Source organism: Ochotona princeps, chromosome 4 (genome assembly GCF_030435755.1).
Source record: "Ochotona princeps isolate mOchPri1 chromosome 4, mOchPri1.hap1, whole genome shotgun sequence".
Taxonomy (NCBI): Eukaryota; Metazoa; Chordata; class Mammalia; order Lagomorpha; family Ochotonidae; genus Ochotona; species Ochotona princeps.
This window is the reverse complement of record NC_080835.1, coordinates 59,127,939-59,200,027: the sequence shown is the minus strand read 5'-3', so window position 1 is coordinate 59,200,027 and position 72,089 is coordinate 59,127,939.

Sequence of the window (72,089 nt, the reverse complement as noted above, 5' to 3'; positions counted from 1 at the left end):
TGCTCTTTCTGATGATCATCTTAACAGTGAAAGCTGCAAGCCACCAGTAGTCTTCTTTCTTTCACAGAGCTGCCAGAAAACTTAATCTAGTGTAAATGTCTCACTACAGTAATTAACTTATCGTAAACACTTAGTTCATGCATTTGTCTTTCTGTAATGATTTCTGATTTCTCACTGTTAGAATTTCTTTAGTGCAGTTCTGTTTCATATATGTTCTGCTGTTACAGATGATCTAAAAGCTTTTGTTAGGAGTAGTAATTTAGATGTTTCAAAAAAAGATAAATTAGGAACATTGCATTTTACTTTGAGATCTAAATTATTATCTAAAAGGCAAAATTTGTGGGATCCTTTTGGCCCTCGGTTTCCTAATCCTTTAGTTCAGCCTGTTGCTAAAGCGAATGAATTCTGAGTTTGGGATAAACCAGGTGTACAAAGTTTGTCCTGGGAAAATGCTTATGTGCCAGCTGCAGTTTTACCTTTGGAGAATATGCCAAGTTTGTAATCACAAGAGAGCCTTCTCTAAATGAATCATCCTTTGAAAAATATGTTGAGCTATAAAAGGCTATACATAAATACATGATTATCTTTATATATGGAGAAGGAGGTGGGAGGCAAGGAGCAGATAATGGATCATGCTGAGTTATTTAGGGGAAGTACTTGGCTCTGTTTCAGCACATCTCCTCAGCAGCTGAGACAATGTAATGAAGGAAATTATATGTAGTTGAGAATCCAATTTTTCCATTGTTTTAAATGTTTTTCTGAGGATGAAGCTTAATAATTTCAGTAATGTATCTGACCAGGAAGCCTCAAGTGGAATTAGCAAAGTGGACCTTATTGATTTGTACTATGCAAACAGCTTTTATACATCATTCAAAAGCATTCTACAATCCACATACAAATGAAAGAGCAGACAGTGCAGAATTGGAGTGCCTAATAAGCTTCTTTTTTCTTTCTTTCTTTTAATTGTCTAATTTTATTTTTGATGTTATATAGTTGACAAAGATGCACACCTCTGAGGATCACTAATTAGGGTGGGGAAGGCCAAGGCATGGGGCAAGTTGGATGGGACAAATGCTTCCAATTTTCCTTTTCTTCCCTTCTCTCCTGTATCTGAGGTAGTGGGGGAGAGACAGAGGGGCTGGTCACAGCTGCCAAACTGCATCATTACTCAGGAATGTGGGATGTCCACTTGATGTCAGCTTAGAAACCACAATGTAGAGAAGAATGTTTTGAGGGTATTGCTTAAGTAGTTTTGATAGTTCTGAGACACTGTAGGTTTCGTTGCTCTGAGGTTGAGAAAATCCTTCCAGGGACCCATTGGCTGACAGAGTCCACCCCCAGTGCATGCACTCACCCAATACTTGCTGCCAAAGCTCAGGCAGGAGAGTTGTCCAACTCATTCTGTTCTCCATCTTATGCCATAGCCCTCAAGGCCCTCTGCAGACCTAAATGAGCTGGCCATCTTGTACCCCATGTCTGTCTTGGCATTCCACCTACTGCACAGTCATCAGCGATCTAGAAGAGTCAGTTCCGATACATGCATATGGTCCAAGGTTGGACCACAAATCCTATGGTCTTCCATGAGGCCATGTTTCCTTTCATTGATTTATTTATCCACCAGTGCCTCAATCAACTTATCAGATATTTATGCAATTACTAGGTTCCAGAAAGTAAGAATGCAGGGATATGTATATTCTCTCTAGTCTTCACTACATAAAAACAGAATGACCATGAGTAGATGGTGGAACATTGAATAACATGATTTAGTAGCATTTCTGTAGCTTGATGGCAATAAATCTAGAGTTTGAAATTAAAAAAAAAAAACGAAGGATATAAATAATAACTTTACCTAGTAAAGTAGATTAACTAAACTTTTATCCACCAGTCATTTAACCTTTCCTTTTAAAAGATTTATTTATTTTCTTTGGAAAGGCAGATTTACAGAGAGGAAAGACATACAGAAAGATCTTTCATCCATTTGTTCACTTCTCAAATGACTGCAACTGTGCAGCAGCTGATCAGAAATCAGGATCCAGGAGCCTCTTCGGAGTATCCTACATGGGTTCAGTGTCCCAAGGACTTGGACCACTTTCTGTTGCTTTCCCAGGCTGTGCAAATAAAGTTGTATCAGAAGAGGAGCAGTTCCTGGGGCGGTGGCCTAGTGGCTAAAGTCCTAGCTTTGAACATGCCAGGATCCTGTATGGGCACCAGTTCTAATCCCGGCATCTCCACCTCCCATGCAGCTCCCTTCTTATGGCCTGGGAAAGCAGTCAAGGACAACCCAAAGTTGTGACCCTCTACCCTCATGGGAGACCTGAAGCTCCTGGCTCCTGGCTCCTGGCTCTGGAACTGCTCAGCTCCGGCCGTTGCAGTCACTTGGGAAGTGAATAATTGGATGGAAGATTTTCCTCTCTGTCTCTCCTCCTCTCCTTATATCTGACTTTGTAATAAAAAAATAAATTAATTTTTAAAAAATGAAAAAAGAAGAGAAGCAGCTGGGACACGAACTGGCATCCCCTAGTTGGATCTTAGCACTTGGGGGTGGAGGATTAGCCATCACATTGGCTACCATTCATTTAATCTTTTTTTTTTTTTTTAAGATTTATTTATTTTTATTACAAAGTCAGATATGCAGAGAGGAGGAGAGACAGAGAGGAAGATCTTCCATCTGATGATTCACTCCCCAAGCGACCGCAACAGCCGGTCCTGCGCCGATCTGAAGCTGGGAACCAGGAACGTCTTCCAGGTCTCCCACGCGGGTGCAGGGTCCCAATGCATTGGGCTGTCCTCGGCTGCTTTCCCAGGCCACAAGCAGGGAGCTGGATGGGAAGTGGAGCTGCCGGGATTAGAACCGGCGCCCATATGGGATCCTGGTGCGTTCAAAGCGAGGAGTTTAGCTGCTAGGCCACGCAGCCGGGCCTCATTCATTTAATCTTAAAATAAGGATTATAACAGTTCGTATTTCATTATCACTGTGCAAATGAAGAGATAATGCATAGGGAACCTGATAATTGTGTGAAAGAATATCATCATGGCATCAGGTGATGGGCAATATGAAGAAGAAGCTAGTTTGACCTTGTTATGGAGGTGTTGGAGATGTTCCTGCATGAACCTTTGGAACTCAGTCTTAAGTGTGAGTGGAATTTTTCAAGTAGCAAACCAGAATGTAGGAAGAGGTGATTTTTAAATGATGAGAGTCTTTGCAATGCTTTGAAGAGAGTGAAGAGTTGGATTTAAAATCTCTATCGCTATATCATCCCTTCATTTTTCAAAGTCCTTTGTTGAAAGAGCAAGTAAGGAATTGGAATAATGTTAAAACCAAAGCGAAGAGTGTTGGGGCTTGAGTGATGAGGGTAAGGTTACAACAAAGAACAAGCTTTTTCTAGCTGAGTGAAACCGTCGTGTAGAAGAGCTTTACAGAAGTAACACTAGCTCAAATCAATGGCTTTTATCATTAAACGGTAAATAATCTTTTCTTTTGAGCAATTTAAGGAGTGAAATATTAGATCCAATTAGAGAGTTTTCATTATTTTATGTACAAGCCTGTCGACATACGTTTTTCAAATACTGAGTAAGGTTTCTGACAGTTCATTAACTATAACAGGAAAAATATTGGCAAAGTAAGTTTTTCTATGTGAATATATTCCATAAAATTATTGTATAGAAGCAGGTAGAATATATCACTTGATGTTAGGACAAGGCTCTTTTAATGCATCATAAAAACACATTTAAAGTGTGATTAAGGGAGAACAATGAAATTAAGCACATGTATGTTCCTTGATAGCAAATGTCTAATCCTGAATATTTACCACCAAATGTCTACCATAAGGCAATGGAGTCTATAAATACTCATTGAGTGCTTAGCTCTTTTGTGAAATTAAGATTTTAGGGGTTGGGAATATATTTTGATTTTTATGGCATTAGGAATATTTAATAGAAGTTTATGAAGTTATATTTTATAATGATAAGCTCTCTTCCTTCTGAGGATGTTAAGAGGGATTCATGGTCTCACCACCCATCTGAAAGGTTAGCTCCTTTTGACTATTATATAATAATCAGCATTGCTGTTGATTTTCGTTCCTTGTATATTTGTATTTATTTAGCAACTATTTTAGTTACTGTCATATGTCAGCTGTCACATTAGTTGATAAGAAAGGATATGGGCCTAAGTTACTGAAGGAAGATGAACATAGCAAACATTAACAAAACAACTTTACATGGTAGAAAATGGTAAATGCTCAGAGGCCCGCATAAATATTATAAATATACGTAAAATAATATTTTATATAAATATAAAATAATAAAGCATAATAAAATAATAGAACATTTATTCTTTGACCAGAAATGTTGTCCACGTTTTCAATAGCCATAGACTTTCACTTTTAATCAGTGTAGTAAATGAGAACTGCAGGAATGAATTTATGGTGGCTGGTTTTGTTTTTCAGTAACATGTGTCATAGAGAGTCAAATTGGGTAACTGAACTGATTCTAAGCACCTCTTATGTCCCACAAATCTTTTTAATCACTTCCCCTTAAATACAGTTAAGCACTGCTTGTTCAAAGTGTGGTAGATAGTTTTGTATTTCTTATATGGATAGGAAATAGAAGCACAGGGAAATTGGATAACTTGTACAAGGTTACTCAGAAAATACAAGTTAGAGTTTTGATTTGAACCTAATTAGCCTGGATCTGGAGTAAGGAACCCTACTGATTTTATCTCAGTGATTCTCACTAAAACACATCCATTTATCTCAATAGAAAACAAATTCTGTCACATATGAATAGCCAAGATAAATAAAGGATCTTCTGGTTCCTGGCTTCAGATTGGCTCAGCTTTGGCTATTGCAGTCACTTGGGCAGTGAACCAGCAGATGGAATCTATCTGCTGGTCCACTCCTCAAATGGATGTGAAGGCCAGAGCTTAGCCAATGCAAAGCCAGGAGCTAGGAGCCTCTTCTGGGTCTTCCACATGGGTGCAGGGGCCCAAAGCTTTTGGCTATCTTCCACTGTTTTTTCAGGCCATTAGCAGAAAGTCGTATCAGAAGTGTAACAGCCAGGATTTGAACCGGTCCCATATGTGATGTCCATGCCACAGGCAGAAGATTAGCTTACTAAGCCACCATGGTGGCCATTCTGAAACAATTTATACAAGTGATAGGAGCTCTTTTTGTTGGCTCTATAAAACGTGATATATAAACACTGTCCCACTATTGCATTAATGTTTATTATATCCTGTGGCACAACAAAACATAATGATTAGTAGTGAAGCTGAAGACTGACATCTACTGCAACGGCTGGGATTGGCCGGCACGTTGTCTGTTAACCAGAGGAGTCACTAGAATGGAGGAATATACATTTTTGCAAATTGGTAACTATTGTGACCTCTGGTTCTTTCACCTGCTCTCAAATTCTACCCTAAGAACTTGTGATGAAGCACGTGGGTTAATGTGGAAAAAAATCACATGAATGCACAAACCATCACATCAAGGAGATTCTCTCATGATCTATGTCAACACAGGTTTGCTGGCTGAACTTCTTATTTATATTTTGTCATCTTTCCATTATAATCCTCAATTATATTACTTCTCTCATTTTTCAGTTTTCATATAGGCAAAATGAGGTTAACACTGTTTTCAATTTTGTTTCCATATACTCCAGTTATCTGAAAGTGAATGATCAGGAAGCAGTATGAAATCATATATTCTTCCAAAATCTAAGTCCTCTGCCTGGAGTGCTGCTCTACAGGAGACCAGTCAGTGGGCTCTGCCTTAGAGGTCCCTGTGTCTACTGCCCTTCATCTGAATTCCATTCTTGAGAAATACAGCTTTCTAATGATATGGACAAACTGAAGAGCTGAGCTATGATCACTACCTTCTCCTGTTTCTTTAGAATCCGCTCCCTCATTTTGTAATTGCCATGAAATTGATTCTGTATAATTCTCTTGATGTCCAGCAGTATTCATGGAAGATCAGACTAAATAATATCCTTGAAAATGCTTTCTAAAGTGGGAAGTTATCCACCATAGGAAAGTGACAATGAAGCTATTTAATGTTATTGTTAAAATTATCATTTGATTCAGAATTTTTCTGGGTTTGTCTTCAAATTAAGGAAACGCATTCAACATTAGAAATCATTCTCATACTTATCTGGAGGTAGGACATGGACTTAAATAGTACATTGATATGAATGCCATGTCAGCTTCAAATTTTATCCCAGGTTAAAATTATCCGTTACACTTTGTGATGCTGCTTTTAAGGCTCAGCAGTAGAGTGTGTCTTTTCATATTATTTTTTCATATTATTATAAGGAAAGACAGAAGAAGATTGGATAAGATCTTCAGTAAGTCAATATTTGGACTGTTGAATATTTCTTCCTCTTATAAACAGGGTGATTTCCTGGAAGGGGGGGATTTTTATGATCATTTGCCTAGTTTGCTTTAACATGATTCAAAGACTTATTCCAAATAAATCCCTCTAGAAAAAAATTATAGCTTGAGATCTCATCACCAAGGACTAGATTCGCTGTTAGTTTCCTGAAAAATATCCACTTACAAACAACAAATGTAATATCAAACATTTTGAAGAATAACTGGAGGATTCCTGTTGTTATCCCTCAATTCTTATGATCTTCAAGTCTCTGGTTTGCTGTCTATCATTTTCCTAGTGGCTGTGTCATTCTATAGCTTATAAATGCCACACACTTTTGGCAAAGCCCTAGGGTGTCTGTATTGCTTTTAAACCACTATCAGCTTAGTTCTATTAAGGCTTGTGTTGCTTGAGTTCCCATGTGATAGATCATGACTGAAACATCAGAGATGATGCAGCTTCTCTCCCATGCAAAAATCGTTGATTAGTACTAACCACTTTCTGGAGTATTCTATCAAACAAATCTCTGTTTTCTTCTCTTAAATCTAAGGAACAGTCCATCTTTCACCTTACAGTTGTCTGGTCTCATATGCCATCCTTTATCCATTTTCAATCACAGAAATCCATTTTTTATTTCAGCATAGATGAAGAAAAACTGTTAGAGGGCACAGTACTCTTGGTGTCATTTAAGAGCAAACAGAATCTTACAGAGAATTTGGAAACATGCATCATTACATTTATTAACTTTTAGTACACACACATATATTCATCTATATACATATACACACATATACATATGTATATATGTGTACTATATATACATGTATAGGCATATATATGTATTATTTTTCTATTTATCTCATTATGTCTGTGTGTATATAAATGCATTCTCTATTTGGGTGTATGAGTATGTATGAATATTCAATGAGCCATGACTCTTATCATTAATAAGCTCATAGCTTAATGGGTTACTGGAGGAGAAAGTGTACCATACTCTATAACCTCTGTGTGTTTATGTTAGGAAAAGCTATTACAAATAATTCCTCACACTTCAGTGGTTTAATACAATAAAAATTAACATACAAATCAAAGTCCAACATGCATACTAGATGGTGAAGAGAGGTGTTACTAAAGTTTGTAAGTCTGGAATGGAGACATCTTCCATCTCGAGACACCTAGATGTTCAGAATTGTCTCCATTTACCCAGTGAAGGGAAAAAAAATCAGACAATAGGAGCATCAACATTTGTATGTGTCAATAGTGGAATGGAAGTACTTATCACTTCTGTTCACATTACATTGATGAAAATGTTAGGAAACTTTAAAAATTTTATTGAAATTGGAAATTAAAAGTTAAATTTAAGGCAGTTATCCATCACAGTGGTTAGGATGCCATTTAGGATGCCCGACTGCCTGAGTTCAAGTTCCAGCTCTGCTTCCAATCCACCTTCCTGCAGATGTGCATCTTGTAAGTCAAGGTGATTGCCAAATTGTTGGGTTATTCCCACCCATGTGGTAAACCCAGATTGAGTTTTAGTCTCTTGGTTCTGACTACCTTAGTTTAGGCTATCATGAGTGTTTGGGAAATGAACCAGCAGATGTCACTCACTCTTTCCTCACTCTCCCCTTCCCCTCTGCACAGAGAAGACAAGGGTATTAATGAGCACTAAAGATCTCTAGTCACCTTCATCTGTAGTCTATTAAAATGATAATTAAAAGATGATACTAGCTGGCTAGTAATAGAAAGGCAAGATAATCAGATGGATGTTCATTTATCACAGTATACAGTTTTTAACAATATATTCCAGGAAATTGTGGTAGATACCAAGTCTGAAAATACGAAAATAAAAACCAGTGCTTTCTTTCTACCTTTAAAAATCATTCATCATAAGTCTTCTGACACTACATGGGTGGGATTTTCTACTCTTGGAATAAGCAATTATTCTAAAGGTATCAACTACATGCCCTTCAATTCAACTTAATTCAGTTCAGTTCCAACACTGTTTACTGGGGGATTCCATAGGTTGAGGAGTCAGTCCCTCAAACCTAATTTCCAATTCAGATGCCAATCATAGCAGTCAATTATCAACTGTACTCTTGACTTACTAGGTACAAATTGAGAATTCCCCTCATGTCCTCCTTGAGTTTGATTAATTTGTTATAGTTGCTGATTGAATTTGGCAAAGCATACAGCTTATTAATCTACTTATTATGAGGAATAGAGATAAACACTCAGATGTAAGATATGATGCATAAGGCAAACCCTAGAAAAAGGGACACAAAGCTTCCAAACACTAATAGGAACCTCCATGCTTTCAGAAATCCAGGAGATTCCTGAACCTGACTCTTGGATTTTTGTATGGGTGTTTCATTATACAGAGAAACTGAGTAAATCATGGAACACTAGAGATTTATCTGACCTTCAGCCTCTCTTCCCTTCTCCTGGTAGTTGGGGTTAGAGATGCATAGAGGGGGTTCATTGGTGGAATTAATATTCCCAATCCTCTAATCATGCTGTGGATTTTCTGGAGATAAACCTGTATGGAGAAGTTATCTAGGCAATAACAGCCAGCAGTCATCTTAGTACACAAAAAGCACTGCAAAGCTGTCAAGGTCCATAGGAGCTGTGTGCCAGGAATGTGGAGGAGGACTTAATCTGTGTCATAACATAATATGAACACTGTTACAATGGGTTTTATATTTGTCTAAATGAGACATTACACATACAAGATTGTCAAAAAATACAAGAAACACATGCTTTGAAGGCAATCATATAGAGTGATGGGGTCAACCATGTAAAGTATCATTTATACAGATAGGTCAGAGGGTAAAATTTATAAAGAAAGAACCGAAGCATTTGTAAGTACTTGGCAGCAAGAACAGATAAATAATCAATGACTGGGATATGATCTGTGATATGTAGGGGAGACAGGAAAAGTATCCACATAGGTAAATTAGAAACAAATCTTGAGTACTCTAAGTAGTAGATTGATTTTTAAATTTTGTTTTATTCTTTATTTTTGATATTAACACTTTTGCATATTTTGGGGGCTACAGTGTTATTTTCTATACAACTGTACAGGACATATTGATCAAAACAGGATATTTAAAAAATATCTCCAAGACAACAAAAATCATAGGACATTGAGGAACTGCTTGGGTGTGTGTCACAGGAACTTTTAATATGCTATTCTTACATTCTGCTTTTACCATTTCCTTTCTCTTTAGAATAAATGATGAAAACTCCTGAGAATATCACATCTGGAAAGCTATGCCCAGTATTTATTGAAGTAATGTTTCTAGAGACTTTGGATACTATTATTTTACCATGTCCTAGAGAGGATAAAAGGACATGAACGACAATAATGCAACTTTTGCTTTATACTTGGTACACTTTGCACATGTCATCTCATTTTGTCCTTGTTGTACACATTTGAAGTCATTGTTGTAGAAATTAGTAATTTGAGACAGAGAAAACCTTACCCACAGTTCAACAATAAGAGACACAGCCGACATATAAGAACATGGTTCATGTGGAAGGAAGGAAAGAATGTGTGCAGTTCCATAGAAAGACATGGAGCCATGTGCCCAAGACTGAAGAAAAGTGTCACATCAAGAATCCAGACACTGGTGTGTAGACTCTCAGTGGCTTTTGTGTTTCTATTACAAGACATTTCAAATACACATTGGAAACAAACCAACACTTGAATGATGTCTGTGCTCACAGGGAATTGGTTTTTATTGCTCATTATAATCACTAAAACACAAATGCTGCAGAGGCTATTTGTATTACTCATTTAAAAGCCACTAAAAGAGAAGCAATATTTAGGCTTTATAAGTGTTTCAAGTTCCTGATTCTATCTTCTAACTGTTTTCATACTAGGAACACTTTTTTAGGCTAGAAAAGAAATGCCATAGCCTTGTAGGAGACAAAAGTTTGACGAGCAATAATTATTTTCGGTAGCAAATTAATTTTGCAAATGGAAATGTGATGTGTCTTAAAAATAAGGATGAATAATAAGGAAAACAGTTGTGCGGGCACCATAAAAAGTATTGGAAAGAGAGCCAGCCATGTAGGACCAGCGTTGCTGCTGTTTCTGTGCTATTCACATGTTTACTTATTACTTCACTCCTTCAATACATATGCATGTGTACAGCAATAAAAGGATGGAAGACTTGAATCAACTACACTGCTTTCACAATTTAATGTGGATTGTAATGACATCAACACGCCAAGATAATTAATTCATGGATCTAACCATTAATTTGTTGTTAATTGAAGTGCACAGTGAGAATCAGTTATGGTCTGGGTGCCCTTGTGGGTGACATCCAGGAAGGACAGTACCTGTCCCTCACTGAGAACACAGTTTCAGTGGAGGGATAGGAAATAGGTAGCAACTACAGTTAGAGAGGAACTAACTGGCATGAGGAGCAGTAGCAGGCTAGTAGTTTGAGGAAGGTGGAGAAAATCCTGTGTGAAATGCAGGAGTCTGCCCCATGCTTGTCCAGGGAAAGACTGTTCCAGGCAGAGCTGTTCTTAGTGAGGCCCTGAGGGCAGAGAAGCAGTGGAGAGCATTTAGGCCAGGGAAGGGTGACTAGAACCATGATCCGTGGCCAACTATTTTCAAATCTTGTTTCCAAGGGTGAAACTCTTTAATTTTTTTTAATTTTATTTTGGTCAGGCACTAGATTTTTGCAGGTCACTCCCAAATGGCTCAACAAAAGATTAATAATAATGGGTATAGGCACATACATGTGTGAACACAATCAGCCTTCTTTATCCTCAGAATCTGTTTGAATTCAGTAAGCCAAGAATAAACACTATTAAGCGAAAAACGTGTATCTGCACTGAATATGCACAGATTTTATTTTTTCTTTTCATTATTCCCTATACAGTAATCTACAACAATCACTTACATAGCATTTACCCCATGTTAGTTATTTAAAGTAATCTAGAGGTAATTTATGATATATGGTGGAGGAAATTATATGTATATATTATGCATATATAAAGTATTCAGGAGAAGAAGCTGGAACATTTGTGGAGTTTGATGTCCTCCACTGCTACTGGAAGGACCATCTTATTTCTCTGTATGTGTGAGTGGCAAACAGAAGAGGAAAAGGACAGTATGGAGAGGTATGAAGCATAAACTTGAGAGGGAATAGAAAATCAACAAGTGCAATTCAGTGTTAACATTTAGGGAAACTGGGGTTGAAACTATTGTAATTCTCTGTTCTGTACTTGCAAGTCCCATATATATAGGAAATTTTTCAAAACAAAGTATTGAAACAGTTTTTTACAATTATGATTTATTTAAACACTACTGCAATTTCAGGTGTCTGAATTATGACATAGGAATGATCTTGGGATTTAATTTGCTCTGAAACACATTCAGTAACTATTGTTTTACAATTGCTTCACTTAAGATAGAAGATTCAAAGGCAAAGCAAAGAATTTTAATACAAAAATACTTGCCAGTTTAGTGGACAGAAGAACAAGGAAATCAGTTTAATTGCTCTACATTGTGAAATAAGATATGACAAAGTTTAATGCAGGATGCTTGAAAACAATATTACAGTACACGAGACTAATTTGTTGGCAACAATGACAATTTAAGTGCATAATATTGTTTTACCAAAAATAGATAAATTCACAAGCAATTTTACAATCTAAATTTCTGTCTGCTTATTTACTCTGACACTAAAATGTATTTCCTTCTTTTGTATCGAATTTTAAGAAGTTTTTTTCTTTGACTAAAAAAAAACTTGTAGATACTAGAAATCCTACCATTATATCTTCAGTGTCATTGTGTTTAAGGTGCCTAAAATATCTGTGTTCTTAGTTCCTTGTATGATTTATGTTTTTTTCTGAGGATAATTTAAAATATTTTGTTCAAGTTGGTTTGCTTCACCTTTGCTGAACTGTGTCTGGCTGTTTAGTCTAATATTTGCTCACCTGTTGAATTATGCAAGGACATTTTAATATAGTTTGAACTTGATTACAACAAATGTGTTGTTGTTTTTCATGTCTTACAAGACACATTCAGAAAGTATTACTTTTTAAAAGGAGATATGACATGACTCATATGGGCTTTATATGACTCCTCATATGAGTCAATAGGGAAATCACTGTGATTAACAAGGTACCAAAGTTGTAGGTGTTTGGGACTCTATGCCAGAAACTACCATTGACATGCCCTTGACCTCCACCATCCAATCATGCCTTGTGGAGTTTTTTAAGCTAGCCAATCTTACGATTAAAAAAAATGAAAACGGTTGTAACTGATGGCCATTTTCACCTTCTTAAGATTTATTTATTTTTGTATTGAAAAGTCAAAGTTACAGAGAGAAGGAGACACTGGGAGAAAGATACTCCATCCACTGGTTCACTCTCCAAGTGGCCACAACAGTAAGAACTAAGCCAATCTGAAGCCAGGAGCCAAGAGCTCCTGGGTATCCCTCACATGAATGTAGGGACTCAAGGCTTTGGGCCATCCTTGACTGTTTCCGTAGGCCTCAAGCAGAGAGCTGGATGGAAATTAGAGCAGCTGGGTTGGGAACCAGTGCCCGTATGGGTTCCTGGGGCATGCAAAGTGAGGACTTTAGCCCCTAGGCCGTTGTGCCGGGCTCTCCACCACATTTTAAAGTCTTTACTGTCAAATATATTTAGCATGATATAGTGCTTTCTGTACAAGGTTCCAGAAGGAAGACTGTCCAGATGCATTTGGACCCACTTTTTGTTTCAGAATCTATGCTTTTGTTGACCTTTCATCCCAGCCCTCTGTTCACTAAAACTGCATGCACTGTGCCTAATGCCTCTCATAGCACGTTCATTCCTACATCAAGGAATGAGTCAACCATGTTATCCCACAGTCCTTATAATTCTTGTCAATCTGTGCCTTTGCTACTTTATGGCAAAAAATCAGTTTCTTTATTTATGATGAGATAGATGGTTTCCCACTACCCATGCTCTAAGCTTTCTCTGAATATGTTTCAGGTTATTAGTGATTTTTTAAAATACTCGTATTTCCCTCTTTAAATATGAATCTCAAAACTGCATACAATTAAATTTTTCTAATTAGTATCACCTAAAATATGAGTAACAGTTTCCTTCATTTAAATACTGCTTTATAAAAAAATTCCAAATGATAAGATTTTCTGTGAAAGTCTTTTTTTAACTTGATTTAAAAATACTTATTTTATTTTTATTGGAAATTCAGATTTTTAAAGAGAGAAAGAGAGATACAGAGAAAGATCTTCTCTCAACTGGTTCACTCCCCAAATGGCCACAATGGCCGGAGCTGAGCTGGAGCTGAGCCACTCTGAAGCCAGGATGCAGGAGCTTCTGCAAGTCTCCTACACAGATGTAGGGTCCCAAGGCTTTGGGACATCATCTGCTGCTTTCCCAGGCCACAAATAGGGAACTGGATAGGAAGTGGAGCAGCCAGGATATAAACTGGTGCCCATATCAGATCCCTGTGCATGAAAGGCAAGGATTTAGCTACTACGGTATCATGCTGGGCCTGAAAGTCTTTTTAGGAGCTATTCAAATATATAAATTTTGAAAATTGACATTTTAAACTTGTTTAATTAAAATAAAAACTTTCTTGTTTTTGTTTGAATTATGAATTTTGTGTACTTCCTGTTTCCTTGTCAGCCATACCTTTCCAAATCAATGCAAGAACATAGCTAAATGAATTGTTGATATACGTTTGCTGTACAGTGCCGATAATCCTACACATGCACTACTGATTCATGGTCAATAGCCAAGTTTAAGAACAGCAGAAGCGTTTTACAGACTGTGGGTCATGTAAGCATAAGGAAGAAGGGTCTGAAATAGGATGTGTTTTACAACCTAGCTTGCAAGGTGAGATCAATCAGTAAAGGATGTTTTCTTCTAACAGGCTGCTGATGATTAAACAGCAAATGCCAGGAGAAGAAGCACCAGTCTTTGATCTGTTATTCAAGCCTGAGGATTAGGGAGTTCCTGCACACATGCTTTTCCACTCCAACTGCTTCAGGACCTTTGCTGGGAGTTCCCAGAGCGCTTGCCCAGGTTTACAGCTGCTTATGATTCCACACTGGTGAGCTTCCCCCATTGTCCTCTCCTAATCAGTTGTCTGCCTACAAGGGAGTTGCTACGCACATGTTTTCCCATGTCAGCTGCCTCACAGTCTTCACCCTGAATTTCTGGTGTTTCTCACAAGATTACAGTTGGTTATGGTTTAACATTGGCAAGGTTTTCCATCCTCCAAATTCCTGTCTTCCCGCAATATACCAGTTTTTAACTTTCAGTTTTTATAATACATAAGAGTGTTGTGCTTCCATAAATGCAAGCAAAGTATCATTAATACTATTCCAGGCTTTTAAGTCAGTATAAAAATGGATTCTTTACAGTTCTTTTTTTTTTTTTTTTTTTTTTTTTTTTTTTTTTTAAAGATTTTATTATTATTGCAAAGCCGGATATACAGAGAGGAGGAGAGACAGAGAGGAAGATCTTCCATCCGATGATCCACTCCCCAAGTGAGCTGCAACGGGCCGGTACGCGCCAATCCGATGCCGGGACCAGGAACTTCTTCCAGGTCTCCCACGCGGGTGCAGGGTCCCAAAGCTTTGGGCCGTCCTCAACTGCTTTCCCAGGCCACAAGCAGGGAGCTGGATGGGAAGTGGAGCTGCCGGGATTAGAACCGGCGCCCATATGGGATCCCGGGGCTTTCAAGGCGAGGACTTTAGCCGCTAGGCCACGCCGCCGGGCCCTACAGTTCTTTTTGAAATGAGAATTATATCCCTTGTATGTGCTTAAAGAGTGTTCAAGTTTACGACTACTTATTTTCCAAAGTGCCTCTTCTCTACAGTGGGGCATTTCACCTGAATCCCATATTATGAGAAAAACAATTGGTTGGGGAGAGTGATATGAATTCCGCCCTTTGTTCATCAAAATGATCAATGTCAGTGTATACAGATTATCATAATATGTGAACATAGTCACTCTCCTAGTCCTGAAATTTCATTGAGAAATTGACAGACCAAAGTATTTTCAGGTCAAAGAATTTGCCTTGTGAAAATTCACCAGCTGAGGCATTCTCCTCTCTGAACTATACCTTTATCTTTATCTTATTATCTGTATAATTCTATGACATTTGAAATATTAATTCTTCACAGATAGTTTCCATTGCATGAGAGGAATAGTAATAACAATTTTCACACAAGTGATAAAGTCTTAAGTGTCTGTCAGTCACATTGTTAGTTGTTTTGACTCCATACTTACTAAACCTCACTAGAGCCCTACAAAGCAGGTATTATGATTCTCACTAGACATATCAAGATAGAACTCAAATGTATACAGTAACTTTCCTAAAGGTGATTTAGATAGCGAGTTTTTGAGCTAATGTCCACACATGCCACATGCATCCATGTTTCATGGCATTTAAGGTCCTTTATAGTCCTTTGAATATCATTCTAGGCACTAGAAATAGAACAGTGAACAAAACTGTTGGGGCACACATTTAAGAAGCTTTGGCCTTAGAAGTTGGGAATGAAATGATATAGAAAGTTAAGTAAATAAATAGACAAGATAATTTCACATCATAATGAATGAATGAAAAGCTTAAATCAGAATGTGATAGTATGTAACATTTGATGAGGCTGATGTCCAATATTTGAAGGAGATGCTTTTGATACAGTAAATAAATCACACTTGCTAAACAAGTGTGGCAAACCATGTGGGCATCAGGTACCTAAGTGTTTCTAGTGGAGAAGGGGAGCAGTAGATTAAAAAGTGCAAAGGCAATAAAAAATAAAAATGGGGTTGGAAATGTTTGATGAAAAGATAAATGAAAATAGAAGACCAATACGGTGGAGCACAGCAAGAAATTGGCACTAGTTTGTGCTGTAAGAATGTTTTAAGTAATGGTGATCCTTGGAGTAGAATGGAGGAAGCAGGGATGCAGAACAGTAAATCAGGAATAACTTTAGGAGGTTCTCAACTTCAAGGTGTCACATGCTAGGTTTTCACTTTTCAGGGACTCTAATTCTACTTAAACCAGGTAATTGGGCCTATCCCAACAGTGTTCTTAGGCTTTTTACAACTCGTTTGTCTCTATGATGCCTTGCTTCAAAAGCTCCTTTTGGATACTTCTACAATTCAGTTAAGCCACAAGCTATATAATATTGTAAAGGCAAAGTGTTTTCTAAGCCTCTTCCTTTTCTACTTTGAAAGAAACACAGAGATTTTTCACTTCTGTCTGTCTTTATCACAATCGGAGTGATTTTGTTATACTTTAATCTCTTCACTATTGGACTGTGAATTTTTTGGGAAAAAAATCATCTCATCCATCTTTGCAACCTGACACTTTGCATACAACCAGGCACAGAATTACGTGATAAGTTAAATCAGGTACTCAGAAGAAGGATGCCATTGTGAATGATCTCCAAATGACTCTTTGCTCCATTCCATCACAACTCATTGTATTCTCAACCCTTTATTTCTTGGCTAAAGAAAGCAGGGATTTTTCAAATCTATTTTTTTTAAAGTACTAGTGATTTCATATGTTAGTGCTATAACTTTTCTATTGTTGCTACAACAAATTGTCACAAATTTAGCGGCTTAAAACACATTTATTCTCTTAATGTTCTGAGGAATAGAAATCCAAAATAAGTCTTCAGGGTTAAAATAAAGTTGAAAGCAGGAATAGTTCCTTCTGGAGATCCTAGGAGCTGTCTCCATGACTTGGTTCCACCTGTTCCCACTCCTCCCTTTCTTTTGTTTTCCTTGATACGTCACCAGTTCTGCCATGCCCTGGTATTCCTCCCTATCCATTAATGCCTTGGTTCCACCTAGCGATTCAAGATGCTGTTTTTCTATCTCAAGTTACTTAGTTACCTCATATCTGAACAAAAGTTTTCAGATCCTTTCTGTCTCAAAAATTTTCACATCCTTTCCCATCTCATGTTACTTAGTTAACTCATATCTGAAATTCAGACAGAGAAATAGAATGTGAAAATTTTTCAAGTGATATTATTTAGTCTGTCATGCTTTTTATCTCATTCAAATGTTTAATCATTTCTTAGTTTGTTGGGATATAGGTAAGTTCTACTTAGTACGTTATTCATACTCAATTGCAAGTATCTCCTTTCTCTAGTATAGTATCAGTTTTTATTAAGTATTTTCTATTAATTACTTATGCAGAGGGAATTATTTTTTTTAAATTTATTTTATTGTATTGTTGACAATCTTTACATAGTTAATTACGGTTAAAAAAAGGTTCAGGGGGTATAGGGAAGTTGGTAATACTATTATGTCCACATTGTTTCCACCATGTATCTGAGGTAAAGGGGGATATTGAGGGAGAAGCCCCACCCGGTTTCCCGCCCACCCCAAGTCCTGGATGTGGGGCATGCTCTGAGATATTTGCTCAAGTGGTTTTAATGGTTCTCCAGTTATGAATCGCTGCCAGTTTCGCTCAATGAGGTCATCCGCAAAGGGAATTATAAAAATATTTGACAATTGATAATGATGGTAGCAAATAATTGAGCATTTAGTGAAAGTTAAGTTTGATATGGTGCCACTTAAGGGCATGTATTATGTTGCAGCAGGTAGGTTTGTACTTAAACCTCTGATATCCCACATAAGAGTACTAGTTCAGGTAAAATTCTTAAAAAAAAATTATTCATGTGATGAATAAGTGAAATGGAAACCAGGAAAGAGGATTGCCTGTGCCCTTTCGTGAAACCTCCCCAGTGCTTTCATGTGTAATACAGGGGATGCTGATAACTTGAACTGAGACTATTTGGGGCCATGCTAAAATTTTGTAACAATTGTCTATTGATTTTGTCATTCTTAAAATTTAAATTTTAAAGAGAAACTAAAATTTGAGGAAAAAAGGTTATACTTTAACCAGGCAATAATCTAATGAGTTAGGATCATCTTTCATTAACTGCACTTACTTAACAAAGAAATCAAGACAATAATTGTGTAACTTGCCAAAAGTAATAGTTAATGAATAACAATTGTATATTCTAATCCAGGCATCTGATATTAGTGCCCAGACTCCAAAATGTCATGTCTTACTTCCTCCTGGTAGAATTGATGAGTTTTCCAACCGTCATGGCTTTATATCATTGATTCATTCTTTTATTAATTTACTTTCCTAAGGCATAAGTTCAAAAGTTTTAGTTCCCAAATAAAACAGTACTAAGATTTATTCAATGCACTTCCTCCTCTTTTCAGCTGCATTACATCTAGCAAGTTGGATCAACAGTTGGTTTTTACCTTTTACAATTACCCTTTGGTCCTTTTGCCACCCTTAATTCTACTTCTCATACAATTACTTCTTGATACATACTAGGACTTCTATATTTGTTATTGTTCTAGTTTAGGAATTTTGTGAGATTGGAAACTGTTATGTGTGACTTTTGCTTATAATTTGCAGAGTGGTAGTGATGGTTGTGGCGATGTTGGTGACAGTAACAGTGCTAAGAACTCATTTTGAACATCATGCTATCTAGAGACTCAGTATAAGTGAGCAAGAAAAATATCTTCATAAATGCATCCACTTAATATGACATGACATAAATATAAAGACAGATTGAGTTCATTATCCATGCTTAGAAAAAATGTATCAGTGTTCTGAGAAATACTTAGCTGTGATTTCAAAACTTCAGTTCTTCAATTGCTCCCCACTCTGTGATAACTTCTCTATTCCCAGAGGTCAAGTGATGCTCTCAGCTATGGAGAATGATGCAAAAGCTATTGCCAGCCAACAGTACCAGAAATTACATATGGAAACCACCAATAAAAGAATGGATTGACATTTTTATGGGGTTTATTGTGTGCCAATACTCTTTTAACTGCTGTTCACCTACTTACTCATATTCCTCAAATCAAGTCTGTGTGATACATATTATTATCATCCCTGTATTATAGATAAAAGAAGTAGAGGCACAGAAATGTGAGGTAATTTTCCAAGCATTTGAACACGGGCAGTTTGGGTCCAGAGTCCACCCTCTTAGTCACCATGCTATGCTCCCTGCTAAGTTCACAAGAAAGGAAAGCCACAAATAGCAGATCAAGGTCTGAAGAACTGAAGTAGTGTGGGGTCACAAATGTGAGCTGAAAATGTATCACGACTCAACCTGTGATAGAGGAGAAAATTGGTGACCTCCTGGTTTGTGGTGCCTTTTATCAAGTGTAGAGGAGAGTGTAGTTGTAAAGGAACCCATGGAGTACATAGCATTTAGTCCTCAGTTCCATTCTACAAACTCCATTAAATTTGTAAATCTGCACCTGATCTTCTGAGTAGACTATATTTCTTGTGTTGACCCCTTACTTGCATTTTCTTACTGCCCTGATGGTCAAAGTAGGACCCTCTTTTGAGGATGGAACAAAAAGGACACATTTACATAGCAGAATGATGGGTTTATGATGATTCGTGAAGGCCTATACTATTGTCATAATATAGGGGAAATAAAAGGGGGAAGGGGACTAGAAAAAAGGGAAGGGGAAATCCCAGAGCCTATGAAATTGTGTCATAAAATTAAAAAAAAATAGAGAAAAAAGTATTAATTTATAATTTTAAAAAGAAACTGATTGCATCTTGTTAACCTGGTGGATAAATAAGGCAAGGTGATTCAAGGGCAATTTAGACAGGAACTAAAATTCAGGGGTTTTGGAAAAACGTACACTGATTAGATTTGATTTAGTTCTTAGAAAAAGATAGTGTATCTACACCTGATGAGATTTAAATTACATTGCTTGTTGTTCTGGTTCTGGAGGTTCTCTATGTCACTAAAGAAGCCATTAGGCAAACCACTGAGTGGCTTATAAACATTTTCGAGATCCCAGTTACACAAATCTGAGTAGTTGGAGCACTGAGGAATTAATAAATTAATAAACACTCAAGGGGAAATATCTGTACATGACTGGGGTATACATAAGAAATTTCAGCTTAATTTAGGGTTAAGGCCAAAGTGTCATGTTATATGTTGGGCACTGTATCATTTATACTTAAAATAATATTAACTAACATTTACTAACATTAGGTTCCAGTGTCTAGATATTATTAAGCTTGCAAAGCATGCAATTCAATAATGGGTAAACGATTTACATAGGCATTTCACCACAGAATGTGTATGAGTGGCTCATTACAAGAAGACTTGAACTTCATTGGTGATGAGGGAAATTCAAATCAAAACTACAGTGAAATGCCATTTAACACACTAGAATGCTACATCAAAAACTCATATAATAATGAGTATTGGCAAGGATGTCAAGAAATTGGTACCATCATGAACTGCTGATAATACTGTCAGTGGTACAGCTGCTTTAGAAAACTTGCTGGTAGTGTGTTTAAAACCTAGATAGAATTTACTACCATATAACACTACTGGTAATCTACCCCCCAAAAATGAGAACACATGTTCATATAAGACTTCTAAGTAGATGTTCATAGAAACGTTATTCATAGCAGTCTAAAGGTAAAAAGAGCCCCCAAACCCTTTAGGAAGTCAGTGGATAAAGGAAATGTGTTCTCCTACATAATATAATGCTATTCATAAAAAAGTAGAGATTTATGTGTAAACATGGATCAACCTAAAATTATTTATGATAAGTGAAGGAAGTCAGATAGAGGAGAGAGACTATAAACTACATAATTCTATCAACAAGAAAGTTTTAAAAATAATGGATCTGTGGAGATTGGAAGAAGATATGTAGTTAACTGATGCTGAGGATTGAGGCAGGAGCAGGTATTTTGAGGTATTTTGAGGGGAGCAGTGAGCATGTGCTAAGCTTCGCTTACTCTTGTGGTTGTGAAACTGCAAATTTGTACTAAAAAACCCATTGTACTAAATAGCTAAAATGAATGAGTAAATTTATGCTATATAACTTATTTCTCAATAAACTATATACATACAAGTACTCTAAAGTTTATTGATAAATGGATAAACAAAGACTCATATTCAGTGTGTTTAATTCAAATTCCAGTTTATTTAGATATGAGTGGAATATCATTGTTGAAGCCTTTAGTTCAGCTTAGGCAAATGCATTTCAATACCGCAGCAAAATTCAACAAATGTGCATACACCAGGAGAAAGATATGACAGAGCCTCTTTGTTTATTCCGTGATTGTTCTAGTCCTAGGCTCCTGTTTCCTTAGAGGGAATAGAAGAAGTATAATCAATTAAAATGTACAGAAAAGCAAAATTATTTTTTAAAGATTTATTTTCCTTTTATGGGAAAGTCAGATAGACAGAGAGGAAGATCCTTCGTCTGATGATTCATTCCCCAAATGGTCACAACAGCTGGAACTGTGCCAATCTGAAGCCAGGAGCCTGGACCCTCTTCCGGGTCTGCCACATGGGTGCAGAACCCCAAGGCTTTGGGTCGTCCTCGGCTACTTTCCCAGGCCACAAGCCGGGAGATGGATGGGAAGCAGGGATGCCAGCATTAGAACCCGTGCCCATATGGGATCCCGGCGCGCTCAAGGCAAAGGCTTTAGCAACTAGGCTACTGTGCCAGGCCTGTAAAATTAATTTTTAAGAATAAGTTTGATTCTTGTTGATATCATGACTTCATTTTATCCATGAACTTGGAACTTCCATATAGATAGGATTTTATTGTACTAAAGATTTTTTAAATCTTAGGGCAAACTTATGAATACTTTGACTCATCATCTTTCTTTTTAAGATATAAAATTTACTTTATTGCTTCAAAAGAGCTAACAAGATGAGACCTGTGATGCCGCATCCCTTATCAGCTCTAGTTCGAGTCTCTGAAGCTCCACTACCATTCAGTTCATTGTTACTGTACCTGGGAAAGCAAATGAACATTGCCCATGTACAAAAGTCCCAGACACGCACAAGGGAGAGCTGTATAACATTCCAAGATTATGGTCTGGTCCCTGCTAGTGCAAGCATTCGGGGCATGACCCACTAAGTGGAAGTTCTCTCTTTGTCTCTCTCTGCAACTCTACCGTTCAAATACATAAATGAATGTTACTATTTTTTCCCTAAGAGAAAGGTACTGTGTTTGCCATGAAGAAATGTTTTTAGTCAACAGAAAATTAAGTGTGCTTGTATATGCTGCCTGTTATCTATGGTAGATAAATGATAGTCCCTGATGTATTCTTGTTGTAAGTCCCAGGTCCTATGATGATGTTGCCTTACGTGCCAAAGAAAGAGTTCTTGTGGATTAGGTTTGAGAAGATTTTTTTTTTTTAAAGACAAGATTCTCAACAACAAAAGAGAGAGGCAAGAAAGTCTTGGGGGAAAAAAAAGAGATGTGAGTACAGAAGCAGGTATCAGAAAAACAGAGCTGATAGTAGAGGCTACCCATTTGACTTTGGAAATAGAGAAAGTGCCAGGATCCAAAGGATGGTGCAAGAAGCAAGGAAATGGTTCCTGCAGCAAAGCTTGCAGAAGGAGTGCATTCAGTGCCTTCTTCTCAACTCCCTATAACATATTTCAACTTCTCGCCTTCAGACCATGAACTAATACAATTCTGTGTCATGCCACTAAATTTGGAGTAAGTAGACACTAATATGTCTCTGCCAAACATTTACTTTGGAAAAAATTGAAATAAAATATTACAAAAAGATTGTAAGCCATTTCTAATCTAGATAGAAGTTCATCTGATGTGGTAAATTCAATAATAACTTCAGGTGATTCTGAAGAACTCTTTCTCAAGCAATCGATTCCCTTCCTCAGTTCTTCCCCCTAATGTAGTTAGATATCTAGGTTAGGAAAGCTTCCACTGTGTTTAGTTATGATGGCACTGATCAAATACAGAGACAGATGTTAGGAATTTGAGCTCACGATTTTTGCTATATCACTAAAGAGTGTTGCTGTTTTTTTAAAAATTTCTTTTTGCCCATATGCACCTGTTTCTTGTATCAGTAAAACCAACATTCCTCCCCGTCCCACCCGCTCCCCCACAAAAACCTTGTTATGGTTAATCACCAGAACCAGTTTCATTTTTATTTGGAAACAAGAGAAAGGGGGAAGGAGAAGAGGAAGGAGGAATGTAACATGAGGAAACGAATGGGTATAATCACTGCAGAGGGTGCCTTCCCATGCCCAGGTACTCTGGCAAGCTGAGCATGGTCTGCCTGCCACACTCCTTGCTGAAGTTTACCACTAAAACCAGGATATCTCATCTGTTCAGTTTCCTCTTTGGCTCCAAAAAACTGTGGTCCACATCTACAGTTCTTATTATCAAACAGGAATTGCAGTATCAATGTTAGCAATAGGAAAATATTGGGGAGGAAAATATCCAAAGTTACAATCTTGTAGATAACTTTATGAAAACAAATTCCCCAGGGATACAGAGCCTTTGTCTTGAAGTGTCTAAAGATAAGTGTATTTATAGACTCAGTAACATTGCTAAAATGTTCCTCTTTTTAACAATGGAACTGAAAATGGGTCAGCATGAAACAGACCAGTTGTATCAATGGCTTTTTTTTTAATCTTCTAGATTGTTATAGTAGAAGAAGCCAAAAAAAAAAAAAAGTAAAAAATACCTCCCTTTGTCAAAGCTTGCCCCTAAAACATCCCTTTGTTAAGTTTTAGAATAAAGGTTACGTGGAAGTTCAAAGGTGTTCCTTCCTGTTCATGCACCTATCCTCAGAGGCAGTAAGAGAACTATTAGAAGTTGAAAAGTTCATGCTTATAAAGAACATTACTGACAATTACTGAAAAATGATTTTTTCCAGAAACTAAAATGAAATGGTTTGTCTTCCCCCACTCTCTCCCAGCTTACAATCATGGGTGACATTTACCCGTGTAAAAAAAATATTTTCTTGCAGGAAAGAAAACTGATAAAGAGGGTCTGTGAGTTTGCCTTTGTTCTCTATTTACAGTTATGTGAGAAAAATGATTTATGATGACTATAATTATAGCTCTCCTTGGGAGAGCTCTGCTAATTACATAATTTTTTAGCCATTTTTCTATTTTTTACAGGCACTTAGTTAATCTAAATTGAAATGTAGTTAGTAATTTTGTACCCAGTTACTCCGTAAACCACTGTGCAGGTCACAGGTTGAATGGTCTAGGATCGCATCCCACATCTGCTGTGTTCACAGAGAGTATGAAGCTTCTGGGCCTACATGTTTGCAACGATGATATAAAGGACTTCTCTTAGCAGATAAGACCATCAAGATGTTTTGAGGGAGTCTGCAGGAAATGAGGTTTGGGCAGTTTTTGTAAATCTGTCATTGCTGCATGATGCCAGTGAGCATGAGGAGGCTGCCAGGGATGTATTAGCTGAGCTGATATCAGCATCCCATGCCTTTACTTTACAATATTATACCACGCTTACAGCTTTTCTGTTGTCTGTCACTTTTTCTTTTAAATTCATCCTTCTTTTCTCTAGGGCTGCATTCAACTATTGTCTCTTTGCTGCAAAAACAATTTGTGCCAAGGAGATAATAAGAATATTAATTGGAGTGTAACATTTCCCTGGTAGGAAATTCCTGTGTTACTTACTTCCAGAGCTATTTTTCCAAAGTACTATTTTTTCTAAATATAGCTTTATTTATACATCATCAAAATACTGCATCTAGAAATCTCAAGTTTTCATGATAACAGACAGTACTGGGAGGAAACGCAATCATATCCCATATCTGTAAGCAGCTCTTAATTTGAGGAACTAAACCATGTGCTCTAGGCATTATCCTTTACCCACTGTGTAAATTATTTTGTACTTTCAGAAAACACTAAATTGTCTTCTTGTGAGCCTTTTAAAATTTCCTATCTGTGAAACTGGAGTTGCTGTTTCCACTTTACATCCAAGGAGCTTGAGGCTCAGGGAAATGAATGGTCTTTCTTGAAGCCGAGTAGTGGTTATGTGCAGGAAGAATTAAAAATGAGTATTTCTGTTTCAGCATCACCCAGGGGTCTAGTAAAGTCCATATGAACTTGTTACTAACTCCCACTCACATATTAGACAACTAGGGCTAGGGAGATGAAGTTAGCTGGCATGAAACAACAAAACAAACACGTCTAGCCCCTTTGATTCCAGTGAGTGTAACCTTCAGCAGAGTATACCTAATGGAAAATGTTCATGTATTTCCTAATTTATAAAAGAATAATCCATCAGAAAATTTCTAAGCAACCATACCTCATGAATGGCTCAGGATCATACATAATCAAATGATTAGTTAACAGAAAGAAGGGAATATGAGAGTGAGGTTAGATGATCACAACTAAATTGCCTAGTTTGCTCAAAGGCAAAACATAGGAGTAATGATAGGACTGCAAGTAGGCTCAATCATTTCCAAATCAAACAATAACAGCCAAAGTGAGGCTGATTCCTCACGTTGTCTAAAATAAATTACCATGTCACCTTGACTGACTCATTTGAGAATAACAAAATCACACACTCATGAATGTATTCATCCATATGAATTAAGTTCAGAAATATTAAGCTCACCACATTATTTTGTGCTAACAATGAGGAAATCAGCAAGTCTGTCTTTTTTGGTTTTTGTATTACCTTTCTATATTTTTATTTGTATTGGCTTAAGACCTTGTGGTTTCCACCCAATGAGTGAATTGAAATGCTAATGTAACTTTTATTTGAGATTGTGAGGTGGTAACCAGACCAATGTGGTATTTTATTTTTATCTGTCATTACAAAGCAAGAACTCTATACACAATCATTATTTCTCACATTTATTTTATAAGAAACTCAGCAGAAAGCAATTTATTTTGGGCAGTTTTCATTGCAAATAAATAATGATTTTTGCCTATTCATGTTTGAAAAGGTTAAAAGAATATTTGGCATATATAAAGAGAATAAGGAAATGACTGAGAACAATTTCTTAAGCTTGTGCAAAAATATATTCCTATACATGTATATTAACAGAGTTATTTAAAACAGAATGTAAAAAGTAGAAATCTAATTTAATTCCACATAAATTAAGCTCTCCAAATAGCTTTATTAACTGTGTTAACAAGGTGCTCCAGAAATGGGGATAAACAAGGAATACCAAGCATACAGAAAACATGGAACTAATTCTTAAGTCCCTTACAATCTAGAAGGGTTATGGTAATTCTCTTTACAATCATTGAAAAATGCATCACTTCATCTTTCATTTTTTTTTCTCATTTGCTATTCTGTGTTAACCTTTCAACAGCCATGCGTGATGGGCAGACACTATGATTTTCCCCTGGTTTTCATAGAACGAGCGGGAAGGTACTTTCAGCAACATTTGGAGTTGTTGGCATCCCCCAAGAATCCTGGAATATATCAGGGGCTTGAGTCACCTCCTTTCACATCCCACAGTTATAAAACGGTTTAGAGTAATTGAACATACATAGTGTTCGCATGTTCAACTCCACTGTGTCTTTGAGTGGAAATATTTCTTTGCCTTCCTTTCCGTCTCTTAGCATGCAGAGAGGCATTGGTGATACCGGGTCAAAGCGGTAATATTTGCTTTGAGGAACCCAATGAGAAAGTTTTGAGGAAAAGCCTGGAAGTTAAGGAAAAGGAGAAGGCTTGGTTTCCAAGCAACAGTATAGCATCAGAGTTCTTATTCATTCAATATGCTTTGTATGGTAAAATGGAATTAGTTGCTCTATTGGGATGTCTACAGGAGATATATAAGATACAGACTGCTCCCCAATTCAGACTTCCAGGGAACACTTTGGGGAAATAGAATCTCTGCGAGTATTATTGGTGAAACTGAGACTATAGACATTTAAAATTAGCCCTAGATCTATCAACTGGTATCCTTTAAAATAGCAGGAAGGACACATAGGGTTACTCACACAGAATAGGAGGCCATGGTATGGCGGAGTCACGGGCGGAAAGACATCAGCTGCAAGATAGAGAACGTACAAAATTGTCATGAGTCACCAATAACTGGCAATGGCCAAGGAAGATTTTTTCCTAGGCCTTTCATAGGGATAATGACACTGCTAGTAATTTGATTTCAGACTTCCAACCTCCAAAACATTGATAGAATAAATTTCGGAGCTCAGTTTGTTTCTTTTTCATGTAAACCTAGGGAGTTAATCCACCTCCAGACCTATAAAGAAGAAAAGCAAGGCTACGTTTTCTTGTGTAGCAAATGAAGTCACAGCTTGTTTTGTCCTATATTGGTGTGGCCATTATAATCTCAGCTGCTTCATATTTCCAGTCTATCTAGTTTCCCACTAATGTGCACTCTAGGAGGCAGCAAGTGATGGCTACAATCCTAGCTCTTTGCCCCCCAGCCCCGATCCCAGTTGCTATCGACATTGGGAATAGTGAATCACCAGGTGAATCTCTCTCTGTCTCTCTTTTTCTCTCTTCCTTCCTCTACATCTCTCTCCTTCTCTACATGTTTCAGTTTTTTTTTTTTCATGAGACATGAGAAAGAAAGAGAGAAATAAAGATCTTCCATCTGCTGTTTGACACCCAGAATGACTGCAACAAGTGGAGCTGAGTTGATCCCAAGCTGGGATCCAGGAGCTTCTTCCAAGTCGCCCATGTGGGCACAGGAGCCCAAGAACTAGAGTCATTTTCTGCTGCTTTCCTAGGTCATAAGCATGGAGCTGGATCAGAAGTGAAGCCTTTGGAACATGGACTGGCACACGTATGAGATGTCAGCACTGTAGGCTGTGGATTAACATGGTAGACCATATCAATAAAATTAAGAAAATATTTCCCAAATGCAAAAAGTTAGGCGTGCTTAGGAAAATTGTTCGGTATTGAGGGATAGTTTATAAAAAAAGTTGTTAAGGAGAGACATTCTGTTCTTCAGGTGACTCTAATGCTCCAAGCTCTGTGTCTGTCAGTTCCTTCTTGATTCTCCCTAATGAAGAGATGGTTTGGCCCCATTTTGTTAAATTGAGAAGTCTAGGTGTCTGGCCCAAAGTCACAAGACAATAAATGACAGAATCAAGAACTAAATCCAGGTTTCCTGATTCTGAACTGATTGATTCTTGCCTGTAATTCAGTATGCTTCTAATTAAATAATACAAAAATATGGCAGTTTATTTTTTCCTTTTGTGAATTTTTATAACTAGCCAATACAAACTAACAGGGAACCCTCAGGAGGGATGACATACCTCTTCGGAAAAGATGAAAAAAATGGGTATCTTCACTGGTCTTATTCAAGTCTAATTATTTTCACTTTGTGCAAGGTGCTGGCAAGATGTAAGTTGATTACCATTTTCATCTATTTAACTGCAAAGATTGACATTTTGGAGGTATTCAACATTTCTGTGCAGGAAGTTTAAGAGACTTCAAATGTATTAGACCTTGTTTTCTTACTGGGCTATGCTACTTTTTACATTGAAATACTATGCATGTATACATGTTTTTAAAAATTTTGTGCTACTGCTTTTCCCACCCCGCTGACCTTGCTGTGCTCAAGACCGTGGAGGTAATGGACAGTCTTGCTAATCGGGAAAAGATAAATACTGTGGCTTTTTATCCAGATTGTTCTGTGCTCACAGACACTCTTACTCGTTCTCTGCCTTTCACATGTTCTGCTTCTGACCTTTATTCACAATGGATAAAGGAAATACCATGAATTATGATTATGGTATAAGACATCTTCTTGTACGTTGTTTCATCTGGTGCTCAGTACAGCATGCAGCTGCAGCACTCATGTTTTAGGAAAGAAAGTGCATCTGACAATGAAAGTCACTTTGTACAAAATTCATATTATGGGAATCATGGTTTAATTCATTTCTTTATCATATTGTTTGGTATTTCAACAACAATAACATAAAACTTCGCTTCATTTTAGCCTGAGTAATGTTAATGTTTGTGTTGGTTATTGCTTCTTGCAGAACAAAACAAATCGAACGAACACTTAGTAAAACTATGAAGGTTGCAAATTTGCTTCTTATTTTTAGATATATTTTAAGTGTGCAGAGCTCCTAAAAGAGGAAAAATACTCTAACAAGAATAAATTCATACAAAGCTTTTCTTCCTAGAGGAGAAAGGCATTTCTTACCATTGTACTGAGAATGATGTTTGCAAACATCACTCTTCACTGAATTTAAGTAACTCTTCTTAACCTATAGCATCCTTTTTTGAATATTACTTAAAGTAATTTTTGTTCTTGGGACTTCGTAAGTCAATGAAATGATTGATTGTAAAATTGATATTTTTCAGGTCCCTTACCTTTATATAGAAAAAAAATGTTTATAAATCCAGCACTTTTCATGTAGTTGGCATACGAGTGTCAGATCTCTATCCACTGGTACCTGGAACCTATAGCTAGGGGTAAGTGAGACGCTGTCAGAGCCCATTCAACAAATCTGTTGAAGACCAATGTTAACCCATAAACCATTAGTGCTTTCTCTCACTTACCTCCTAACATCAATCATGCAATCCTATTTTTTCCAATTTCTGAATATAAGTGAAGTAAAGCAGTTCTGTCATCAAATCTGAACCCAGAATCACTCAAGTTACTATCTTTCACATGAGTAATTGACTCTTATCTGTAGGCTTCCTATGTGTCATTCATCTACAGTACTGTTGGAATGATCTCTATAGGTCTCCAATATTGTCACATCACTATGCTAACTAATGCCATTCAATAGGTTTCATGTGTTCTCATGACCATTATGTGTTAAGTCCTCCATGACTTGGTCCCAATCCCACCTTTGTTTTTGCGTGCTTCATTTCCTCCTTCCTATTCCAGCTCTATATGCCTCTATTCTATACTTATTGCTCTAGCAACACTGAATTATCTGTATTTCAGTGGAGGCTGTGGATCTTAGATCTCTAACATTTTGTACATACTGATTCATGCGATATTTGTCCAGCTGTAAAACAGCCCACGATTTTTTATACTTTGACAGGGAGGCTTCCTTTTTAAAGGATTGAGTATTGACCATACCCATAGCATAAAGCAATAGCTGATTTTCTTCTATGTTTCAAACAGCTTAATACTACATAGTTGGTCCTTACAACCATTACCTTTCCTTAAACTCCAGTGGTCAAAATTCTTGATATATTATTTATTCTCTTGCATATTTTAGTATCTAGTACTCAGTGATTTTCTCATGGATGAGTGAGTGAATAAAAAAGACAGTAGGCTCACTTTTGTTTCTTAAAGTACTTACACATTCATGTTCCTTTCTTTTTCTTTTTAGTCACATCAACCTGTGGCTCTCCCTCACAGGATATGATCCATTTCTGATGGTCTGAACTAGCTGCATCTATTCTCAGTGAAACAACATTCTCTCTAAAAAATAAATCAGTCTTTCCCAAATACATTTTAAAAATTCCATGGTTGTTTTTAGTTAGCTGTATAGGAAAATACAAAATTCTGCCAATATAACAAATTCTGGCAATATAATAAATATTCAGCATTTTCAGAGTAAGTGAGGCCATGGCCCAATGGCTCAGTGGTTAACTTCTCACCTTGCACTTGCTGGGGATCCTATATGGGTGCTGTTTTATGTTCCTGCTGCTGCACTTCCCTTCCAGTTCCCTGTTTGTTCCCTGGGAAAGCAATGGAGGACGACCAGAGGCTTTGGGACCCTGCACCCACATGGGAGACCTGGAAGAAGCTCTTGGCTCCTGTCTTTAGATTGACAGCTCCGGCTGCTGTGGCCACGTGGGGAGTGAACATGAGGATAGGAAATCTTTCTCACTCTTCTTCTCTCTGTCAATCTGCCTTTCCTATAAAAATAACTAAATCATTAAAAAAGAGTAAGTGAAAGAATAGAACCTAGTAAGAGTTGAATACTTACAAAATTAGGGCAAAACATTGCAGTATGGAATGAGTCACAGAAAAACTGGCTGAATACCAGTCTTGGGGAAGTTGAGAGAATGGAAAGTTTGTTCAAATAGCATAGTACCAGTTCCAAATTTAGTATTTATTAGGCTATCAGCCAATTAAGATTAACAACACTTAATACTGTTGAGCTATCTAACACTTTTCACACATGACCAGTTTTCAAATGTGACTAGTTCTGTGTTGGATTACTACATTTCCAAGGTCAATGTTTTTAGATTGTAGCCAAGCGGTCTCAAGTTATGGGAAGAAATGAGGACAGGTTGTTATCCATGTTGTTAAATGGGATGTAGAGTAGTCGTATTTGAAAAATTTCTTAAGTTTTAATGAATATTTTTTCTCATACTCTTTCTCAATCAGGTGTAGGATATACATTTCCCCAGTATACAGATCTGTTAATACAGGATGAGTGTAAAATTAAATGTAGCAATATCCAGGTAATTATGGACTCCAACCATTTCTTGAATGGAATGCTACATAGTAAAATTATCATATTAGCTTCATGCTGATATTAAACCTTTTTATTCCACTTCATCTCATAAGAAGACTGACAAAATTAGCTAGTGATGATCAACTTGCAATCCAAGTTTTCATTTCAGAACTTGAAATGTAGGCTTCAGGACAGCTTCGTAACTGATCTTCAACACCAGTTCTAGATTCAGGAGAATCTTATTAGAAATGCTAGTTTTCTTTTCTGGATACTTTTCATCCCATTCTCAAACAAACCCAAAACACACACTTTCATAAATATTTAGTTTATGGCCAAAGCATCTGTCACCAGATATCATCAAATTTAGTTTTTGATCCAAAATTATATACCAAGAAAATCACATTTCATCATTTTTTGGACTCAAAAGGTTACTACCAAAAAAAAGTTACTACCACAAAATAAAAATTATTGAGTCAATCAAGCAAAGTACCTCTCTCATAGGATGTGGGCATAAATGAGAATTGCAATTTTATGAAATCCTAACAATCAGGTAGTACCTAAGAAAGCATTTCACATTTCCAAATGCATTATAAAGAAAAGAAATGCCAAAAGAAAAGAATGAGGCAAAATAATTTTTTATGATAAAGTATAAAATGAAAGGTTTTGTGCTTTGAACCCTATCATTGTCTATCAAAAGGGATTAAATGCGCACAGTTTTGATGCATTCAGATGACAGATTTTTGTGAGCATGAGTTATTATTATTCTTTCTATTGTATTCTAGAAATGTTAAAAGCCCATTAGCATTAAACAACAGCGGTCTTATGTCACAGCAGAGCAATATGAAGTGCAATGAGAAATAATGTAGTAATTAGTTAGATCTGAATTGAAAAAAACATGAAAAAATATTCATTAGTGAGATTATTCAAGATGACCTCAACATATTTGTGTGCTTATTCACTCCTTTATCTGTTCTTTTAATGTGCCTAGACATGCTGAAGTTCAGGTTTTATTGTCTTATCTTTTCACCATACCATGATTTATTTGTTTGTTTTTTTTTAAGATATATTTATTTTTACTGCAAAGTCAGATATACACAGAGAGGAGGAAAGACAGAGAGGAAGATCTTCCATCTGATGACTCACTCCCCAACTGACTGCTATGGTTGGTGCTGTGCCGAACCAAAGCCAGGAACCAGGAGCTCTTCCAGGTCTCCCACGCGGGTGCAGGGTCCCAAGGCTTTGGGCCATCCTCGACTGCTTTCCCAGGCCACAAGCAGGGAGCTGGATGGGAAGTAGAGTTGCCGGGATTAGAACCTGCACCCATATGGGATCCTGGCGCATTAAAATTGAGGACTTTAGCTATTAGGCCACTGCGCCAGACCCACCATGATCTATTTGTAAGAAAACAAAATATAAAGTAGATCATGAAATACCCTGAGATTGTTCAGCATATACATGAAATGAAACTCAAACTAGACTGTGGATTTCAAAACTCACATGCCATCTAGGACTCATAGTTTACCACATTGTTTTAGTCTGCCTACTAAATTCCTGTGATTATCATTATTTTTAAGTTCTTTGTTTCATTTATTTTACAGTGCAGGAATCTATGAGGACTAAATGGATTAAAATGTGTTTCTTTTTTTAAAGGATTTATTTTACTTTTATTTGAGGAGCTGAGTTACAGAGAAAAAGAGAGGCACAGAGAGAGATCTTCCATTCACTGATTCATTGCTCCAGTGACAACCGCAGCCAGAGCTGAGCAGGTCGAAATACAGAAGCCAATAGGTGCTTTGTATCTCCCAAGTGGTTGCGGGGGCTCTAAGGTTTGAACCATCACCTGCTGCTCTGCAGGCAGATAAGCAGAGAGCCAATGACCTAGCATCAATACAGGGGATGCCGGCACAACAGGCAGAAGGTTAGACTACTGTTTCACGTCACTGGTCCCGAAATTGTGGTGCTCTGTAGTCATGTCTGGAAGGAGAAGAGAACAAACCTACCCAGAATACATAAATAAATAGGACTGGAAGTAGGATGAATACTGGGAAGGGGGGTGTAACAAACTAAATGTGCTGTTTCCCTGAGGCTGCTGGAAGAATAAAAGATCCTCCTCTCCTGCCTCCAGAGGAGTTATGTTGTTCATCAACATCTATGGCTTTCCCTTTACTCTTTGTTCATTGACTCATGTGTACCTTATTCATTCCAAAAAGCCTAACTGGCATCTAGTGAATATCTCATGCACTCTGATTTCTCATTTGTAAAAAAAAGGCCGATTAATAGATAGATAACAGCAGTATGCACAGTTAAGTGCATTTCAGACATTGTACTAACAATTCATACCTGTATCATTTTTTTTCCAATATCGTTCAATGTAAGAAGTTATTATAGTTAGGCATAGGTGAAAAATCTGAATGTCATGAGCCTGGCAAGGTCACTCAGCTGTGTCAGAGCTGGGACTTGAATGAGGCTGTGTTTGACTTGAACATCAGAACTCTGCCCTGAGGGAAAATAGCAGTCCATGTCTGCCTCTCAAAACACCACAATTTTTTTTTCTTTTAATCTTAATTTTTCCTAATTCCTACAGTCAGACGAAAACAAAAGAACTTAGCTTTCATGTTGTTTGTCTTATGATGTAAGAACATTTAATAGGTAAACTCTAGATATGTAAGATCTTTCACAACTCATTGGTTTACCAGTAGGTTAGTTTGAATTCACAAGAGGCTGTAGTGGCAAGAGGCCTACCTGAAGCCAAACAGCCTTTCTTAGAATACTGGCTCCATATCTTACTAACTACTGTCTTTCTTATTGAATTCTCCATTCCCAGGGTTACTAAGATGATCTATCTCATTAAGTTGTTATGAGGATCAGTTGTATTTATAACTTGAAGTTCTTGCTGTACTGTAGTCTTCAATAAGTAATGATCATGAACATAGTTATCATTTACATGATATTATTGTTGTTACATCAGATTAAAGTGTCAAATAGGCTAACAGTTGATGATCTCTTCCAGATGCTATCTTTACCCTCATAATCCTCAGTACCACAAGCTCACAACATTATTTGTTGAAGTATTATCCTTCTACAGCCTGAATTTTTTTAAAATATATTTTTATTTTGAATTTTGAATTGTGAGGTACAATTTTGTGTAGGCTGGGATCCCCCCCCAGCCTCCCACCCCCGTCAGATTTTTCCCATTTTGTTACAATAGTGTAGTCCTTCATAAGGATTCATAATTCTATCAATCTCTAATTTAAGTGTACCCCAACACTGTTGGTATAGAGAACGTCAGACAGTCCAGCATCCCATTGTCTACACATGTCCAACAGTTTCATTCTAATTCCATCTTTCACCTTGATGCAGGGATGCATGCTCCATTATACCCCCACGTCTGTATATGATAGACCCCAGTACTCCATCACTATACATTACCATAAGTGAGAAGCCATGAAACAAGGTCAACAACTAGTATGAGTTAGAACAGCGACAACAACAACAACATCAACAACAAATTACAGTACCATGAAAAAAACAAACAAAAAACCAAAAAACGTGCCACTGAGTAACCAGCACATGAGTGACAAAAAGGGAACACAGTAGTCTCTTGGGAAAAATAATGCCATCATATAATTCATGAGCCCATGATGAATTCAACTAGAGAAAAGAGATTATTTGGAATGAACCAAAATGAAATAAAAAACATCAAAATACATGGGATACAGCCAAAAAAGCAAACAATCAAAAAACAGTATGGATTGGACTATTGGAGTTACATTTTCCATGTTGGTTTCCTTATATAAAAGAGAATATATGGTATTTGTTCTTTTGTCATTGACTCATTTCACTGAGCATAATGTTCTCTAGTTGGGACCACCTGGTTGTAGATAGAATAATTTCATTCTTCTTAATAGCTGAATTTGAATTCTCTATATGATAGTAATTAAATAGGATATGATAGTCACTTCAAAGAGTGATGACAGGTACTAAATACATATAAATTTCTGCCTACAAGAAATTTAGGGAGGTGATTTTTGGCGGCGGGGAGGGAGATTTACTTAGTTGTTGAATCTTTTATGGATCAGATTTTAGCAGTGAGCATTGTCGACAGTAGTTGACCATCTGACTCTTTGTTGGGTAGTCCTTTTCTTTTTCCATCTTAGAATAATTTGACAGGCTGGACCAGGCAAAAATAAATGAAAATTCTTCCTAGTATGTTGGAGAGGCAGCTCAGAAGAGACCTGGTGTTACTGTGAGATTTGAATTCAAATCCTCTCTTCTATTTGATTGCTGTGACTCTGGATTAGTTGCTTAGCCTCTTTGAACTTGTTTCTTTTTTTTGCTATTTTTAAAAGATTTATTTATTTTTATTACAAAGTCAGATATACGGAGAGGAGGAGAGATAGAGAGGAAAATCTTCCATCCGATGATTCACTCCCCAAGCGACCGCCAACGGCCGGTCATGTGCGGATCCAAAGCCAGGAGCCAGGAACTTCCTCCAGGTCTCCCACACAGGTGCAGGATCCCAAAGCATTGGGCCATCCTCAGGCCACAAGCCTTCCCAGGCCACAAGCAGGGAGCTGGATGGGAAGTGGAGCTGCCAGGATTAGAACCGGCGCCCATATGGGATCCTGGGGTCTTCAAGGTAAGGACTTTAGCTGCTAGGCCACGCAGCCAGGCCCTGAAGTTGTTTCTTTTATAAAGGAAAGCAGTGAAGTCATAAGGAGACTGTCATCTGGTGGGAATGGGTTTTATGAAGGTAATTCATGATGTATGTAATGCACCTTGCACAGTTTCTGACACAAGCGGAAGCTCAGCCAAGAGCAACTGCAAGTGGCAGTAGCAAGCAGTAGCAGTAATGACACCAGGAGTGGCCCTGTCTGCAGCAGATGTGGCAGCCACTTTATCCTTCTCTTTGTTTGCTCAGATGTTGCCTTTATAATGGTAATGGGTTATTTTCAAATTCCAAGTCCATTCTAGAGATAAAGAAAATGATAATGGGTTTCCTTGTAATTAATGGCATTTTAAAAAATCATTTCAAGTCTGATTATAAATAGAATGTAAGATGCCTTCTGTGGTGAATAACATGTCTTTCTAGTTTTCAAGATTTATGAATGTACCCCATATGAAATTAATTATTGTGGGTGTCTTACATGGATGTGAAACATCTGGAATAATAGGATTTTATTGTTAATATACCTCTCAGGAGCTCCTGACAAACATCCTTATAATAGCAACATATGCTGCTAGTTTAATGGGAACCATCACTGACAATTAATGGCTCTTGTACTTTCAGTAAATTACACATTAAAATTTTTTATTCTTTATTTTCATCTTTATGGTTTCAGTTTCTAACTTATTTGAAATTAAACCTAGAACTCCATAGATAGGGAGAAGATATTTATTGAGTGTGCTGTATGTACGAATCACTGTGTTACATGTGTTGTGTGAAATTATATGGACATGCAGTTACTTCTAAGGCTCAAACTGAAAAGGTATCACGTCATCTACAATCAAGAAAACTGAGGGACAATGAGATTAATTACTTCAGCGTGAGTGCCCAAGTTAGCATTAAAGATCAATTTTATTCTTCAGTTCGTGAGAAGAGAAATCCGAATATGCAGGGAATCACTTTTCCACAAGTTCCATTTTTAATAAATAATTTTTGATTTAATTAGACCCTTCATTTTTATATCTACTAGCTTTCCAGTGTTTCCTGGATGTAATAAGCTTAAGTCAATGTGGGAGTGGGTCGATAAATTTAAACTTTTGACATTGCTTGGAACCTCAAAGTGTATACTTTAGGGTCAAACATCATATTGGTATCCAGAAGAATGCACCATTTCTCAAGTTCTTTACCTGGCAAACTACAATTTAATTGAATACTAACTATGCACATGTTGACCATTGTATAAACTGGTTCTCTGAAGAGGAAGGATTTGATGGTCCCTAATGCTCACCCGGTGGTTTTTCCCTCATGGATTTCTTTTGACTAGTCTCAAAAAAAGATTATTCATTAACATAAATATTGTTGATACATTTTTAGTTAAATACTGTGAAATCATTTGGGGCAAGAGAAAGAAAATACAATATAGCAGCTACACCCAAAAGTATGCATAGAGAAAGGAAAATTAATGGTGGAAGTACCATTAAATAGCCCCTGTTCATATTTCATTAATCCGTACTTATTCATTATTAACTTTTTCCAAAGGCTTAGTTGTTTAGTTTGAAAAGCAGTGTAAAGCAGAGAGGAAGAAACAAAGACTATGAGATCTTTTGTTTTATAGTTCCTTCCTTTTTGGAGAGGATGGCCAAGATAGTGCTAGATGGAAGCTCAACAGGAACTACTTCCTAGTCCACCCTGAGGATGGCAGGGACCTAAGCATGAGGGTCATTGTCTTTTGTCTTCCGAGGCACATTAACAAGAAGCTCAATTGGAAGTGGAGTAAGCAGGACTGGAGTTGCCAGTGTGGAATACTTTCAAAGCACTGAGCCATAATGCCATCCCTGTTGGTACCTTTATGTAGTTATGAAAGCAACATTCCTATCACACTATCCTGTGTTACCATTATTTAAAAAGTCAAGTCATTTCAGTTTGTTCTGTTTAACTATTTGCAATTTGTTTCCTTTCATCACAAAAATGTGAATTTCATTAGGGTAGGTACCTTTTTCTGTCTTGTTTCCTGCTGTAAACACAAATATTATAGTAGTGCAGGCATGAGGTTAGTAGTCAACAAATACTCTTGCTTATTGAATGAATGGATGAATGAATGAATGAAGATATATCTCTTTATTTCCACATAGTCTGTCTTAATTTTCAATATCACATATTCATTCACGAAGTCCTGATTTAAAGAGTACATGCTGTGTTGCTGGATAGGAATATTCACATATACATGTGCACATTTGCACAGAAATGGAAAGCTTAATTGCATAACAAATGAGGTAATAAACTTAAACTAGTGGTTGGACCTCTCCCTTATTATATCAGTTCACAATTTGTCAGAGCCTCCATTATTCCATCTATAAAGCATTAACATGCCAGCCATAGATGGCCCCAAATAGCAAATGTTTTCTAGGATTTATGTGTTGACTGATCCCTGAGCCACTGAGAATCTGGCCTAGTACAAAGTTGGTTATTCTCTCCTACTAAAACATGACTACCACATATTTCCTGTGCATGCTTATGAGTATAATTGGTCCCTTTTGGGAGCCTTTGTTTACAGTAGCTGTCTGTCTAATACAAGGTATGATCGGTCTGGCTGCTGTCAAATTTTCTGGTTCTCCTGCCTCAATAGAGAGGACCATTGTCAGCTATCAGCATCGCATCACAGCAATTCCAATCACCCCAGGCCTGGAGACTGTGTTGCTTTCAGCTTTTTTAGATTCTACCTTAGTAGCTTCTGACTCCACAACTTGGCAAAATCTCAGAGATCCCCACTAGCCATTACTTGACAAATTACGTCTGATAGCTGGAATGTTGATATCCCAATTCAAACTCAAGTTTATTCCTCAACTCTTTTGGATCTTCCAAAGGTCAACTTATAGCCAACTAATTCAGTGAACTTCATTCAGTTACCATAGTGAACTCTTACAGGTTCACTGCAAGGTGAAGAAGAAAGATGGACATAAAGGGTATAATGTCTTTTTTATATTTCTTTATATTCAAGACATTTATAACAGGAGCCATGGATCACCCTGATATTCTCCCCTTGAAATATGAAGTGCAAGTTGCAAAGTCAGTTGTAAATAGCACTTACTAATCATGTGATAAAAGCTGAAGCCATACTTAAGGTGGTTGGTTTTTTTTTTAATATTTATTTATTTTCATTACAAAGTCAGATATACAGAGAGGAGGAGAGACAGAGAGGAAGATCTTCCATCTGGTGATTCACTCCCCAAGTGACCCCCAACGGCCGGTGCTGCGCCGGTGCGAAGCCGGGAAGCAGGAACTTCTTCCGGGTCTCCCACACGGGCGCAGGGTCCCAAGCCTTGGGCTGTCCTCTGATGCTTTCCCAGGCCACAAGCAGGGAGCTGGATGGGAAGTGGAGCTGCTGGGATTAGAACCGGCGCCCATATGGGATCCTGGCGCGTTCAAGGTGAGGACTTAGCTGCTAGGCTACTGTGACGAACCCGGGTGGTTTGTTTTTAATGTAAACTGAAACAATAAATTGCAGACCAGCTCTTTCACTAAGGAAATTATCCCATGCTAAACTTCATTTTATGATATTTTTGTGCACATTCTATGGATTCTGTATTATACGACTTAGAATCTTAGGGATCAAAGTGGCAAAGATGCTAATAAAACAAAATTAGCTTGATCAGTTTTTATTGTACTGACCACATATTCTGTAAGGAAGAGAATAAGGCTGTTGGAATGAATAGAAACACATGATAGTCATCTCTTCATTTCTTTTTGTTTAAATACTTATTCATTTTTATTAGAAAGTTGGATATACAAGGAGGAGGAGAGTCAGAGAGGAAGATCTTCCTTCTGCTGATTGACTCCACGAGTGGCTGTGATGGCCAGAGTTGAGCCAATCTGAAGTCAGGAGTCAGGAGCCTCTTCCAGGTCTCCCATGAGGGTGTAAGATACCAAAGCTTTGGATTGTCCTTGACTGCTTTCCCACACCACAGGCAGGGAGCTGGATGGGAAGTGGGGTTTCTGGGATTAGAATCGGCACCCATTTGGGATCCCAGTGTGTGCAAGGCAAGGACTTTAGCCATTAGGCTACTGCGCCAAGCCCATCTCATAATTTCTTAAGTGAATAAATCAATGATCTATCTCTATAACCCAGAACCATATCTGACACCTGGCAAGCACTCAGTATATATGTTGAGTGAAAGAATGTCAGCACTGACCTTTTTTCCTCATGGGTCAGCAGAGCTGTGAAAGACCAAGGTCAGAGATAATGAGACTTCACAACTTCATGGTCACTGGGAGAATTATGGAAGTGCTTAAAGAGTGAGTTATGTGAAGCTCAGTGGGAAAAAGATTCTTCATCTTCCCGGATCTCTGCTGTTCCTTTACAAAAAGAAATAAAGACTTATCTTGATGACAAGGGACATTCGAGGATAAAGATGCGGCATATGGTTGGATCCTGGAGCTCTCAGAGGTCAGTGGGGAAACAGCCTGAATAGCAGAGAGTCAATCTTTAGAATCCACTGCAGAGGCTCTGAAAGATGTGTAAAGCACTTGGGATTTGATGTGACTTCCCATGGTTTTTATTCTGTTCTTGTATTTACTGTGTGGAATAGAAGAAAGCAGACACATTAGAATGTTCAGGTTGTATAGTTATTTTGTCCCTTTGTGTGGCTTTTTATCAGAGAGAAAAAGAAAGGTCCTGGACGTCTTGTGAGGAGGTTGCTTGTATTTTGGGATAGCAGTGCCTGTTCATTGTTTGGAAGAGTAACATAGAACCTGATCTTCTCTGAAGAATTTCCCATGAATAATGATTTGAAACTATTCTTTCAGTATCTGAGGCAAATTTCAGCTACTTAATCTGTGGAAGTTATTCCTAATCCTTTATAATAAGTAAACTATAAAAATTTCTGAGTGATACAGCTTGTGATCATGAAAGGAACTGGGAAGGAGGCATCTCCTTTAATGGATTGGCATGATCCTCTCTGTTATCCGTTCAACACTCTGATGAACATGCTATAGTTATCTCTCATTTTACAATCACAGCCCTCTCCTGAAGCAAACACAAAGATACCTCTTTCACAAATGCTGAAATTGACTCTCAGGACCTAAAGGTGTTTGTCCCTAGCTATATCTCTCTCATTGTCCAGTGCAAGAAGCCACCTCTCTTGGAAGCACACTATATTTACATGACAGAATTAACTCTCCCCACTCTGTGCCATTTGTATGTTGTGCAAATGGTTTTATTGTCACATCTCTGTATTTAAATTAATTTCTTTTCAAGTTTTGCTCCTCTTACTAGAGCAAAAGTCTCTAGATAGGGCCTGGCGGTGTGACCTAGTGGCTAAAGTCCTCACCTTGAACGCGCCAGGATCCCATATGGGCGCCGGTTCTAATCCTGGTAGCTCCACTTCTCATCCAGCTCCCTGCTTGTGGCCTGGGAAAGCAGTCAAAGATGCCCAGTGCTTTGGGATCCTGCACCCACATGGGAGACCTGGAAGAGGTTCCTGGTTCCCAGCTTCAGATCAGCGCAGCACCGACCGTTGTGGCTCACTTGGGGAGTGAATCATTGGATGGAAGATCTTCCTCTCTGTCTCTCCTCCTCTGTATATCTGACTTTGTAATGAAAATAAATAAAGCTTAAAAAAATCTCTAGCTAGTTTGGGGTCTGGTTTTTTATTGTTATGTTCTTTGTATCAGCCACAGAGCTGTTTAGCATTTGAAGTAAATGCCATACAGCTGGTTAAGATGGAAGTCAGAATTTAAATTTAACACGTTTCTGATTCAGGAAGCTCATGCATTTAGCATTATAAGATGTCCAAATTTGTTGCCACAGGAGCGGTGCTGCTGGCATGTATACTCCTAAACAGCACCTGGTACACAGTACAATCCTCTATATCAGAGGGTTAAAGAACCATATGACCCTTGAGTCATGAATCATAAGTGTGGACAGATATATAAACACAGATAGAACAGTGTTAAGTATCACAGTTAATCACGTTTTCTTCTCAGAGGCTGCCCAGGGAAGAGGGACAACTCCCTGCCTGCAAATCGGAGAAAATGTTGAAAAAGTTAGGATTTATGAGGTCCTGGGATGAGACCAAGTGGAAAGCAAGCAAATAGAATTGCAGGAGTTTGATTAATAGAAATAGAGACTTTTAGGGATTAGATACAAAAATATTTTCCCCTTTATTTGTTGAAACGTGTTAGGTTGTTTGTATTCCAAGTGTCTGATGTTATCCCACTACTAATACATGGATGAGAACAGAGTGTCACCATACAATAATAACTGCTGTGGTAATGACAACAACACAAGTGCCACTTCCTGACACTCAACAAGGTGCTTGAAGATTTCTTAGCTCTGTTTTAAAGGTTTTTCTCTTTTAACTATCAAAATAATTCAAACCAGAATTTAGAACCTGGGTGATTAGCACCATAACAAAGAAGAAAGGGATGCTAAGGAGGTGAGGAGACTTCCCTCAAGACACACACTGACAAGTCACACATTCTGGGTTTTAGTAGTGTTCTAGTTTACATTCCTGCATACTGCATTTTGTTGCAGAGCCTTCTCTTACTCTTCTATCCTGAATGTTTATAGAAAAGGAGGCTTCTACTCCAGGTTAAAACAGATACTGCACAGAAGTGATATCCTTTAACACTATTAGCTTTTAGGCAAAGGAAGTAAGAGGGCGAGATTAATAAGCATGAAACAATATATTACTATATATTCAGTATTATCATTTTTTGAAAGAATGCTCAGCTTGGAGAATGACAGAGGGACACCATGCCATCTGAGGCACAGGAGAAAAAGGGAGAAATTAGTCCATGAAAAGGGAAGACTCAGAAAAACTGTTGCACACCTGAATGATTTTCATTTGGAAGTAAAGTAGGCTAATATACATTGAGGACCAGGTTTAATAAGACAACATGCGGAGTGGATGTTTTACATTACTTAGAGATAAAGAATTAGAGGCTGTGGGATAGCAAGAGGCTTAGCTCAGTTTACTCATGGGGCAGGAATCAAAACAGAAGCTTGTATTCTGAGTTTTTGTTGTTTTCTGAACCACTCAATGATGTAATGAATGGCCTTTGACACACTGAGTTCCAGGTCCTTGGAAGCATTCCTGTTAAAGCTAAGTGACTGTACATCAGGGGTGCTGTAGAAGCAAATCTTGCCTTTGGGTAAACATTTTTGAGTAATGAGCTTCATGGTTCCTAATGATGATGATGATGATGATAAAAACTGTCCTAGGAAACATACATAATTTGAAAGGCAGAACCAAGTGGTTTCCAGAGTGTTGTATTATGTTGCTATTTCTGTGGTTAAAAGCACTGAAACATTTGGGTTTATGGGTTTGAATGCAAAGGTCATTGCAATTGAATCTCTTTAATTTTTTTAGGCCTATAATTATTCATGCTGTTTGTCCATTATCCATGCATTATTAGTATCACAGACAAATATGAGGACGGCTTGGCCAGGGACTTTTCTTTTCTCCTGATTTTAATGTTAGAATATCAAAACTATAAATAGGACTAACCAAAACTTTGAAACAGGGAATGATGTGGGTGATTTGTCAAAGTAGATTGCATAGAACAACTTCAGATTTGTAAGGAGACGAAAACAAAGACCCAAATTAAAATAGATGTCAGGTAGCCCAGAATCAAAAAGATGGTTAGAAATCAGAATCAACTTGAGTGAGGTGCTAGCAAATTATCAAGAACACATGAATTTAAAAATATTTTGTTTCTCAAGAAATGCACAAACTATAGTGAAAGATATACATGCCAAAAATAAATAAAACATGTTATAATACAAATGACCCCATACTATATGTTTGATTTTGCTACTTGCTTTTTCATGCAGTGTTGGGTTTCTGATGTTCATTGGAGCTTTCTTGTGTATTGAAATTTGCTTCTTTCCATAACAAAACAATTTACATTGTGTTTAAATTCCAACTATAAATTTCTAAAAAAAGAGTATTTTATTTATCAAGAATGTATATGCAGTTAATAGAAAAACAAAATGAAGCAAATATGAACTCAAATTTCAGAACACTTATCTGAGATCAGGAAGTGTGGATCATGGAAGAAGAACAAGATGTTAATAGTGACAATGCCCTGGTTTATATATATGTATGTATATTGAGCGTTTCTTACATAAATATATATATAGCCATACATATATACATTTATAAGACATTGTTTCATATGTATTATATACCACATAATAAAACTAATTTTTAAAAGTTTCTAGATCTGATGCATTATAGAGGCATATATGGAATTCAATGGTCCAGATAAAAAGGAATAATAATGTATCTTTGTTAAATAGATGGACAAGAAGAGTTCTTAGAAAGAAGACTTACAGATAGAAGAGTTTTTCTTGAAGAAAAAAAAGAATGAGCATCCTGGAATGCTTTTTTTTATATATGTCTGAATGTTAGCTGCTATTCCCTATATCTGTAACAGTATATCTTGTATATGTAACAGTATTTGCTTGCTGAATAAGTAAATGAACATATTTCATCTCAGTGGAATGAGATGTGTAGATTTATTATGTTAGTAACTTGTAAGGAATCAAGTAGGAGAAGCAAAAAAGAGCAGTTGAAGTTGTAGTTACCATGAAAGAATTTTTAGGAATATAATTTGGCATTTTAAATAAGCAAATGATAAATCTAGTTTGAATAATAGGATACCCTGGCCATAGTATTAAAGATATTTTGAAAGTTAGGATGGTCATGGTCATGGGACCCTTTATCAGAAACAAGGTCAGTTAAGAGGTAGTGAATATTCCCAACAGAAATTTGTATGATGGATCTTAGTCAACAGTCCTGGGCATGGCCATTAGGGGCTTCCAAGTTGTTTTTTCCTTATCTCCCCAAGTGGCCACTGTGACTGAGCTAAGTTAGGGTGAAGGCAGGCGTCTAGGGCTTCTTCTGGAACTTGCTCATGGGTGGCAGGTACTTAGGCTATCCTTTGCTTTTGTTCAGACCATTAGTAGCAAGTGCATAAGAAGTCAAACAGTCACAGCAGGAGCCAGTGCCCATATGGGATGCTGGCCTCACAGGCAGCAGCTTTACTCACTACACAATAAAGCCAGGCCTGCAAATTATCAACCAGGAGCAGGACAAGGGAGTGGATTTACTTCCAGTGAGTCTAAAGAACATTACTAGTACCCACAACATATTCATCTGGGTCTTAGAGAGATAAATGCATAATCTCCAGGAATTGCAGATATTATAATGTGTTTTCTTTAGATTTTAGCTTTGCTTGGACATTCAATACTTATTATGGGTAATTTCTTTTATAACTACTCAAATTTATGATTTTATTATAGTGGTTTACAACATTTAAACTGCTGAGGAAATTCCGATCCTACCGTCGATTCTTTTCATTTCTTCCTCTTATTCCTCTTTATCCTGCACTCATCCCCTTTGATTTCTGTGTCTGGGACAAACTGGGTGCCTGCAAAATTATTTGGGTGATCACAACTGAACATCTTGGCTCTGCTGCTTTCAACACTGCCACATACCAGTCCATCTTTATTCATCCATGCCATAGGCATTTTTACATACTCTGGTGGGTGTTGTGTTGTTTTGCTACTGTTTAGGATGAAAGAACTCTTCCCCTCCTGTGTTGGAAGTATTGGTGGCTGATGATTCTTACTTGAATACCACCCTGGGAACTGCCTTCAGTTTAAGAGAGGTGTTTTGCTCAGGATTGCACTTGCGTCCTACATCAATGACTGATCATCCACTGGCCTCAAAATGCAACAATTACAATTCCAGAATTCCCCAAAGGTTACACCACAACCTTTGTTTCAGCTGTATCATGAATCTTCTCTCATGCCTGCAACCCTTCCTTTGCTTAACCGTTGGTACGATCACTCTGTAATAATCTCCTGAAAACAAATTCCCATCTCAGAATTTATTTTGTATGGAACTTAGTCTCCTGACATGTGTCTGACATGGGTGATGTAATGATTCTGAAGGCACTGAATGCTCAAAGATGAAAGGGAAGCAGGAGTGACATTTAAACGTATGGGAGGGCAGATAGCTGTACGTGTGTACTATTTGAATATTATATCGTTATCCGTAAGAAGCAGACTGGTAAAATCCAAGAAGTTGCATGAAAGCATAACAATCTTTTTAACCACTGGGATGTGTATTCTTATCTTTTTTAGAATAAGAGAGATATGTTTTGGGGGATTGGCAACATTTTCTGTCCACAGACATCCGTGCCAGTCTTAGTTATCACTCCATATAGGATTTAGTGTGCCTCAAAGCTTTAATCTTAGGGAACATTGATTTACTCTTCAAAAAAATTTAGGGGCTTCTGCTGACAGCCTGGCTAGAGTTTAACTTTGTATTGCGATTTTTTTCTTTCTTCTGTGTCTGTGTTTGTATGTGTGTACCAGATAGTGGAATAAATAATATTAAGGATGAGTGAGTTTGTGGTTTCCAAGTATAAGGGCCACTTTGTTTATTATAGTAGGCCACAAGCCAAAATCAAACAAGCAAACTATCTGTTGTTAAGTTGTGTAGGATTTTGCAGCCTATTTTGGGAAGACAACATTCTTGCTCACAGCAGTCTAGGTTGGAAATTAAATGACAACACATTGTCATGCCAATTTAAATTTCAGAAATAAATACAGTATTTGAAACAGCCTTTCTTCACCAACATACCTGCACACACCGATTTTTTGAAATAAAAACGGAATGGTTTTTCAAGTTGCATTTTAAAAAAATCTCATAGCTCTTTAAAATGTCAAAGGAATAAATGAAGCTCAGCCTTTACAATGAGAGCTGTTATTCAGCTGAAAAACAAAGGGCATTCTTGTGTTGGATGCTTTAGCCTTGCAGTGCCACAAATGAAAAACAAAACAAAGCACCTGAGAGCAGGCACTGTCTTATTTCAAAGACAGACATGGTTTGCTGTTGCCATTGTCCATTTCCTGAAAGGGTAGACTAGCATAAATAATTCCTCTTAACTTAAACTTTTGTCTTAAAAATTAGAATTATAATTTCTCATAGTATGTATAATAATCACATAAGTTCATGTGTATCAAATACATAAAAGGGATAATGAAACATACTAGGTTTTGAAGTATGATTTTTTGAATTATCTGGGGTAAGCATTATAGTGTAGTGGCTTAAGCCACTGTTTGGGACAACTAGATCCCATGTCAAGAGTGCCTGCAATGAAGTCCAGCTTTTACCCCTGCTTTCGATTTAGCTTTCTGCTAATACGTGTCTGGGAGACAAAAGATGATAACTTGAAAACTGAGGAGCCCCTCCCAATTCCTTTGCTGTAGATGGAGTTCATAGTTTCTGGTTTCAGCATGTCACAGCTCTGATTGTTACAGCCGTCTGGGGGAGTGAACCAGTAGAGGAATCGCTCTACCTTTTTAAACGTTTCAAATATGTAGAAATGAATAAGCAAACATGTCTTTGAAAGGTTCACAGGACATTTTAAGTCTTATGTATATAAATGTCTTAGAGGTCAGATGTGCAAGCAGTAATGTCAGGCACACTTCTTAAATGATTATCTTTGGGATCAGATACTGGGAAGAACCTGCAGCTTCTAATTTTTGACTGATGTTCTTGGTGCTTAACCCGTTACTGTGAATAGAACTTGAACATTTAGTTTTTATCATTGACTTTTATTAAAAATGGGTTGAGATGGGAAAGGAGTGACATGATCTGAAAGCAAAAGCATGTGCATGAACACTGTTATGCCTTGAGCGATTATTTTATTTCTACTGCCACTTGGCTTTGGGATCTGGAAGAGATCACTATTATGTTTTTGAGTTTTTGTTTACTTATCTTTACAACTGGGTTACTAAACTTGATGTGATATTGTGTGTGTGTGTGTGTTTCTGTGAATACCATATTCTCAACATACATTGATGTGCTAATTCTTTAAGCGGCTGCTCTTGTTTGCTCTGGGGATTTGGAAGTAGACGTAATCAGTGCCTTCATGGAATTTAGCCGAAGGAATCTAAGAAGAGATGTGGGAAGACAAACCTGGCAGTTAAATTGCAGTAAGTTCTTCATCTATCCTGTTTTAGATCTATCCAGAAAGACTTCCAAATGTAGAAAAAAGGAGAGAGGAAGACATTTCTAAGGTTGTCCAAAGCCCAGGAGATAAGGGAGAGCACCGCATGTTCTAGAAATAGAAACGCTTATTTTAGTTAAAATTGATTGTGTAAATTGGAGAAGGGAAAAAATAGGTGGAGAACAAGAAATGTAGAAATGGTACATATTCTCATTCATTTTTGTATTCATAGTGTTAGAGTTAGCGATGATTATTGAATCATCAAATAAATCAAGCTGTTACCATACTTTCTTACTTTACTGTGAATAAAAGCTCTTCAAATGAGTTTTTTTTAAAAAAAAAGATTTATTTTTATTGGAAAGTCAGATACACAGAGAGGAGAGACAGAGGGGAGGATCTTTTGTCCGCTAATTCACTCCTCAAGGAGCCACAATAGCTGGAGCTGAGCTGATCCGAAGGCAGGAGCCAGGAGCCTCTTCCAGGTCTATCATGCGGGTACATGATCCCAAGGCTTTGGTTCATCCTCGGCTATTGTTCAGGCCACAAGCAGAGAGCTAGGTTGGAAGTGGGTTGGCCAGGACCAGAACCAGTGCCTATATGGGATCCCAGCATGTGCAAGCGAGGACGTTAGCCACTAGGTTACTGCACCAGGCCCAAATGAGTTTTTATTAAGGGTCACAGAAAGTTACTAAAATTCACTTGAGAGTGTGATGTTTGTTGAGAAAAGGATTCTGTGAGAGGAGAAAAAGGATGACATTCATTTCCTCATGAGCAAAATATGTTGAATCATCTACCATGAGCCACCTGTGATGGTAGTTTCTGGACGCATGGAGCAAACAAGGCACCTGAGCCTCTGTGTTCCAGCGAGGGTAATGCAGACCGTGTGCCTTGTGCATGCAGCTTTTCAGTCTGCACAGAATTCTCAGCATTAGGTTGCCATTGTATCTCTGCAAAGTGGAAACCCCAGCCCTGTCTCTAACAATGACAAGTGTTCTGTTTATTTATGCCCAGAAGGATAATTATGTACTCTGGTGGCTTTTAGCCTGTGCTGTGTTCACAAGGAAAAATGAAATCCTTCTATATATGCTCACGTGTTAATGTGAAAATTAGTATCACATTTGGTAAGTTTAATTAGAGAATCATGAAATGTAATCCTACACAATAGTCAATTTTTTTCCTTTCCTGATGTATAATTAATATCCTAGGTTGAAATAAAATACTTAATTTATAATAGGAAAGTTCCGAATTTGAAGTTATTTTACTATAAAATAGGTTAATTTAGTTGAAATTTGGGGAGTATTAAAAATAGAACTCAGAAAGAAATTTGATTTAATGCTCTGGAAAGAAATAGCAAGATGCCACTTAAAAATTTCAAAACAATAGTGGTATTATGGGGAATACTGACATGGAAGGCGACACTTGATTCTCTTTCCAGTTCTCATCAAAACTAACGGGGCTGTGATGCCAGAGGAGTGATTGGGAGAGAACAGGACTGACATCCAATAACAAAGCTTGTCTTTTGAGATCTAATATGGTTTTGGGAAACATGTCAGCTGATAGAATGATTACATTTCTTTACACAGATTCAGCATTGTAGGACTGATTTGGGATCATTATTACAGTGTCAGAAGTTTATACTCACCACTAAATAAAATCTGTGCTCACCAGGGCTCAGAGTGATAGCCTAGTGGCTAAAGTTCTTCCCTTGTATGTGCCGGAATCCCATCTGGGCGCCAGCTTGTATCCCGGCTGTTCCAATTCCTTCCAGCTCCATGCCTGTCGTGTTAGAAAGCAGTGGAGGATGGCCTAAATACTTGGGATGGTTCACCTGCATGGGAGACCCAGAAGAAACTCCTGGTTCCTGGCTTCGTATTGGCTCAGCTCCAGCCATTGAGGCCACTTGAGGAGTGAACCATCAGATGCAAGACCTTCGTCTCTGTCTCTCCTTCTTTTTGTAAATCTGTGTTTCCAATAAAAACAAATAAATCTTAAAAATATTTTTTTCACCAGTACAGCATTATTACTGATCCTGCCATCACTACTTGTAGTAAGGTGTATTATTTTATTATAGTAAAGATTATAGATGAATAGGTGTGTCTATTTATATTAATTGTAATCGGTCTCTTGTATAATACACAATGTTCTCAAAGTGATTCATGTACATAATAAGTCAATCAATATAGTAATAAAATGAATTAAGTATGAAGCATAAAGGTCAAGGAATTTGTTACAAGAAATACAATAATTAATTAGTAAGATCAGTACTGGATTCCAAGCAATCGGGCTGCAGAACACATATTAAACAAAAAGACATATTAAATGAAAATAGTATTTCAGTCAGAGTTGAACAAGGACTGCATAAACTTCTTGTACACAGAATGATTTCTCGGCCCCTCAGCAGATTCATGCGGAAGCTAGGACATGTGTCAAATGGGAGGTGCATCAGTTTCAGGAGAGTGTTTGTTTGGGAGAGAGCACCTGTAGGGCTCTTCCTAAGCCTGGGACCATTTCATTCAATATGAGCGGCTCTACAAGTAAGTTGAGTTAGCTAAATTCAATGATCAAAAATAAAATAAACAAAAAAATCATAATCCTTCATTTTTTTAACTAAAAAATGACCTTGTACGTGCTCACACAGAATATTTTCTTCACTTCTTCATACCATAACTTTATATAAGAAGTTTTAGTGTGGACCCTCAAATTGTGGAGGTGCTAAAAAAAGTTTATCACTATTGTTGCTGCCACTGTGACTACTAACAAAACCACTATCAGGTAATGTGGCCCATGGAAAACAGCATTAATATTAGTCCTTGCTTGTGTCCTGAACACAGTAGGGTCTGGAGAAGTGTTGAATAACAGAAATTATTGTTTTTTTAATTAAATTTTAATAATCTTACTTAGTTGATTAGGGAACAAAGTGTCAAGGGCTACAGGGTGAAAGTGGGTAATACCATTGTTTCCACATCAATATCATTTTACCCTGTATTTGGGGTCAGGGAAAAAAAACAAAGGGAAAAGCCCCACCCAACCTCCCACCCATCCCAGATCCCCAACGGGAGGCGTGCTCTGAGGGTCCTGCTCATACAGTTATGATAGTTCATCAGTTCTGGATTGCTGCCAATCTCTCAGTTCCAATCGCAATTAATCCTATTCAGAATCCACTGGCTGACAGTTTCTTCATGGTTGGGGTTCTAAGATCAGCAGTTCAGTTGGAGGGATCTCCAACAAAACTTCATCTGAGATGATCCCAGGCCTGATTCTTGTGCGAGTTTGCTAGTACAGAATCCAGCACCGTCCGTCACACCAATCAGCTTATGCTCATGCTGGTCGTTGGGATTGCTGGGTTCGTTCTGTTTCCAGCCCTGTCTTCCTCGTGAACCAATGGGTTTTGTAGTCCAGTTCGATCCTGCCCACTTAATACTCGGTCCTCACGCAAACCGGTTGGAGCTGCAGCCTTGTTGGGGCGGCTCCCCATAACCCCCACCAGTTCTGCCCCCTGCCCTGGTTCCCATGCTTGCCAGTATGTACTGCAGGCTTGTCAAGTCTGTCCCACATCCTGTTTAGCTCTCGCACGTGTCAATGGGCATTGAAGCCCAGCTCAACCCAACCAACCTACTATCCAGCCCACACACCTACTGGCAGGTGCCCTTCTGTACAGCCACCCCTGCCCCTGTCCTGGTGTTCGTGCTGTCCAATGAGAGTGGTAGCCCCAAAGGAGGTGCCCACTATTTCCCTTCTAGGCCACACTCACTCCCAGATTATGCACTCTCCAGGTAGTTCTGGCATTTGACTTGACAGAATTAGCTCCCAGTGCCAGCCTCTGCCAGCTAGTACTGCGCTAGCCCAACCAACCCTCACCCACTCTAGTTTTTGCTTGCACCAGTCGGAACAGTCAGCCCACCATGGCCCTTCCCTTATCTAGCCCACATGAGGCCCACAGGTGTAACAGCCCTGCCTATTCTGATCTGCCCCTATCCCGACTCACGCTTTCCAATGGAAGTAGTTGTCCAGCAGGGGAGCCCACATTTCCCTGTCAGTTTTGCCTCTTCCCCCTAATTATCACATGTGCTGTTTGAGCGCTGCAACCACAGAACAGGCTATGGAAATTATCCCACTGGTATACACATGGCATGGATTGGGGGCAGACCAGGCTGAACCTGTTCACATCACCCGCTGGTGAGTCCGAGCGCCAGAACAGAGTGTGGGTTGAGCCAGGTTCAGTTGCGACACATACTAGTACACAATAAGGAATGCCAAGGTGAGATGAGCCGTACCAGATGTGGTTGCAGCGCTCAAACAGCACATGTGATAAACAGAAATTATTTTAACTTCACTTTCCCTAAGCATAACAAAAATTAAGTCCCAGCATACTACAGTCAGTTACCAAGGTCTGGAATCTCATGCTTAGAGACCCTTATCATTAGAAGGAATGTTCAGTGTGTTCTAATTCTTTTTTTTTTAAGATTTATTTATTTTTATTACAAAGTCAGATATACAGAGAGGAGAGACAGAGAGGAAGATCTTCCATCCGATGATTCACTCCCCAATTGATCGCAAAGGCCGGTGCTGCACCAATCCGAAGCCGGGAACCCGGAATTCTTCCTGGTCTCCCACGCGGGTACAGGGTCCCAAATCTTCGAGCCATTCTTGACTGCTTTCCCAGGCCACAAGCAGGGAGCTGGATGGGAAGTGGAGCTGCCGGGATCAGAACCGGCGCCCATGTGGGATCCCGGTACATTCAAGGCGAGGACTTTAGCCGCTAGGCCACACCGCTGGGCCCTATTTATTTTTATTATAAAGTCAGATATACAGAGAGGAGGAGAGACAGAGGGGAAGATCTTCCGTCCAATGATTCACTCCTTAAGTGACCGCAAAGGCTGGTGCTACGCCAATGCCGGGCACCTGGAACCTCCTCCAGGTCTCCCACGCAGGTCCCAAGGCTTTGGGCCATCCTCGACTGCTTTCCCAGGCCACAAGCAGGGAGCTGGCTGGGAAGTGGAGCTGCTGGAATTAGAACCGGCACCCATATGGGATCCTGGCATGTTCAAGTTGAAGACTTTATCCACTGGGCCACGGCATTGGGCCCATGTTATAATTCTTATTTTTAAATAGTGAATAAAATAAACAGTTTAAAAGTTTCCAATATTTTTCTTTTGACTACTTAGAATTACTTTATCACCCTTTGTTAATTACAGATAAGCCAATTTTTGGCTATTTGTTTGGAAGTTCAAAAGGAAGAGAAGAAGAGACGCTTGAAAAATAGCTGCAACCATTTTTTCCAGCATGTGTGCTGTATGTTGATTTCTAAAAAATGAAAGATCTTATCTTTCCATTCTTTTCTCCACCAACTTTCCTTTTGTACAGCTTAAGCTTGATACTTTTTTTTTTTTTGCAATTAAATGAGCATCCCTCCTCTGTTACTTGAAGCGAACCAGAGGTGCTGGTGGGGGACAACAGCAGTGAAGCTCTGAGTCCTGAAAGATAAATCTGGGTGTACCACTCACTGACAAGTCAAAGTGACAAGATAAAGGTGACAATAAGCAAACCAGAAAATGCTTATTGCTTCTGGAGAGAAGTTGTGCTAGTTTATATTTCTGCAATACTCAATTTGGATTGCTTTCTTCTATTAAGTCACCATTTAAAACATGATGCCAAAGTACATCTTCAAAAATGGGTATAGTAGCATTGGGAATACATTCTGTGATTCTACTTTCTGGTCATATTGCTAAAAGAGTAAAGTAGAACAAATGTATGCAATTGTCTTATCGGCGCTCTTTCTGAATCAGCTTAGGCTACCCTAACAAAATACCGTAGACTGGATGGCGTTATCACAGAAGTACAGTTACTAACATCTGGAGGCTCAAGGACTCATTTCCTGGTGCTAGCTTCACTGGGCCCTGGTGCAGACTCTCATCTTAGATGTATTCCAATAAGACTTTGTTTATTAAATAGGTGGCAAACAAAACAGTGTCCAAAGCATAGTTTGTTGATCTCCGTAATGCTGTCAAAAGCCTTGATTGTTATTTATGGGAAAATATAGTCATGTTCTATAGTGACATATTTAAAGATGATCGAACAAGTCAAATGTCCTTTGTCACTATTTTGTAAGTAATGTCTACCCTCAATGTGACTATGTTCTCTCCATCTGTTGGAAAATATAGCCTGTATGTGTTACATACGGAGCTTATTTTAAGAATTTATGTGTTTTTATTGGAAACACAGATTTACAGAGGGAAGAAGAAACAAAGGGAAAGATCTTCCAGCCTCTTGTTCACTTTCCAAATGGTCTTAATGACTGAGCTGAGCTGATTAAAAGCTCAAATCCCAGGGGCTTCTTTATGATTCCCATGTGGGGGCAAGGTTCCAAGGCTTTGGGCCATTCTTCCCCACAGCAAAGAACTCGATGGGAAATGGAGCATTCAGGATGTGAGCTGACATCTAAATTGATGCTGACACTCTGAAGAGGAGGATTAGCCAATGGAGCCATCATGCTGGCCCATGTATGAAGCTTTAGAAAGATAGTTACTTTAACTCTTTGCGCTTTTAATGACTTCTGTGTGTTTTGTCACATGTAACATGCAGGGAGATGGTTTGTTTCTCATTTCCTCACTGATATGGAATTAGCAGTCCTGAAAAATATAGGAAATTTATAGCGGCTAAAGACGAGAGGGAAACATAGTGCCTCAAATAGCAGGAATCATCAGATCTGAGTATGAAAATCAGAATGTGAGCAATGGAGTATGAGGAAATAAGTCAACAAAGGGCACATTTATTCAACACAAGTGTGCAAAGTTATACCTACCTTGGCAGGTTGTACCTGAAATACCTGGAGAACCACTGCCTGTGATGAGATAGTGGCAGGTGAGTTTCTGAGGTTAATGTGGGAATTTTGGAGTCACCCTATGTGGCAATGAAAGGGTTGGGTTATATGACCTCAAAAGTGACTTCTGTAGCTAGTGTTCTGTGAAAGCTGCAGCTGTGGTGGCTGTACTAGGTCACCATCTCAGGAGGAGGCCTGCAGCTTTAGTCAGCTATGCTCTGAATAAACAAGGTCCTCATCACGCCTCTGTGAGCCGCCTTTTGGACCATGAACTCCATCTGTGTCCATTGTCAGTGTGTTCCAAGGGGAACAGAATTCAGCCCTGGAGCCTGAATGTTGAATGCTAGCCTGAAAGATGTGTCTTCTTCGAGGGGCCTCGGTAGACTGCTTGAGTTCCTAACTCCTCTCCCTTTCATTTCTTTAAGACTAAGGACATAGCCACCTCAGCCCACAGCAAACTCCCAAACAATTCAGAAAGGCCTGAAAGCAAATTTTCAATATTAGTAAATAATTGTGTTGGAAAGTATCATTCAGTTATTATAAGGACCTTGTGAATGTGACCAGTATTGTTGCAGAGCAGGTTAAAGCACCAACCTTAGTTGTCAGTATCCCACATCAGAATGTGAGTTTGAGACTCTGCTTCACTTGCATTCCAGCTCCCTGTTAATGTTTGTTGGGCAGTTGGTGATGGGCCAAGATCTTGTGCCCCAGCTACATGGGAGGTGCCAACCTAGTTCCAGGCTCTTGACTTTGGCTTGGCCCAGGCTGGGCTACTACAGCCTTTTTGGCAGTGAACCAGTAGGTGAAAGATCTTTTTCTCTGTCTCCTTCCCCCTCTCTGTCACCCTATCTTTTACATAAATAAATAAATCTTAGAGTAAGATCCCTTTGATAGCTATGGAAAGTCATAAGATACTCAGACTAGATATGGAAGAACTAAAACATAAGTGAGTGTATGACTATTAAAAATCCCCATAGTTGTGAAACCTACAGCCAAATTCTGAGCTTTTGATGTTATCACATAAGTGAATTTTTAATGTTTCATGAGGATTAATTTTAAGTTCTATTAAAACTACACTTTGAATAATAAAAATAATTCAAGAATCTAAGAGGCATACAGCAATATGTTTGAACACTTTGATTTTTTTACATTATATATTTTGAGGAAGATTTCCTTTTCATGCCTCAGATATAGTCTTAGACATATGACATTCATCAAAATCATGATACATATTGTTATTGTCATTGGAGAGAGAAGAAAATTGACATTTAAAGGCAGTAAGTTACAGAAAGGTCATATAGTTAACCAGTGGGTGAAACATTCTGCTTCATTCAATAAACTTTCCAATATCTGTATCGGGTAATATATGTTGTGTTAAACCTCTCAATCTTCTACATTGGATTTATTTCTGTAACCTTAGTGAACTATAATGTATATGGTTATAATAAACTAGGAGAGAGATATTTGTGAATATTGATGCAATGGATACTGCCTTTGTTGAAGACTTCACCAGCTTCTTTCTTCAGTGAGTTAGTGATAGTGGCAGTCTCTGTATTGTGTTGTGGGGACCCCCCAAGTATGGAATAATTCAGATCGACATGAATGTAGCCAGAGTAAGGCCAGAAGAGAGAAGAGGGCTCTTTGTCCCATTCCATCCTGATGGCACTGAGGAACAAGTTGGCTTCCAGACGTATTTACTTTTATAGTGTCCTAAGGTCAGAATCTCCGCAGGGCAACTGCAGCTGATCTATTGCTAACATTAATCTGTTGGAGACAGATTGTTCTGTAGTGGTAGCAGGGGACAGAGATAAAGGGTACAGGATAAACAAGCCACCTACCCGTAACTAAATCTGTTTCCTATCACCTAAACTTGCTGTTCAAAAACTGGTTTCCCTAAGAAAAGTAAAATTCCAGAGAAGTCCATAAACATTCTATAAAACTTTCCTTTTGCTAAAATAAAACCAAGACTATATATCAACATTGTATTCTAGAAGAATTAGGTTCATCTAAAGTGTGCTGGGAAAAATTCCAGCCTATAAGGCAGAAAATGGACTCTGTGGTTCATGCACATATTTGGTTCTTCTGTGACTGTGGAAAAATATTTTTTTCTTTGTAGTTTTAATGAATTCTTCTACATATGATTATTATTCTTAATTCTAAAGGATTGGTGTAAGTTTTCAGCCAATACAAACATGTAAAACAACACTGAGTCCAATATTTAGATCATAAATACATTCTAATAAATGGGAATTATTTTTATAAGCAACAAAAAGTGAACTTTATGATTTGATGTTTATGGAAGCTACAGTATTAGAATCCTTTTAAGAAAAACAATTAGCAATGTATTGCATGAGCCTAAAAGAAAGCACCTTTGTCCCAGTAGTTTGATTGGTGAGAGTCTTACCACAAAGAAATCTTAGCAGTATTAATTCCCTGTCTAAAGTGCTTTCATAGTTCCATGTTACCCACAGGGTGACTTCTTTTCATAATTTTACGCTTGTTAATTCATTAGCATCGTCACTTTCATTTGTGACTGTGAATTCTAGGTTCTGCATGTGATACAAACCTCTCAGATCACCCAAGGAGCCATACATACACCAGTCTCATGGATGAAATGACTTTCCATTTCCAATTTTCTGCTTTCTTCCTATCCTTCAATATCATTGATTCCAGGGAGCCTTATCATCAAACTTACTTTTGGGTGATTGGCCCCTTGTTTCACTCCTGAAGTGTTCTCTGTCTTGACATTTTGATACTGAGGCTGGTAACTGGTTGGTGTCAATCACAGAAGGTAAGCTCCTATGATCATGAATATGACTACTTGGCTTCTTAATGTATCTGTAACATTCAACATATACCTGTGTATTAAAAATACCCCATGCTTGCTTGTGGGATGAATATAGGAAGCAAATCTAGAACAAAACCAAAGCAGTTCTGACCAGCATGACACCACTCTGTTAATTGAACAAGTAAATATGCTGAAAATGTATTCCAAAGAGACAATAGATTAAATAACATGATTTACGATGTAATGGAATATAAAACCAATGTATGTTAGTTAAAAATGAGCTTTTATTAGCAAATATGATGTTGATACATAAAGCAGAAATGAGCTTTATGAATAAAATAACATATCATAAAAATACAAAAATATCCATCCAGTTAACTTAATTACCAAAAATCAGGTAGAGGAAACAAACTAAAAGAAACTTTCCAGAATATTAATGAATCCTCCCTCCAGTTGGTGAGATTATAAATAATTAGTTCCTTTATTTTTGTCTTTATTTCCTAAATGTTCTAAGTGAGGGCATATTTTTTTATTCCAAGATATGTCAAAAATTTTCCTTTAAAAAAATAAAGATTATTCAACACCTGGCATTAGGAATGTTCCCCAGGAGTACTGGGTGTAAAGCTTACATTGTGAGTTGGCAGCAAAGGCTGGGTAGCAGCAGCCTGGATTAGTGTTTTTATTTATAAAGCTGCAATTCCCCAAAGCAAGACAGACACATCTACTTGCTGATTTATACCTCCTGTCAAGAGAAGTCAACAAACTATAATTCTCTGAAGCTAAGTATTCCTTTGGGATAATGTTTAGTCACTTCACTCCCAAAATACTTGATCAATTATATACTACCTGTTGACATTTTAAGAAATGTTTAAAACAGCTGTTTCCCATGCAATAGAATGTCACAAATCTAGTGTTAGGACATATTCTCTCTTACTTGTACAGTAGCCTTCAGCTCCTGGATTTGAATCAGAAGACTTCCTAGGAGAATAAAGAAGTTAGGGCACACTGTGAGTCCTGTCTCCTGTTTCTCTCCCTGTACTTAAGGGCAGAATATGTAACCTCATTCATACTCATGATTCCATTGCAAAATAGAAATAAATTAGTAATTACATTGTGTAACAACTTATTTGACCCAGATATAATGTTGGCCCTGAATAAACCCTTGTAAATTATAAATTATTACACAAATAGTGCATTTGCTTATGAACAAATTTTTCTTTGTCTGACTGTAAACATTAGCAATCTATAGTGTCCTGAGAATCAGATGTTAGTTTTATTAATGTTTTCTATCCATAGTGTTTCTGACACACATATATGTTTCAGAAGAATTCATCAATTTGATTATTGATTACTATCAACCAACACAAGGCATAATCGTCTAATGAGTAGTTTTAATTCCTATTACAAAATAGTCACTGAACTAACGGAAAAGTAAATGAGGATGTGCTATCTCATAGTATAGACTGTTGAGGAAATCTGTCAGGGTCAAATACAAAACTGATGTTTGTTACTTGTAATGAAGGTACATTTTCCTGAAACTTGATTTGAGGGAATCAGACAATTGCTTCCTTCGGAGATTATTTTTAAACAGAATCCTTAATGATGAAATACAATTAAAGCAAAGAAAATGCTGGGAAATTAAATGGTTCATTTGAATATCTTGTTATTGAGTTCTACATTGGCATTTTATAAGTAGTCAACTATACCATGAGCTTCCTGACAATTATGCCTTTGAAGTCTTTGTCTCCATGTTTCCAACATGTTGACACACTAAAAGCAGATGTATTATAACTGCTTGTTAAAATGTGTCAGCAGCCTCAGCAGGATATTAGAATTCCCTGCATTTCTTGAAAGGAAATTGTAAGTACATAGTTAGAAAGACAGGTATTTGGATCCAAAATACCTCTTCATATATCAACACTGAACTCTCTTCTTTAAAATCTGACGAAAACAGCAAATATGTAATTATATAATGAGAAGAAAAGTAATGCATCCATTCTATGAATTGCTCAAAGCAACAACTATGTTACATCACAAGAAAACAAACTTTTGGCAGCGTATTTTCATAGTTACCCACAAAACTCTCACTTACTAAGAAATGTTTCTGGTTCTATGCCCTTCAGTTTGTATCAGAGGTCATTATTACAAAAAAGCCTAATGACAAACACCTTCTTGGAAAATGCTTCAGGTTGTTCATTTTGCCATTTAATATTTTTGTATGAGGATCTCTGGAACAAATTATTTTGCAGCTAAAATCTGAAAGTATTATTTGCTTATTAAAGTGCTTCTTAAAGGTTTTACTTTTCAACATTTATTTATTTTTTAAAATCACACCACCCTTGTTATGACATTTATGTACCACACATATTTACTGTACATATTCCTGTGCTGAATACCAGTAGCAAGTCCAGACCACTATCATTCCAAAAGTTTTTTTTTTAATTTCTGAACACCAATTTTTGCCCCTTGGAGGATATATCACTTCTATTTAAAATGTCTTCTAATCACCAGATCCAGGTTTTCTGTGCAATACTTTGTGTTTGTTTGGCACATGGAGTTTTCATGATAAGAGCTATGGTGATATTTAAGAAGATGTCCATGGAAATAGGCAAATCTAAGAACAAACTCCATTTCTGCACTTTTTCTAGTCTTTGAGTTACTTCACCATTCTCTAGTCCCTGTTTTCTCATTTCACAAGTGGATGTAATGATATCTGAGAGAAAGTGCTGTTGTGAGCAATAAATAAAATATTGTCTAAAAATTGTCACCTATCATATATATTCTCTGAAAATGTTGATGTTTTACTTTAAGAAAATAGAATACCATCCTGAATGGGATAAATGAGTGATAAGCCCAGGGATAGTTAGGAGGAGAGTTATATTTATTTTTAAAATATGTGCTTATGAGAGCAAGAAAAAGGGGAGTGAGCTTCCACTGGTTCATTTCCCAAAAGCTCACAATGATCAGAGCTGGAGCTCAGAGTCAAAAACTGAAACCGAGTCCCCCACCCCCATCAGTGGGAGAAAGACAAATAATTGAGCTATCTTTACTCTCTGCTAGGTCTGCACTGACAATAACCTAGATTCAGCAGCCACAGGCAGGAATTGAACTCACATACTCTGATGTGAGATGCAGGTGTCTTAACCTCTGGACTTGCTCCAGGAGTGAGTTTTAATATCTTCCATTATTTCGGTGAAAAAAAAAATGGTTTGTGTTGAAGAGCAGTGAGAAAAAGATTTCAGGTTATCATTGTCCTTTAAATTTTAGATAAAGAACCTGTAAATAAAGTCCACCGTTCTACCTTTACTAACTCTACAATCAACTAATTATGTTTCCTAACAAAGTGCCTTAATTTCTCATTTTAATTTTCTTTTTGCTAAATTGGAAAAATAGTACTAATCAAATAAGACAGATGTGGGAACTAAATGAATTGATGGCAAGTACAAAGCATCTTTTTCTCTGTGTGTGTGTGTGTGTGTGTTGATGCTAGTTCACTTTGATAGAATGAAGTTATTGAGATGTAAAGAAATATATATACACACATATACCTGGAAGAAAAATAAGCATGGTGAATCACATGGAATGGTTGAGGAGTTCCAGATTCCTGGATCACAGAAGTAATAATTAGACCAAGGTTAATCATAGGCCTCTAATTTATCATCATTATTTCAAAGTCCAGCAGAAAGTACGCCTGTCCTGAAACCATGAGCATTGTGTATATGTTTTATTTTCGGAAATATTGGTTATTATATTTAAACCAGAGTTATGAATCAGCTCCTCTGTTTGTTCTGTCATCAACAAAGAGTAGGAGGTGAAATATCTTAGGACAAGATTAGATTAGAACTAGACGTAACAGTAGGTCTGTATGTAACACTGTATCTATGAAAGGATGATCTTACTTTCTGAATCTATAAGATGGAGTGATAATATCCTTTTGGAAAGTTTATAGTCATGATACAGGGGTGTACTCTATGTAAGTCGACTGTTAAAATGTTTTACATGAAAGATTGTTTATAAATTTCATTCCCTTCAATCCACCAATCAACTACACTTCTAAGTTTATTTTTAAAAGTTCTTTAAAATTTATATTTAAAAGCTCTTTTAAATTTATTCTGATATTGATAGCAAATGTGAAAGGGCTGCACAGCTATGAAGGCCTGTGTTCAGGGAGGATCTCTAATTAGGGGCAGAAGATGGGTGAGACAGATGTTTCAGTTTTTCCCCCTGTGTCCTTTGTTAAGGAGGGAAAAGGACTACATTGCTCATTACTGTCAGACTACATCATTACCTGGGGATAGAGGCGGGCCAGTTTGATGTCTCCTTTGAGGACCTGGTTGTGGGGAAGGATGTTCTGACGATGTCTCTTGGGTGGCTTTGTTCTGAGATGCTGTGTTCAGTTACATTAGAGGCACGCAATTCTTTCTACAGCCTGATGGCTGTCCTTATCTACCTCAGTGTACTCACAGACTCGTATGCTTATTGCAGAGCCTAACCCAGGGTGTTCAGCCTGTCTTGCTTTCCATCTTGCAATGAGGTACTCAAAGTCTTCTTTTGACGTAGATGAGCTGGCTGTGCTGTGTTTCATGTCTTTCTGGATATGCTCTCCATTCATACATAGAGTCAGCAGATTTGGTAATCCAGTTCTACAACATGTACTTCGTATGGAAACATGTGTCCATATGGTTTTCCTTGAGGTCAGTGATTGAGAACAACAGTATAGTTGGCAAAACTCCCCAAGAAAACTCTCCTGGCAAGTTCTCAGACCTTCTCTCATAGGTGCCAGCTGATGCAGGGTCTTGTTCAGCCTGTCCCTTGCAGTGGGAAATGCACATACCAGTGAATGTAACCTCCAGCTCAATCCTGCTGCTTACCCCAGCTCTCACATGAGCTGGTGGATGCCATGTGAGAGCTGGGGTAACCTCCAGTTATTCCTGCTGTGCTCACCCTTCTTCCTGGTTGTTGCACAGTCTGGTGGGTACTGCAACCTAGCCCAACACTGCCTGTCCTGTACCCAATGCTCATGGGCAGTGTATGTTGCAAGTGTGTTGTTCTTCAAAGGCTGAGGTATCAAATAGGAAGGATAGATATTCTGGAGGCAAAATTTGAAGTTGTCTGCTATTTTAAGAAGATTGCTTTAGATTGTGCAAGCAGCAGAATGATGTGATCAGATTTGCCATTTAGAGATCTTGCAGTTCAATAGAAAATGAAGCAAAGAGGTTCCAGGGGGAGACAGGAGGAACGATATAGTAGTTGCAAGTTCTTTCGGAACTAAACACTTACTCTGTGTGTGAGAAGACAGGCATGGATTTTGGATCATCAAAACACATGCAGCATCTTTTAAGGCTGAACAGTTAAGTGGGCAAATAGAGGGGGGTTATGATGGCTCTGGTGTCTCCTAACAAGATTGAGAGCCTACAATCTTCTGATCTCGTATTTTTCTTCAGGGTTATTTAAAAATAAATAAAAATACCTTGTCTGGGTCAGGGTCAGGATCAATGACTTGAATAACTAATTCTTCCCCTCCCTTCAAATGCCAGGATCCCATATAGATGCTGATTTGTGTCCCAGCAGCTCCACTTCTTATCCAGCTCCCAGCTTGTAGCCTGGAGAAGCGGTAGAGGACGGCCCAAGGCCTTGAGACTCTGCACCCATCTGGGAGATGCACAAGGGGCTCCTGGTTCTTAGTTCCTGGCTATTGGCTTCAGATTGTTTCAGCTCTAGCCATTGCAGCCACTTGGTGAATGAACCAGAGGTTGGAAGATCTTTCTGTCTCTGCTCTCCATGGATCTGTCTTTCCATTAAAAATGAATACATCTTAGAAAAAAATATTGTCCATAGGGTGATACATTTAATCTACCACAATTAATAAATTAATAACATTAATAAATTCAATAACATTTATAAAGTGCAAAATTTGCTACCATGAGATGATCTGTATCAAAGCCACTGAAGCTGGTTTCTTTCCCTAATCACAAGAGGAATATCCGTGGTGTTCTATCTTTCCTGAACTAACTTTATTTTCAATGTAGCACCCATGACTATGGGGTTCTGAATACTGTCTCCCTCACTTGCAACAAAGTTCTGCATGGAGAATATTTTTGAAGCTATCGTGAAAGTTGAAGTAAGATACTGTATAGGTAATCAAGACTAGCATGTTAGTGTAATATGGTAAAAATATTAACAGAATTAGCTGTCATAACAGTAGTTTTAGATATTAATAGTCTCATTTTACAGATATAAAACTGAGAATTTGGGGATTTTCCCTTATTTAGGAAGAAAGAAAGGAATTAGGATTTGAAAGAAACTGTGATGGATAACCATCAAACTTTAGTCTTGCACAGTATAGTTGCTCCTAGCATCTTTGATTTTAAACTTTCTTTTTGATTAACTGAAGCTGGTAATATCGTTCTCATCTGGACAAACAATACCCATGCTGATAAAATGGAATCATGGGTACAAAATGCAGAAATATATTAAAAACATCAGAAATCATTTATATTATCTAACTGACCCCTCAGCCAGGAAGGAAAGAGAGGAAGGGAGGCAGTGTGTAGAGAGGGAGGTAAAAGTGAGAGAGGAAGGGAGAGGGAGGGAGCAGGGAGGGAGAAAACAGAGGGAGAGATATGAGAGAAAAAGAGAACAAGAAGAAAAGTAAATAGAAAGTAAGGAAGACAGAAAGAAAGGAAGGCAGAAGGAAGAGCAAAGGAAAAGAGCCTCACAAAGAAAGAAGATCCAGTTCAAACTGTGATATGCTTGGTTCACTCATTTAATTCACTTGTAAGTCACTGCTGGGGTTCAGACAGGTTCTGTGGTGGGTTTTTTTTTGTTGTTGTTGTTGTTTTGTTGTTTTTATTTATTAATTTTTTGGTAAGTTTCATTTGGGTATTATTGATCCTCTATAGGAAATATCCACTTGTTTTAGTGGAAACAAGAGCTTCTGTGAAGGTCTATCTCCCTTGGCTGTTGTTGTGAGGAGGAGAGTAGTTTAGTTTGTGGATCAACTGCCAGAGACAGCTTTTTAGAGGAAAGTAAAATAGAGTGAGATTTCCCATGGTGGTATGGATTTGCCTGGGTTGTTATAAAATCACATCCATCATGCCACTGATTTTCACTTTGATAAGAAATCACATCTGTCATTCCACTGAGTCGTTTGTTCCCTTATTAATTTTTCCATCCAATACTCAGAGGGTTCCAGTTGACAAGTGTATGTAAAGGTGATTCGGGAGATGCTGATAATGATAGAAGAACTCATCCAGGCTCTTGTGAAACAAGATAGACAAAGTTATGCATCTTTAGACATCGTACTGAAGAAAAGACGATAACGAGCAGATGGGTAACAGATATATTAGCAACTGATGAATGTTATGATGACTTACAAATGTGATGACAGAAGTATTAGGGAATGGAGATTTTAAAGTCAGTACTCAAAAAAACCTCTTCAATCAGGTGAAGTTTGTGTAAGGCATGCAATTTAAAAAAGAACCAGCTGTGTGAAGATTACTGAAAGTAGAGTTTTAGGTGAGGCCTGGCATAAATTTTCTACAGTGGGAATGAACCTGCCTTGAAAACACGAAGAACAATATTGTTAAATTGCAGTGAGTAGAAAAGCCTTGTGAAAGAATGTTAAAGAGATAGACTTGGTCTTAATAAATGCTGATAAAAGAGCTTATTTTTGTTATTTTATTTAGTTTTTCAATGACAAAAGTGTACATATTCATAGAGTACAATGTGACATTTCAGTACATGGATGCATCACGCAATGATCCAACTGGGTAATTAGCATATCCATCACCAAATGCGTTTCTCATGTCTCTGGGGTCATAACAGTCAAACCATCTCTTCTACTTATTTAAAAGTAAACAAAGAAGTGTTGCTAACCATATTTACCCTCCTTGGCAACAGGACACTAAGACTGCTGATATTTAGGTGTAACTTTTTGTCCTTTTACTGATTTCTCCCTGGCCTTCCCTTGACTCTATCCTCTGCAAGCCCTGATAATGACATCTTGCTCTCAACATCTATAACAGCAACATTTGAGGGAAGAAAAGGAGTACGATATAATCTAAGTTTTTTAGAAGAGTCGTTGATGTTTGAGGGATGGCTTGAAAGTGGGATGCAAGTTTGAATGTATGAAGACTTAATCAAACTGCTTCCAGCAAGTATTGCAGTAATCCCCAAGCACTGGGGTTTCATTACAGTAATAGTGAAAACGGAAGAAAGTAGATACATTTTGGATTTCTTTTATCAGTGGACAGGACTAGCTGGTGTATAGTTCTAAAGTACCAAGAAAGGAAACAAAGAAGGATGAACTTTTCAGGTTAATAATGTGACGCAGAAAATGAATGAGTCAAAGAACAAAGGAAATAAATGGTTTTATCATATAATAATGATTAATTGAATGGGATTAGAATCAAACAAATTTGATTTCAAATATGATCTCTACATTTTCTCATTTCTCTGAGCTTCACTTTTCTTATTTGCCACACAGGAAGAAAAATAATACTGAGCTCATCTTGGTATTAAGATGCTTGAATGTACAAATGTGTGGGAAGAGGCATTCACATTACTTCTTAATAATTATTCCTTCTGATTTTTACTTAAATATTAATGCATACATGTGTATATATGTAATGTATAATAATAGCTATCTAATTAAATGTGTGTTAATGCATTTATATGTATGCATGTAGATGCACAAATAATGTGAATAATATTAGAAAATTAAGACCTTTCTGGCTCTCTGCTCTCTGTGTTCTATACTTGATCACATCTTCCTTGTCATAATTTAACTTATTTGTCCAATAAATCTGGTAATTACCTGTCTAAATATACATAAAATGATTAAACACATTTGACTTAATCAATTTAGTATAAGCACCGGTTTCTTTCTATGAAAAGATTATCTAAATTTTTTGTAACACAGCTACCCAGCTTACTTTTTAAAAAAGAGATTTATTTGTTTTTATTGGAAAGTCAGATAAATAAAGAGGAGGAGAGAGAGGAGGAGCTTCTGTTCATTGATTCACACCCCAAGTGGCCAAAACGACCAGAGCTGAGCTAATCTAAAGTCAGGAGCTAGGATCTTCTTTCTTGATCTCCTGTGTGGGGTACAGGGTCTCAAGGATTTGAGCCATCCTCCCTCCACTGCACTTCGAGGCCACAAGAAGGGAGATGGGTGGGAAGTGGGGACGCAGGGACAGGAACTGGTGCCCATATGAAATTCTGGCCGTTGCAAGGTGAGAACTTTACTCACTAGGCTGCAGCACCAAGTCCCCAGCTTACTTTTTTTTTTTAATTATTTATTATTTAACTTCATTAATTACATTGTATTATGTGACACAGTTACATAGATACTTGGGTTCTCTCCACCCCTCCCCAAACCCTCCCACCATGGTGGATTCCTCCACCTTGTTGCATAACCACAGCTCAAGTTCAGTTGAGATTACCCCATTGCAAGCGTATACCAAACATAGAGTCCAACATCTTATTGTCCAGTCAAGTTCAATGGCTTCTTAGGTATACCCTCTCTGGTCTGAAGACAGAGCCAGCAGAGTATCATCCCAGTCAATTGAAAGCTCCAACATACCATCAGCAAAAGTTTACATCATTATGGAATTAATTGACATAGTAATGAGTAACCAATATGTTAAAGATAAATGCGAGTTCCCAGCCACCTTCTGTGACCACCTCACCTACACTTCAATTTTAGTTTATGCACAACATATAACCCAGCTTACTTTTTTCATGTATAAATTTTGAGCGTAACATTTGTATTCAGTTAAACAGAACAATTCAACCTTCTTTTATTTCATTATTTATCTGGATGATCTCTCTTAAATCTGATGTAGGTTATATATCTTAGCCCTTCTTTTCATCAAAGTCAGTACAGTTTTATTCTGTGACAACAAAATGTCCCTACTGCCAAATCGAATATTTTGGTTTATTCTTTGTGCATTGATTATCACTGTCCCTCTGTCACTTGACAAAGTTTTTTATTTCCCCCATATTATTGCAGATACTACTGCAATGGTAGTATGAAAGAAATCAGTGAGGGGAGAAGATCAGGGTGGAGGAGAGGAAACCCCAGAGCCTAATAATAATAATAATAATAATAATAATAATAAACAGTTAAAAAGAAAAAGTTCTTTACAGCCGAATAAATCAGCTATCTTGTATTATCCTCAGTCGATACCTAAAGATTAGTAAGCATTGTATTTGTTCTCTGTTGTTTGTGGGAGGGACACATCATTTGTTATGAAGAACCTAAATTAGAAGGAGGACTGTGTGAGTTCATGTTCTGATCCCTTGGGGAGCTCCCTGGACCTCAGCTTCTGCTGTCTTATATATGGGTGAGAACAACATCAAATAGATAGTAATGGTGGGAGCATTAGATGAAAGGCATGCAAAGAACTTAGCACAGTTTCTGATATACAGTAGGTGTTAAATCAGTGAGAGCAATTAGCATGATTATATGATACACCTTTCGTTGTCTTTAATGAGATAAGACATGTCATGTCTGTCCATTTTGCTTTGTCGCTAATGTGTTTTCATTGCTATGTTTTTGAGACTCCATTACTTTCAACTTCAAGAAAGCGTCTCTGAGTTGCTGATTCAGACTGGGACTACTGCTGTGTGGGAGTCCTTCACGACTCTCTCTCTGACGTTTTCTACACAATTCACTGTGTTTCTCATCACCATCTAATGTCCCGAGAAGCTCTAAACTCTGTGTAAGACTTGTTTCTGTTTCAATACCCTAAAGTTTCCAATTCATCTTAGGTTTTACAGGACTTTAGTTACGCTCTGGGGTGAGCTGCAATCACTGATCTAGATGCTACTATAATGACAAGTCCTGCACAAATGGATCAAAAGTATCCAAAGATCACCCTAACTTACGTTTAAGCATATGCTTATTCTGATAAGATGCATATGTTTAACTTACGTGAAGGTGTACCCACCACTACTAATAATTATAACATGTACCATTCTTGCATATATATTTCCCCTGAAATAAGATACACATTTACACTTGCTTAGAGTACACAGTTTTGAAAACCATTCACTATGATGTCGTTATTTTCTACAAGTCAATTAATTTTCTGTGGAAACTTCTGGTGCTGTACTCAACTGAACTATCTAAGAACTGGGCTCATAATTTCAGATGGGTAATGCTCCACTTCACACTGCTTTGTTTTTCCCTTGATTTGCTCCATCCACCAACCAGTATTCATTTCTTTTTATTTTTTTTAAAGATTTATTTATCTATTTTATTGCAAAGTCAGATACACAGAGAGGAGGAAAAACAGAGGGGAAGATCTTCCATCTGATGATTCATTCCCCAAGTGACCACAACAGCCGGTGCTGTACCAATCCTAAGCCAGGAGCCAGGAACCTCCTCCAGGTCTCCCATATGAGTGCAGGGTCCCAAGGCTTTGGGCCATCCTCAATTGCCTTCCCAGGCCACAAGCAGGGAGCTGGATGGGAAGTGGGGTCGCCAGGATTAGAACTGGTGCCCATATGGGAACCTGGCATGTTCAAGGCAAGGACTTTAGCTGCTAGGCCACACCTCCGGTCCCCCAGCATTCATTTCTACTCTGCAATGCTAATATGTGTTAGAACTCTGTCCATTGGTGATCCCTTTTAATCGCTACAATGTGCCAGAGACAATTTCCCTTTTCCTTTTGTTGTACTGTGTTTCCTAGGACACTTGAACTCGTTCCATCGTTTATATATAGACAATCTGCTTCAATTTGTATAAAAGTCTGCCTTGTAAACATTGTGGTTTCCATTTTAGCCACAGAAAACCAAAGATATATCAAATAGAGAATTTTTTCCGTATCACCAATAACTAGGGCAAAATCTTGATTACCCTTCAGATAATTTAGACTTTAAAATTCTTGCAAATATAACAGTGGTGAATTTGTTCTGTCTCAGAGGTGTCTGCAGAATATAAAACCTTCAAACAGGTGCAGAAAGATATAGGAGACTATGGCTATTCAGCACCGTAACAGTAATGCACCTTGCCAAGAAAACGTATCTGCAAGAATAGATACAAATGCAACTTGCCTACCAGGCTTAGAGATAAAAGAGGGAATGAAAGAGGGCTAGCACAAACAGAAAGGAATACATAAAGACATTTTTGTTATAATTTCTTGCTTTTATAGTGAGATGAAGCACTTTAATTCCAGCTCTGATTATACTTTTTTTTTTCAGAGAACAAAACTTGATAATAGTACTCTTGTCCCAACTAGACTGACAAATTAACACTTGTGGTTAGTAGTCCACACCTCTCCAACATGTGGGGCTGGCAGCTGCGGCAAGCAAACAGGTGACAGAAAATTTCCATAATTTCTTACTCTGAAGACTCTATCATATACCCTATGTTCAGTCTTAAAAAGACTAGCAAATATATGTGTATAAACGAACTCTTATAATGGAGAGTTTATATGCATATTTGCCCATCAGTTCACTCAAGGCTTATTATACATTTTTCCAAATATTGAGTCTGTGACCAAAGCGAACATTTAATAAAGAGGGGCATTTCTCCTTCATATATTTGTAACGTTTGTTACATGTGTGCATTTCATATTTAATAGGCAAAAGTTTATCATGTACTTATACATGTTCTTATAACAATATTGAATATACTGTATACACATCTGGGTCTCCATAGGTTTCTCTATCTCTCTATCCATTTGTTTAGCTATTTGAAGACTCTGTAGGTACTATCTCTCTCTCTCTATCTCTCTCTCTCTCTCTCTCTCTCTCTCTCTCTCTCTCTCACACACACACACACACACACACACTTAAGTTTAGACACAGAATGTGCCAAAAGTAATGCAGACTTTACAGTTAAATACATTTAGATAAAAAACTCAAGTATTTGGAGATAGTGGCTAATGCATCAGTGAAGTCGCTGCTTGGGATGGTTTCACATGGTATTGCTTCCTTTTAGGTGCAAGCTTCCTTCTAATTTTCACCCTGGAAAATAGCGGATTATGACTCAGGTGCATGGTACTCTGCCCCGCCCCCCAGTAGACCAGTATTGAGTTCTGGAATCCATACCTCAGGCTGTTCCAGTCCAGTTGTTGAGGGCATTTTGAGAATGAACCTATAAATACAAGATCCCTTTCTTTCTTTCAAATAAATGAAGATATTCTAATTAATTTTAAAAATTCTCAGAAAAAGAAATAAAACACAAGAGGAATTAAAAAGCAGCGAAAGAAAAATGAGGAAGCAATTTCTCTATCTGGTCCCATAAGTATATAAACATGGATAATTTCCTTCGGTACTTGAGAAAGTGATAACTAAGCTCTATTACCATGCCTTGTGATTTCCTGCTTTTGCCCTAGATTCTCACCGTGTCCTCATTTAGAATGTGTTACCACCTCCTTTTGTCCCACAACTCACCTATCTAAATCACCTTATCCTTCAAGTCAGAGATGAAAATCCCCATTCCTGCAGTTTTTCATCTATTAATTCAAAAATCTAATACACATCAATAATGTTTCAGGCATGAATGTAAAATTCAGGGTCAATGTGCAAGAATATTGCTCCATTTCTGTTTGGTGACCTCACATGTGTCAATGGCCTTAATAATCTTATGCAGTAATTGATGCTATGCCTTAAATTTTTAGCCAAGGAAATTAATCTTTTTCAGAAGCTGAGTACTTTCCCCAAAACACTCATAAGGTTTTTTAAAGATGTATTTATTTTTATTGGAAAGGCAGACTTAACGAGAGAAGGAGACAGAGGGAAAGATCTTCCATCCGTTGGTTCATTCCCTGAGAGGGCCCAACGACTGGAGCTGAGACATTCTGAAGCCAGGAGCTAGGAGCTTCTTCTGAGTCTTACTCAAACGTGCGGGGTCCAAAAACTTTGGGACGCCCTTGACAGCTCTTCCAGGACACCAGCAGGGAGCTGGAAGGAAAGTGGAGCAGCTGGGACACGAGCCAGCACCCGTATGGGATCCTGGCGCCAAGCAAAGACTTTAGCCACTAAGTTACTGGGCCGGACCCCACTCATAAAATTTCTAACCCTGTTGTGAAACTATTCTAGACCCCACAGAATTTGTGTCCTCTGAAGAATTTTCATCTCAAGTGTGACTCTCAAAAGCATTCTTTCTTTTTTTAATTTAATTTTTTCAAGTCTATATGAAAATATATATATTTCAACAGTTAAAAAAGTGAATCACAGATTCGTTCCAACTGATTCAGGAGCTTTGCATACCCAATGAGTTACACACACACTCAGGTAC